Source organism: Pantherophis guttatus, chromosome 15, assembly GCF_059756535.1.
Source record: "Pantherophis guttatus breed Tessera chromosome 15, ASM5975653v1, whole genome shotgun sequence".
NCBI lineage: Eukaryota > Metazoa > Chordata > Lepidosauria > Squamata > Colubridae > Pantherophis > Pantherophis guttatus.
The window spans coordinates 12555084-12625996 of NC_142077.1; the positions used below are offsets into that span (position 1 = coordinate 12555084).

The window sequence follows — 70913 nt, forward strand, 5'->3', positions numbered from 1 at the left end:
GGACCATAATGAGACTCTGACATTCATAGCAGCCCCTGGCATGGAATGGCCGTTAGTTCTGGGACTCACATGAAACAACCCTAAAGTAAACTGGAAACAAGGGACCATAAAATTCCAAAAGCATGTGACATTCACAGACGAGCGAGAGAAGAAACCCGGAAAGTGGGGGAGCAAAGAAACGGCCATGCCCAGCTGGGCTATGCCAACTCAGGGCATCCCTAAAGAGTACAGGGACCTAGCCGAGGTCTTCAGCGAGGAATGCTCTGACGAACTTCCCCCCGCCCCCAACCGCGGCACACACTGCCATTAAATTCTACAAGGGACCAAACTTCCAAAGCCAAAAATGTATTGCATGTCCCCTCAGGAACTTGAGGAACTGAGAACATTCATCAACAAAAATCTGGTGAGGGGATTTATCAAACCTACCCGACCAAAAATTGCGGCCCCAGTGTTGTTCCGTTAGAAAAAGGACTGCACTTTGCGCCTTTGCGTGGAGTATAGAAATTTAAATACGGTGAGCGTAGAGAACATATATCCCCTCCCCCTCATGAAGGACATGTTGGTACACCTCTCCAAGGGGAGGATCTTCTCTAAATTGGACTTACGCGAGGCATATTACCCCATCAGAATAAGGGAAGGGGACGAATGGAAAACCACTTTCAATACACTACTAGGCTGCTAGTACCTTAAATATCCAAACAAACCATCGTAGATACCTATTGTATCATTTGTTTTCTTGTGTCTTTCCAGGTGGACTCTCCTTTTTTCTAAGGAGGGCAGCATGTCAGTTCCGTGAATCTGCCATTATTCGGGGGAAGGAGGGGACCCTGGATTACATTTATACTTTATATTTTACCTTCTACCCCTTTCCTCCCCCCATGTATCTTGTATCCTGCAGCCCATTGATTTATAACCTTTAGCCTGGTGCCTAAGCGGCCTGGCATTTTCTCACCTTCTGGGGAGTGTAAGGGGAGGGGGGGCCATGTGTCGGAAGAGGACCCTGGGAAAGTTCTCTTATCATTTCCTCACACCTATGGGTACAAAAACATCTTCACACCTGTGGATTGGCTGAATCCCCACTGGACTGTTGGGAGGGTTTCCACTTTCCTTTATTCTAACTGTGTTGCCTGAGGGCCCTCAGAGCCTCCTTTGATTCCGTTCTTCCACCACTCCTTCCCAATAAAAGCTTCCTTTTGAAAGGCCAAGTTTCAAGAGTCTGTACTTTCCTGAATGAGGAGGAGAGGCCGGACCTTACAGAGTCCTTTACTGAGATCCAGTGATATCACCAGAGTTCCCATAATCTATTTAGGAAGTGTAATGATGGGTGAGAATGACTTTTGGGATGAGGAGAAGAGAGGCTGCCTAGGGAAGGATCAGAGAAGAGGGGAGAATCCTGCAGCTGCATAAAGGGAGAGAAAGAAACTCAGAAAGGATCCTGGCTAACTTCTCAGGCTGAGAAAAGAGTTGGTGGGAGATTTGTTCTTTCAGATCTGCAACATTTTGTTAATGTCGCATTACAATCAAGTAGAATTAGCACATCTGGAGATGTTTTCCATCAGGATGACCAGGGAGAAGATTAGCCTGACAACTTTCTTCTTGATCAACCCATGCTTTCTGGGAATCAACCTCTTGTTTTCAAAGAGTTTATGAATCATCTTTTTTCTTTCTCTGTTCATTTTATTTGTCATCTGCTCTAGAATGTTCCCTATAATTGATCAATTGTGTCAATTATATTTTCTCTATATTTTGTCAGTATATGATTGACAAATTTTTTCTCAAACCTTTTCATTCACTTATGAAGATAATGACAGCATTTGTATCCTATTTAACCATATTTGGAGATTAGACAATTGCAGAAGAAAGATTCAATGTGGGATAAGAAACAAAGTTTTCTGTTTTTCAAATTCCTGGATGTTCCCATTCTAGTTTCATCCATTTCTGGAGAACAATGAATTTTTCAATATTTCTGAGAAGAAACTGTACTTGGATCAAAATGGAGAGATAACAGCAGATCTGGGCATTCAGGCCTCCTTGGTTCTCCCCAAGGAATATCCCAAGACAGAGGCTCTGGCATATTTCAAAAGACAGAGATTTACTATCAGAGGAGGTGCTCTTTCATGGCTAAAGTTGCTCAATAAGGTGGGAGAAATGTTGGTGTCTTTTCTCTGTTTTCCAAAGCCTGAGGTCCCATTTCAAGTGGGCAAAGCCTCGAGTCTCCTGGGTGGTTGGCCTCCCATGCCAGGTGGTGTCATCTCATGGAAGTTCTTCAAGAGACGGGACCTAAGTGGAGTGGCTTTGCCATGTTTTATGGAAACCTTTCAAGATCTTACTGGTCAGAGGTTTCTTTCTTCATCACAGTTTAATTTCATATTAAAAAATCTAATGGAATAGAAGTTTCCTCAATCTTTTACAGTAAACTTTGTTCTCAGATTTAACATGAATATATCATCATGCTTAAATCTTTTTCCAATTCGATCCCTCAAGACTTTTATTAAATAGAAAAATACTTTATTGTAATGTTAAATACCAAAAGCAAAAGAGAGGAACTAAATGAAGAACCTGCCAGTTTTACCTCCTGCATCTGTTTAGAAGTAGTCAGAGGTTTCATGTTTACCTCTGAAGATCAGAGGCTACTTGTCTCCATCCATTTCTGCCTCCATTTTCCATGGACGGAGGGTCCTAACATCTTTTCTTTGGCATTCTTTGTTTTTCTGCTCAGTCCCTGCCTCAGTCCAAATGTGTGGAAAGTTGCCATCCTGGATTTGTCAAGAGGGCTCGAGAAGGAGAGCCAGTTTGCTGCTACGACTGCGTTCCTTGTCCGGAGGGGACCTTCTCCACTCAGGAAGGTGGGTCACGCAGAGGAAAATGGGAGGCTTTGTGGAACTGGATCCAAATTAAAAAACAGATTGAAGCTCACCTGGTTTTTTATTTTTAACTTGCACAATTTCTTAGCTAAAAGGAAGTAAATCAAAAAGACTTGGAAGGATGGGCTGGGAAGAGATGGGAGGAGGGGGTGGCAGACTGGGCAAGCTTTACTAACAGCAGAGGAAATATCTCTTCTGCTTTTTAGTTTAGATTTCAGTGGTGGGTTCTGCTTACCTTTACCACCGGTTCACAATGGGAGCATGCACGCTTCTGCACATGTTCAGATCTCTTATGATGACGTCCGGTTCGGTGGGCGGAGCCTCTTGCCGATTTTACTACTGGTCCTTGCGAACCGGTCCAAACCAGGGGAAACCCACCACTGTTGGATATGTGCTGCTATTTTTATCTTTTTAGGAACACCTGAGTTCTTTGAAACTTGATGAATTGTTTTAGGTCCACCTTCTGAAAGATCTTTCAATCCACTGTATATTGGATCCTCCCCTTGAGGATCATTGAGAAGGTGTCACTGGGCCATAATCTGGTGCTGTGGATAGTTATGGGAGGGAACTCATTACACAAATATTCTGTCAGTCATGTAGATCAATCAATCAATCAATAATCAGAACAGGAAAGCACCTTGGAGGTCTTTTAACCCTACCTCCCTATACCATTTCAGACAAGTGACTGTCCAGTCTCTTCTCAAAAACCTCCAATGTTGAAGAACCCACAACCTCTGGAGGCCAGCTCTTTTCACTGGTTAATTGTTCTCACTGATAGGAAGTTTCTCCTTAATTCCATATGGCTTCCAGATGTTACAAGATACTGTAGGTATCCTCCAAATTCAGGAGATTAACTGCCATGTGGCAGGATTCAGGATGTCTGCCTAAAATGACTATATGATTCATTATTAACCTCTAATATTATACGTTCTTATGAAGATTCTATGCATTACACTGGAAATAATTAACATCCTATGTCTTCCCTCACCTTCATATACCTACCTACATTTTTTAAAAAATATCCTTCTTATGCTGTTTTTAATGAAATAGCTAAGAAATACTTGTTGGAAAATGCCCATGGTAACAGCTGTCATCCCAAAAAGGTATTTCTTGACAAAAAATCAGTATATTAAAGAAATATTGTTTTTTTGGCTTTCTCAGATACACAAAAATGCACCAAGTGTCCAGATGATAAATATCCAAATGTGGACAGAGTCCAATGTATCCCCAAAGTCATAACCTTTCTGTCTTATGAGGAACATCTGGGCATCATCCTGGTCTCTTTTGCCCTACTCTTCTTCCTAAACTCAGGCCTTGTTTTAATTATCTTCATGAAATACCGAGAAACTCCCATTGTCAAAGCCAACAACCGGGACCTCTCCTACATCCTCCTGGTCTCCCTCCTGCTTTGCTTCTTGTCTCCTTCTCTCTTCATTGGTCAACCAAGGAAAGCCACCTGCCTTCTCCAACAAACGGTTTTTAGCATCATCTTCTCAGTTGCCGTTTCTTCTCTCTTGGCCAAAACCATCACAGTTGTGTTGGCCTTCCTGGCCACAAAACCAGGAAACCGAGTGAAGAGATGGTTGGGGAAGAGTTTGGCCAACTCCATCATCCTTTGTTGTTCTGCTCTCCAAATTATCATCTCTTCCATCTGGCTGGGAGTTTCTCCCCCCTTCCCTGACTCTGACCTCCACTCCCAGCCTGGAGAGATCATCCTGCAATGCAACGAAGGGGCCGTTGTCATGTTCTACGTCACCCTCAGTTACATGGGCTTCCTGGCTGCCATCTGCTTCACGGTGGCTTTCCTGGCCAGGAACCTGCCTGGGGCCTTCAACGAAGCCAAGCTGATCACCTTCAGCATGCTGGTCTTCTGCAGTGTCTGGGTGACTTTTGTGCCCACCTACCTGAGCACCAAAGGGAAATCCATGGTGGCTGTGCAGGTCTTCTCCATCCTGGCCTCCAGTGCTGGTCTGCTGGTCTGCATCTTCATCCCCAAGTGCTACATTATCCTTCTGAGGCCAGACCTCAACACAAAGGAGCAGCTCACAGCCAGAACAAATGTAAAAATATGAGATATAACACAAATATGATAGTGGAAGAATTATTAAAGTTTCTTTTATTTGAAAGGAGATATTTTTTCCATTTAGATAGTATGCAGGAGTATTATTATTATTATTATTATTATTATTATTATTATTATTATTATTATTATTATTATTATTATTATTATTATTATTATTTATTAGATTTCTATACCGCCCTACTCCCGAAGGACTCAGGGCGGTGCACAGCCAAACAATAAAAACACATACAATACAAAATTTAAAAATAGAATAAAATCAAATTAAATAATTTTGGCCCCGACAAATTTAAAACCCCAAACTTTTAAAACCAATTTAAAATTGAATATATAAATACTAAAAAATATTTAAAATTTTAAAAATCTTTTATAAAAGAGGGGGGAAATTAGGCCAGGCCGGCCTGGTGAAATAGTAAGGTCTTTAAGGCACGGCGGAAGGTGCGCAGATCCGGGATCCTCCGTATCTCTGGGGGGAGCTCGTTCCAGATAGTAGGTGCCCCCACAGAGAAGGCTCTCCCCCTGGGGGTCGCCAGTCAGCATTGTTTGGCTGACGGCACCCGGAGGAGCCCCTCTCTATGGGAGCGTACCGGCCGGTGGGAGGCTATTGGTGGTAGTAGGCGGTCCCGCAAGTACCCGGGTCCTAAGCCATGGAGCGCTTTAAAGGTGGTAACCAAAACCTTGAAGTGCACCCGGAAGACCACCGGGAGCCAGTGCAGCTCGCGCAGGAGAGGTGTTACATGGGAACGCCATGTCGCTCCCATTACCACCCGCGCGGCCGCACTCTGCGCCAGTTGGAGCCTCCGGGTGCTCCTCAAGGGGAGCCCCATGTAGAGAGCGTTGCAATAGTCCAGGCGGGAGGTGACAAGGGCATGAGTGACCGTGCGTAAAGAGTCCCGATCCAGAAAGGGACGCAACTGGCGAATCAGGCGAACCTGATGAAAAATCCTCCCGGTCACGGCCGTCAAGTGCTCTTCTAAAGACAGCCAGAGTAAAGACAGAGTAAAAGAAAATCATGTATATGTATAGGTTTCAAATTTAGAAATCATTGAATTCTTCACAAAGGACCAGCTTACAGCCAGGAGAAATGTGTAAATATGAGACTGAGGAATTTCAACTTTTAACATTTTCCACAGTCCAAACCAGGGGTGAAATCTAAAAATTTTCGCTACCAGTTCTGTGGGTGTGCCTCAATTATTGGGTGGGGCTTGGTGGTCAGATGACTGGGTGGGTGTGGCTTGCTGGTTAGGTGGGCGTGGTCAAATCGACATCATTTCTTTGCCCTTTTTTAACCTACAAAACACAACACAACACAACTGGCTCACCAACAATGTAAAAGCAGCTGTGCTAGACCCAAAATGGCCCCTGCAACAAGCAGGAACCTCACACAGGCACAAAAAGCCCCCAAAACCAACTTTCACACTTTACACATACACAGCACAATACAAAACAACACAACTGGCTCACCCACAATGTAAAAGCAGCTGTGCTAGACCCAAAATGGCCCCTGCAACAAGCAGAAACCACACACAGGCACAAAAAGCCCCCAAAAAATCAACTTTCACACTTTACACACACACAACACAACACAACTGGCTCACCCACAATGTAAAAGCAGCTGTTCTAGACCCACAATGGCCCCTGCAACAAGCAGGAACCTCACACAGTCACAAAAAGTCCAAAAAACCAACTTTCACACTTTACACACACAAAATTCCACATACAGCTTTGTGAGATTTTGTGTGTTTGTGTAGTTAGAGTGAAACACTAGAGAAACACACAAAATCGCAGAAAGCTGCACAAATATTATTTTATTTTTTTATTTTTATTTTTATATAAAAGCAGCTAAATTTAAACCTTCATAAACTTTAAATGGCTAGGTCTAAAAAAGAACAACTAAAAAAAACCCCAATTAACTATTTTTTTTAAAGCTCCCAAAGGGGGGAAAAACTTACCCAATTGAAGGGACAAGGCAGGCAAGCATGCAGGCAGATAGAGCTGCTCACCGATGAGCTTGACTGCAGGCAGAGAGATTCAATTGCTTGCTGATGCAATGGATTGCAGGGATTAGAGGAAGCAAAGCAAGGCAGGCATTGCAACCAGCAGCTCAGGATTCGGTCCAAAGAGTGAAGGTAAGCAAGCTGGAGGCTGGGGGGGAAGCGATTTTTGCTACCCGTTCTCTGAACTGCCTGCCGCCATCGCTACCTACTCGCCCAAGCCGGTCCGAACCGGGAGCATTTCACCCCTGGTCCAAACATAGAAAATGGTCCAAGCTGTTCTGCATGCATGAGTGGGCCAACTATTTCTCTTGAAATAAATAAAGGGTGTGTGGAAGATTGTGAGGAGAAAAATTTCTTGGAGAAATGGGAGCATGTTAGCAAGACAGAAATATAGAAGGAATGTATGGAGCAATGTTGATGCCCTCATTTCTCAGTACATTTCACCCAAACTGCTGTGGCAACGCAACTGAGAGGTTTCTTTTTGTTTACACAATAACTCTTTCTTGAGGGTAGCAACAATACAAGGCTGGGGAGGTAACTTGAGTCTCCCTAATTCTGAATATTCATGCTCACATCATCTATTAAATGAAATATGCATATGTATGATTGTCCTTTTCTCCTCCTTTCCTGGAATGTATAAATATTTATTTATTTATTTATTTATTTATTTATTTATTTATTTATTTATTTATTTATTTATTTATTTATTATATTTCTATACCGCCTTTCTCCTGTAGGACTCAAGGCGGTGTACAGTCAAGAAAAATATAGACACACAAACATCATAAAATTGCTAATTAAAATTGTTACTTAGTTTGGTCAATTAAATAAAACCCAGAATTAGATAACATTTAAAAAAAAAATCATTCACATGTTCGTATGTTTAGCCCCGCCTGTTGGAACATCAGGGTCTTGAGGGCACGGCGGAAAGCACGGAGATCAGGGATATTCCGTATCTCCGGGGGCAGTTCATTCCAAAGGGTTGGAGCCCCCACAGAGAAGGCCCTCCCCCTGGGAGTCGCCAGTCGACATAATTTGACTGACGGTACCCTGAGTAGTCCCTCCCTGTGAGACGAACTGGTCGGTGGGAGGCTATTGGTGGCAAAAGACGGTCTCGTAGGTACCCAGGTCCTAAGCCATGGAGCGCTTTAAAGGTGATAACTAACAATATGAGTGCATCCTTCTATCTGTAAATATTTCCTCCCACTATTTTATGGAGCAAAATTCCTCCAATGGACGCTAAATAAATCACAACTGCAGTGAACCTGGATTATTGGTTTTTTGGCTCCTGTGTTTGATTCCACACAAACTGGTGTCAGGAGTGGGAGTCACAATCTTCCATCTGCCACCAGGGACAACTGATGGGGCAGCCCTACAGGATGAGTGTTGTAAGATTGAGCCCATATCCCTTCCCACTGCCACATAAAAGCCACCATAGGAGCTTCTGTCAGACCACAGTCTGTCTCCAAGAGTCTCTTGTGGCTGGAAAGGTTTGTGGGGTGTTTGTGGTCCCTTCCAACCCAATTCTCAGCCGCCCTGGCCCTGCTGTGAGCTCAGCCGAGCGATGTCTGGAGGTGTCCAGGAACCGAGGGGGAATTTGGCTTGGGGGGGAGGGGTCAGAGTGACCTTTCCATGTGGAAGAATGGAGACTGACCTGGAGGCTCTGTCAAACTCCCCTTTTCCTGTTGTCTGAATGGAGGAATTCAGCTGATCCCAGGCAGGGAGGGAAGTGGATGATGGGGCTCAGTCGGACTCTGAGTGGGGAAGGAATCTTTCCCAAAGAAACAGAGAAACCTGCTTTGTCCCAGGACTGGGAGGGGGTCCGATGCCCCCACTGGTGCCCCCAAAGGCTGCAAAAAAAGGGAGTGAGTGAAATTGGAAGGGATGATTAAAAAAAAAACTCTTCCTTCTTGTGAGAAGAGAAATTCCTGTATCTGCACAAGGCTAGGACAGATTCCATGCAAACAGAAGCAGGAAAGCCGGTTTAATATTTGTTAGATTTTTCCCCAGTGTTTTATTATTTTTTCAAATAACTAAAGGAGGTGAACATCTCCAACTCTTCTTCCTCTTCCTCTTTTCCTCACAACAATCGCCCTGTGAGGTGGGCTTGTCTGAAAGAGAGTGTCTGTCCCGAGGTCACCCAGCTGGCTTTCAGGGCTAAGGCAGGACTTGAACTCAGGATCTCTTGCTTCCTAGCCTGATGCCTTAACCATTGTCAATGTTAAGGCAGGGCAGATTTTGGGCAAAGGCCCTGCTGGTCCCCACTGCCGCCTCGTCTTGCAGCAGGACCCCAAGTGCCCCCTCCCCCCCCCCGGGTCTTTCTGGGGTAGAGCAGCCCCATCCGAGAGCAAAGGAGAGAAACTCCTGGACACAGAGAGCCCCTCCCCCCATCACAGCCCCTCCCTCTTGCCAGGGTTCAGCTAAGACTCACTGCCTGTAGGGGGCAGCATAGAGTCTGGCCCTGAAGTCCTAGCTGGGCCCTGGGAATTGAAATCGGGGCCTCCTGGTGATTGGCTCAAAGCCCCCAGCTGCCTTTGACGCCTAAGGCGGGACTAGAACTCAGAGTCACTTACTGATTGGTTCAAAGTCATTAAAGGCCCACCTTTTCTTGATAGCTTGCAAGATAGGTTGGCCACTGCCTTCTCCTCAACCTACCCCTGGCAATTCCTGGTGGTCTCCCAGCCCTGCTTAAGCTTGTCCAAATCAGACTGCTGCTCCATCCTACAGCTAGTCCTCCACTTACAACCAGAATTGGGACCAGAAATGGCATTGCTAAGCTAGGCGGTTGTTAAGTGAGTTGTGCTGAATTTTACCATGTTTATTGCCACCGTTGTTAAGTGAATCACTGGGGTTGTTGAGTGAATCCTGCAGTCATGACACAAACACCGTTTCGCCCACTGATTTTCCTGGTCATAAATCCATGTTGATTGCCAGGCACCCAAATAGTGACCTTGTGTCCAAGGGGATGCTGCACCAGTCGTAAGTGCGAGGACCCATCATAGATGGCTTTTTTGCAATGGCGGTGGGACTTGGAACTGTCGCCAAATGAATGGATATAAATCGAGGACTCCCTGTAGGATACTTGGTTAGGGACTGAACCAGCGGTGAAATGTAAAATTTGTTACTACCAGTTCTGTGGGCGTGGCTTGGTGGGGGGGTAATGTGACTGGGTGGGCGTGGCCAACTTTTCTTTTAACTTTTAAAAGCATTTTTCAGGTTGTAGAAAAAATGCTTTTAAAAGTAAAAAAAAAAAGCCTTTGATGATCGCACAGCTGAGCTGGGCTTGTGGGGGGAGGGGGTGGCACAGGGATTTTTGCTACTGGATCAGGAGATCCGGTCAGAACCGAGAGCATTTCACCCCTGCCTTGGGGGGAGGGGAAACAGGGTCAGGGCCCAGGTGCGAATTAAGTGAGCTCAGAGTTGGCTTCCCTTGGTCCGTGCCTACCTGAAGCTCCTAATCAACACCTGGATTTCTTCTGAAGCTCCGCTCGAGGCTCACGATTCAATTAGGGCATCGGTCGGAACCCTGACAGCCTCCCTGAGCCCCATCATCCACTTCCCAGCTAGCATGAATTACCTTGGCTAAACCAGGTGAAAAAGCCAAGGAAGCCGGCACTTTTCAGACTCCTTGCCGGCCTTTGCCAGACAAACTAATTCAAATCAAATCACAAAATGCACAAAACCAGCCTCTAAATTCCAAAATGCTGCAGAAGAAACTGCCTCCAAATCCCCGTCCTGACCGAACCGAGAATCGAAGGCTGTGGTGGCTTCCGCCTCCATTCAAGCTTCTTTTTGAGCTGCTGGCTTCCCTCTTCCTTCTCCCTCGGATCCTCCCAGCTGAGGACCCAGCGGATCCCTTCCCTGAGATTGGCAAGATCCTGCGCAGAATCCCAAGGATTCCCCCTCCTTTGATCTAGAAATTAGAAATCCTTCTGGGTTAAATACCAGGCAGGTAGGAGTTCATATAGAGGATCTCCCTTAGTTTCCCCTAATGAATATAGTACAGGTAAGTCCTCGACTGACAGGAATTCATTTAGTGACCGTTCAAAGTTACAAGGGCGTCACTGAAAAAAGGTGACTTATGACCATTTTTTACTCTTTCGACCTTTCTAGCATCCCATGATCGCTTGATCAAAATTCAGACACTTGGCAAATGGTTCGGACTTATGACCGTCGCTGTGTCCCAAGGTCACGGGACCCCCCTCTTGCAACTTTTCCACAAGCAAAATCAAGGGGGAAGACAGATTCACTTAACAACCGTGATACAAACTTAACAACTGTGGTAATTCACTTAACGACTGCATTGATTCACTTAACGACTGTGGTGAGAAAGGTCATAAAATGGGACAAAATTCACTCAACAAACATCTCCCCTAACAACATAAATTTGAGGTTCAATTGTGGTCGTAAGTCAAGGACTACCTGTAACTCCTTTTTCATGCAATGTCCTGGTGTCTGATCTTTGTCTCATCCCAGCTATGAACTCAGCCTAAAGTCTCCTCTGATATCCACCGTTTCCCTCGTCTCCTGATAACCCCATTCCTTCCTTCACCCTCCGTTGTGGCTGACATAGTCAATGGGGAGGGGGGGATCTGGCAGCCCCTCTTAGTTCCTCAAACTGATCTCTCCCCCCCCCACGGATGCTTTCCTCCCAAGGTCCTCCTGGCTGGAGGGGCAGAGAGGAGCCGAGGGCTGGCTTTTCCAGGGGGGTCTGTGGATGGGAGCCTCCCCGGTGCTTCCTAAACCCCTTGAGAAGCTCCTGTTCAATGTAGGCTTCCTGGCCATGAAAAAGAGCATGGAGTGTGTTAGTTCAAGGCCAGTTTGACCTTCCTTTGAAGGACTCTTGGAATCTTATGCTGCACAAAAGGTCAGTTTATATCAGGAAGGGAAGTTGGGTTCTGCCAGCTGTAGGTTTCTGATTCGGCCATTACTAAGTGAATTACAGGGTGGTTTTTTTATGCTTCAGATGATAATGAGTCTCTTTAGAGCCAGACTTTTACTGTTTTTACTACTTTTATTCGTTTTTCAACACTGCACAGTTGCCCTGCCTGGTTGATGCTCTCAGGACAAACTGTATAAAATATATACCATCCTCATTCTGATACTGTTAAGTCTGCTGTTCTCTATAAGCTTCACACAGATCACAAGATTTCTACTGTCCATCATACGAGTCAAATGGACAGAAACAGAAGCAATCTGGGCGCCAGGTGCTAAATTCTGTGCAGCCTCCATCCCCCCGCCTGCTGTAAAGTAAGACATCCCCCCAACATAAGACTTAATATCCATTTTTTTATACTTAAAATGGTCATGAGGGCACAGAACCGGTTGTTAAATTATTTGAATCTCACACCTGCTGGATTTTGTTGAACTCTTTTCCGTTGATGGTGGGGCCATGCAGGCTATAAAAGCTTGAGTGGATCAGAGAGACAGAGAGATGGACCCAAATGAGCTGCTGTGACCATCCCTTGACAGACCCCAGAACGTCCTTGGAGACCATGGAAAGTGACCTTGTTTGTCCTTGGGGTCTATGCATTGGTTGGCCTCTGCGTTTTCTTCCACCAGTGCAGGTAAGTTGCTCCTGATCAGGGGAGTGGCCTCCCCACAACCTGGGGAGCCTTAAGGCAATGAAAGCCCCTCAAAATCTTGGTGGGACTAACAGGAGAAAGGATAGAATCCCTCAGGGCTGGAAGGAACCTCAGAGGTCTTCTAGTCCAACCCCCTAATGGTTTTCTGATCTTTTCTAGAAAACCTCCAGTAATGGAGCCCCCATTAAGAATAAGCCTTATTATCATTGCTAAAGAAACAATTTACCAGTCAGTGATATTTTATTCTTTTTTTCTTCTCCAATCCCCAGAAAAAGGTGTCTGCAAGTGTCACTAGAGCAACGAAGTGAAGATGTGGAGGCCGCCATCATCATGGTGAAGCCCTACATACCGGAACCCATCAACCCCAAAATCACCATCATTGATGAACGAAGAAGGATGTCAGACGTTCTACCTTGCTCGACAATGTGATGGTTGGTAAGTGTTTGAACTTATTTGGTTGTCAGTTTTTCTTTATTTTTCTATTTGAAAGATATTGTTATTATTGTTGTTGTTATTTAATTCTTAATGCCTTTTGTTGTTTTGCATTTCTTGCTTTGGAGTTTTGGGTGGGGGTGGTTGGACTATGGAAGCCAACAGGAAAGAAAACTAGGAGCCTTTGATCTTAATTTGGTTGCTCAGTTTTGTTTTGTTTCTTGCTTACTGTTTCATTATTATTAAAATATTCAGTCTGTGCTTCTTTTGCCCCAGGACAAACAGCGGCCACGGCTGAGATGCCAACCATCGCATTGTTGACCAAGGCTGAACGTCTGGCATCGTCTTTCATCAATGATGGTGATATGGGAAGTGATGGATTCCGGTATGGAGGTTCCACAGTGATGGAGGCCGCCTCCTCATCTTCAGCTGGTGCTTCTGGTGACACTTGCAACCCCTTCAACGCAGAGGCCAAACCAAGCATGGACCCCAAAGAGGAACAAGGTCACTTTCCAGGGTCTCCAAGGAACTTTGGTGCTTTCTCTCTGGATGGCCGCAGCAGTTCTGTATGTAAATATGTATTATACATGCAATATATATAACTATGTAATATACCTTTTCTTCTGTTAGTGTATTTGAGGCTGCAATAAATTAATTTTAAATTCAAGATTGCTCTCTAAATATTTCTTCTTTCAGATCTTCTTTCTTTCAGATTTATTTTGGTCTGATTTTTATTTATTTATTTATTTATTTTGGTGTCTCAGAAACCTCAGAAACGTCTCAGCATTTTAATGGGGTCTGTAGACTTTCTACCTTGCACGACAATGTGATGGTTGGTAAGCGTTTGAACTAATTTGGTTATCAGGTTTTTCCCATTATGATGATATTATTGTTATTTAATTCTTGGATGGATTCCATTCAAGAGGCGGAAAACCCCAGGTGACTGCAGTCAGTGGACAACTTGGAGGCGGGAAGAAGTGAGTGGACCAAGGACTTGTCCACAAGAAGAGTCCTAGCTGCAGGGAGAGGATTTGGGGTCTCTTGAGGTCACCTGGTTGCGCTGCATTTCCTGCTTTGGGTTTTTGGGTGGGGATGGCTGGCCTTGGAAGCTAAAAAGAAAGAAGAGTGGGAGCCTGGTAATTTTAAATAGTAATTAGGTTGCTAAGTTTTATTTGTTTATTGCTTCTTGCTTATTTATTATTTTATTATTAAAATATTAAATTGGTGCTTTTTTTGCCCCATGATGAATAACTGCCATCAGTGAAATCCCAAAACAATTGGAGCCCCATTTGGACACCCATGGCATTGACAACCTCACCATCGGTCAATTGCCAAAGGCCACTTTCCTTGGAAGAGCTGACATCCAATCTGGCTGACGGTGTGAAGAACCACAATCCCCCCGTGAGGCAGGACCTTGACGTGGTTGTGGGGCTTGTGTGCTCAGAGGAAGATGAGGGCTACACCTGAGGTTCAACCATACTGGACAGGACTCATGAGAGGAATCGGACAAAGAATGCCTCTCCCATAAACAATAGGGAAAAACACACATGACAGAAACCCAGGTGGGCTCTCCAGTTGCCCAGGTCAGGAAGGACCGTGCCAGGGGTTCAAATTCCTGGACATCTGGTGGAAAATGACCTGCAGGACTCAGGACTGCTGGCTGAGCATCCAGGGGTGGCAGCTGCTGAACCACTGGAAGGAAAGTGCTTTTCCGACTCTCCCCAAGATGGCAGCCAGACTCAGCAGGGGTTTTTTCCCTTACTCCTGGTTTCCTCACCTGAACTGGTTCTTTTCTTCCCTTTTTTTCTTTTTTATGCACTTTTTAATCTAGTTTTATTTAGCTTTGGGGGCTTGTTTGTCATTTCCCCCCCCCCATTTTTTGGAGGTTTTGAATGAAATAAAAAATTGATTTTTAAAAAAGAAATGATATGAGAAAAAGTACAAATGAAATCTTAATGAAAGATTCACATTGTAGCTGCCATTTGTTTGTTCTTATATAAAATAGGAGAGCTTGTTAAGTTCTCCTGCTAAAAATTATATATTTTTCTACTGGATTTTACTTATGCACTCTATTAGAAAATCATAGATATTGTTCTAAAAACTGGGTGGTATTTTTAAAACAACATCAAAGTAGCTTTGTCTAAGAGTCGATATAAATGTTGCATCCTGAAAAAATCCTATTTCTTCAACTGTCCCGTCTGTATTAATGACAATATAGAAGAATAGATGGAGAAGATGCTCCACAGGGAATGATCAGATAAGGGGGGAGGGGAGCCCCCAGGTGCATAATTGGCAGAGAAAGAACCTCAGAAAGGACCCTCCCTCACTTTTCAGGCTTTCAAAAGCTTTGGTGGGAGATTTGTACTTTCAGACATGCAAGATTCTCTTATGTGCCCTTCCAATAAAGTAGAGTTACATCATGTTTCCCATCTGATGTACCTGGGAGAAGATGGGGGGGGCTTGATACCTATTGTGCCAGGTGAGTCTGGCCAGAGCCGGATCTGGGAGGTCAGATGTGGCTGCTGCAGACTTTTGAGGTCCTTCTGCTTCTTTTTTCTCATATTCTGAAGCACGCTTTCTCAGTTGGCTTTCTCAGTTGGTTGTAGTGGTTTTTCTCCACATGGTAACTGTGGTCCATCTCAGCCAGTTCATGCTGCAGACTCTGGAGCTGCTTCTTAACCTCTGGCAGAAGGTTCCTCACCTCTTCGAGGTCTTTCTCAGAGTCAGGCTTCCCTTGGTTGAGATGGACACTTGGCTAGTGACCTCATGCAGTTCTTTGTGGAGTTCTTCAATGTATTTCACCAAAGATTTCTTCTCTAGCTCTAACTGATGGCATGGTCTTCTGCAGGTTTTCTGCATGTCTTCCTTTGTGGTCTTAAGTTGATCCACTTTCTCCTGGAGACAGCTGTGCTGTTCTTTCATCCATTGATTTTCTTTCTGGAATTTCTGGGACTGAAAGTCAAAGGAGTCTCTCAGTTCATCAACCTGGAGGTTGGGACCATCAGTGGTTGCTGAGAGATCGCCCAAGGATATTGACCGTATGACCATTTCTTCCTTGTTGCTGATCTGTTTGAAAAATGGAGACACAGTCACATCCTCTCTCCATTCAGGGCCAATTTTGCTAATTTATTTATTTATTTATTATTTAAATTTATATCCCGCCCTTCTCCCCGAAGGGACTCAGGGCGGTGAACAGCCAAGGATTAAAATGACATACAATAAAAAAGTTTAAAAGAAATTAAAAATAAATTAAATTAAATGGCTAACCTGCCTTCTCCATTCTGGCTTTTTCCTAAAGTTTTGGAGTCCATCATCTTCTGCTAGAATGAGATGCAGGAGGAGTGAAGAACCAATGAACAATCTGCAGAGGGGTCTCCTGGCAAAGGAACCTTAAGATATAATCTACCCAGATCAGTTCTCAGCTACAAAGCACCAGGTTCAAAATATCATATTTGAGGGCACATCAAGTGAAAACCAGCTCTCTGGAGACGTTCCTAATGCTGGGAAAGGTGGAAGGGAAGAGAAGGAGGGGACAATTTGGGGTAAGGTTAATGGATTTGATTACTGTATGGATGGGTGAACTTTAGGGAGACCTGAAAATCCAGACTGGGGACAAGTCATCCATCTACCTCTTTGGCCACTCAGAGTCCACACAGTTTCCATGCTGTCAATCAATGCAGATGAAGCTCCCTGGAGAAGTCGGTAATGCTGACATGGGTGAAGGAAAGAAAAGAAGGGAAGGATCACTAGTAAGCAGCTTTAGTGGGGATGTGAGAAGGTTGGGAGACCCGAAGGACCAGGTTGGGGCAGATCTACGTGGAGAAAATCATCTATGGGCTGCTAGGCATCAACATTCAACTTGATGACATAGAATTAATCCATCGATCAGTCAATCAATCAGTCAATCAATCAGGCAGGCAGGCAGTTGACTTACAAGGTCCCTTTCAGCTGTAGGCTTCTATTGACTGCTTCCTTTTCATTGTCACCTTAACCTACAAATAGGGAACAGATGAGGGTTAATGCAATCAAATGACAATAGCCTACATCAGTCATTAAATTACACGACAACAACTTTGTGTAAAAACCTTTAACGGATAGATGGTCTTCAACTCCCAGAATTCTGCATGCTGGCTGGCTGGAGAATTGTGGGAGTTGAAGTCTCCCCCATACCTTAAAGGGGCCTAGTTCAAGAAACACCAATAGAATCCCTCAATACTGATCTCTCTTCAAACTCTCCTGACTTCCCATTTGATTCCGAGTCCAACTCAAGGCATGTCGTTGCTCAAAACCCTCCAAAGGAGTCGATATCGGCTCTCCATCAATTTGGACGTATTTGTATTGCTATGATTTCTGATAACAGGAAAAGGTGATGACCATTGGAATTAAGACAGATCCCCCCCAAGTACTTACGAGTCCCATCTCAGCCACGAAAGCCAGGTGGGTGACCTGCAACCAGTCTCTCTCTCAGCCTTCACAAGGTTGTTTTTGTGGGGATGAAGGAATCTTAGATGGGTTCACTGCCTTGAGCTATTTAGAGAAATAATAAAGGTGGTATAAAAACCTAAGTAATAAAAAATGAAAATAAATGAATACTTCAGTTGCCAGGCCAAGTGTGTTTGGGAAATAACTACTATCTGGCCAAGGGAATCACAGTTTAGGTTAATTTCCCCAAATCATTAAACAGGTCAACCTCTAGCTTTGGGGTCACAATCTCCATCCAACTGGGACAGTCTGGAGCCAATTTTTGGGCCTTAAGCCTTGCAGATTTTTTCTAGCGCACTTCACCACCAGCCAGCCAGCCAGCCCCAGCCCCTTTCTGGAGACAAGGACCTTCGAGATGGTGGATGAGGAGTTTGATGACAGGTATGGAGGCTGCAGACACGGCAGGTATCAACACGTTTGTCATGTTTGGTTGAACCCCATTTCACTCATCTCCCCCCACCTTTAATTCTGCCTTAAAGGGGAGGGTCTCTCCCTCCTGAGGAGCCCAGGCGAGGGAGGCCCTGCGATGCCCCCAGTGCTGCCATCCAATCCAGCCACTTTCCAGGGATGTTGAGCAGAGCCTCCATGATGTGGTCCAGACTCTCCAAGGATGCTGGAGGTTGCCATGGTGAGCTCCAGCCAATGAGCTCAGGAGGAGCCTCTGACATCACAAGCCAAGGCTCTGATTGGCCTGGACCTGAGATTTGAAAAATGACCACCAAATGGCTGCCTTCACCTGGGGGGCGGGGCTTATCCATGGATGAGCCAATCCAGAAGGGGCTTTGAATTCCCTTCAGCCACAGCGGCTCCTTCTGAGGGGGGAACCGTTGGTCGCCTGGAGAGGTCAGGGAGCCCCAGATTCTGCCCCTTCTCTGGGGATGGAGCCCAGATTGAAATGTCGCCCCTTGGATCTGGAATGAAAGCTCCAGAGAGTCCAGGTTTTCCTCTCCAGGCCCAGATGATGAAGGGGAGCTGAGAGGGAAACACCACAAAAGATTAAATATTATTCATATCCAAAAGGCCTTGTGAAAATGTACCTAAAGGAACACAGGGGTCTTTGCCAGCTTTAGGTGTCCTCCTCACTGCCTGCAGAGGCCAAGTATGGCTTAAAAGGCCAGGGTATAGACTGCCCCCTATAGGCAGTGAGAGGGACCGCTAAATCATGGAAGGACCCCGTGGAGGAAGGACCCTGAGTGCTGACTGGAATTCTGGGAGTTGAAGTCCACACCTCTTCAGGTTGCTAAGGCTGAGAAAGACGCTCTAGTAAACCCTTCACTGGGCAGTTGGAGGGATGACCTCTGAGGTCTCTTTCGACTCCATTTGTCCATTATTCTAACTCCTCCCCTCTTTACGGAGGGCAAAAGAATCCTCTCCAAAAAGGGACTTGGGCGACAAAATGGAGGATGCGGGGTCTTTTCCAGCTTTAGCTGTTCCTCTCGCTGCCTGCGGAGGCCAGGTGTGGCTTAAAGGCCAGAGTATAGACTGCCCCCTACAGGCAGTGAGAGGGACAGCTAAAGCGCAGCCTCCTCCATTTTGTGGCGGGAACCTCTAGTAGAAAGAGGGAAAGGAGGAAACTGGATGTAGCTAGAATTCTCTTCGTGGCTTTTTTCATCCCTTTTCAGACTCTGTTCTGTGTGTGGAACTTAATCTCTTCTTTTGGCTCCTTGAATAAAGTCCACCTTGGTTGAAGCCCCGGAGTTTCCTCAGGGCCTCCCTGTCTCCCCCTCAGGCTGGCTGAGCCCCTGAGTCCCAAGGCCAGAGCTTCTCCCCTCAGATCCCCTCCTGGCTCCCCAGAATTAGAATATTATGAATTACCCTCAGAGAAGCAAATAGCGCTGCTGTTTTCAGATGCACAAAAGGCGTTTGACAACGTGAATTATGGCAATTTATGATAAAACAGTTGAAAATGATGGATTTTGGAGACAGATTCATAAATAGGATCCAAACTATATAGAGAGAGACCAAACGGCAAAGGTGAAATGACAAAGAAAATAGAAATCAGAAAAGGAACAAGACAAAGATCCCCTTTATCTCCGTTATTATTTATATTGACATTAGAGGTTTTAAATAGAAAAGTGAGACAGGAAAAGGAAATAAAAGGAATGAGAATCAAAAAAGAAGAATACAAACTACAAGCATTTGCAGATGATTTGGTGTTTATCATGCAAGCTCCAATAGAGACAAAACTATTAGACCAAATAGAAGAATATGGGAAAGTAGCAGGACTGAAAATCAACAAAGAGAAGACAAAAATATTAGTTAAAAATATGAGAGAAAAGCAAAAGAAGGAGATGACGGAGAAACTGGACATCCAAATTGGATGTCCAAAGTGAAATATTTGGGCATCCATCTGACATTAAGATGTGCAATGCTCAAGGAAGACAATTATTATAAACTGAAAAAACAAATCGAAACAGACCTGGAGAAATGGAGAAATTTGCAATTATCACTAATGGGAAGAATAGCATTAATAAAAATGAATGTATTACCAAAAATATTATTTTTCTTTCAAACTATACCAATAAAACTGGAGACAAAGTACTTTGAAGAGCTGAAGAAAATAAGTGGAAATATGTGTGGCAAGGAAAGAGAGCAAGAATTAACTTAAAAATACTACTAGAGGTGGCTTGGCTTGGTGGGCGTGGCAGGTGAAAGTTACTACAAAATCCCCATTTCCTTCCAATCAGCTGGGACTCCGGAGGGAGATAATAAATGGGGGTGGCGCCAGTCAGAGGTGCAATTTACCGGTTCCCCAAACTACTCAAAATTTCCGCTACCGGTTCTCCAGAACTGGTCAGAACCTGCTGAAACCCACCTCTGTTCCAGTCCTGCCTTAATACTTTTTGATTCGGGGTGTGAAACTTGGAAAAATATCCTCAGATTGATGTGGTATATCAGAATTGGGGATTCCTACTGTGTGAGATGGCTGAGTCCAATATTGTGTGCTGTGATGGAGGAAAGTGAAATTGTGGGAAAATGCCTGTTCCATGTTGGGCAAAGCCATAAGTCTCTCTGCCTTCTGCTTGTGAGAGAACCAAAGGAATTTGTGTGGTCACTGTGAATCTTAGACTGATCTTGGTCTGATCCATCAGAGCTTTCCTTATCTCCTTAGAATGGAATTTGCAAAGGGATCCTGTTTGCAATTAAGAGCCATTATAAGACATAAAATTGATTCCCAATTCATCAGCAATCTGTGTGGTTGGAGAACAGAATAGCTTCCATGGGTGCCTTTTCCTAGAAACCTGGAAGTGTCCCCCCCGCTCTATTCATCTCCTTCTTGGACCTGGATGAATATTATGCAGCATTGAAGGTTTGTGACCTGGTCAGTGATGCGGCTGCCTTTAGACAGGATCCCCTCAACCTCCTTCTGGGGAGAGTCTCAAGGTCCCCTTTCTCTGGACGTCTTCTCCAGCCCTTCACAGACAAGACAAGCTTGGAAGAGGAGCAGAGAAATTGCTTTAGGTAGTAATTATAATTTCTGCTAAAACTGCTATTTTAATTCTACGGTTGATGAAAGAAAAAAAATACAGTGGCAATTTCTTAATACACTTTAATATTTATTTATTATTTTGGTGTGAAGCACATACAAAAAACCCCCCCAAACCAATCCCAAACTGAAATCCCAGAAGCTCTTCTGCTGAACACTTTCTGCAAAGGAGGTTTTATCAGGAAATCAACAAAGAATTATATAAGAGAGATGAAGATTTCCCTCCCCAGCTGAGAGTCGGTCAAACATGGCATTTCACATCATTCCAGCATTCTGACAGAGGTGATCAGGCAACCAGGCTGTTCCCACAGCTTCCTCCTGGCCTCTTTTCCTGCTCTCTCTCTCTCACACACACACTTTTAGCTGTAGGAACAAGTGCCCAAATTATTTTTTATAAGGTGTCACATTCAATAGTTGTTGCTGAACAGAAAATTTCACTGAATGACTCTTACAGAGTTCTCTTTATTGAGCTGAAAGGGAAGAGAGCTAGAAGAATTCCAGTCATTCAACAATTTCCCATTTTGAAACATAGAGATATTATTTTCTTTTCCTGCATACTATCTTAAATGGAAAGAATATCTCCTTTCAAATAAAAGAAACTTTAATAATTCTTCCAGTATCATATTTGTGTTTTATCTCATGTTTTTACATTTATTCTGGCTGTGAGCTGCTCCTTTGTGTTGAGGTCTGGCCTCAGAAGGATAATGTAGCACTTGGGGATGAAGATGCAGACCAGCAGACCAGCACTGGAGGCCAGGATGGAGAAGACCTGCACAGCCACCATGGATTTCCCTTTGGTGCTCAGGTAGGTGGGCACAAAAGTCACCCAGACACTGCAGAAGACCAGCATGCTGAAGGTGATCAGCTTGGCTTCGTTGAAGGCCCCAGGCAGATTCCTGGCCAGGAAAGCCACCGTGAAGCAAATGGCAGCCAGGAAGCCCATGTAGCTGAGGGTGATGTAGAACATGATAACGGACCCTTCGTTGCATTGCAGGATGATCTCTCCAGGCTGGGAGTGGAGGTCAGAGTCAGGGAAGGGGGGAGAAACTCCCAGCCAGGTGGAGCAGATGATAATTTGGACAGCAGAAGAAGAAAGGATGATGGAGTTGGCCAAGCTCTTCCCCAACCATCTCTTCACTCGGTTTCCTGGTTTTGTGGCCAGGAAGGCCAACACCACCGTGATGGTTTTGGCCAAGAGAGAAGAAATGGCCACTGAGAAGATGATGCTGAAAACTGTTTGTTGGAGAAGGCAGGTGGCTTTCCTTGGTTGACCAATGAAGAGAGAAGGAGACAAGAAGCAAAGCAGGAGGGAGACCAGGAGGATGTAGGAGAGGTCCCTGTTGTTGGCTTTGACAAGGGGAGTTTCTCGGTATCTAATAAAGATGATTAAAACAAGGCCTGAGTTTAGGAACAAGAGTAGAGCAAAAGAGACCAGGATGATGCCCAGATGTTCTTCATAAGACAGGAAGGTTATAACTTTGGGGATACACTGAACTCTGTTCTTATTTGGGTATTTATCATCTGGGCATTTGGTGCATTTTTCGGTATCTGAGAAAGCAAAAAAAGCAATATTTCTTTAATATTCTGTCCTTTTATCTTACAGAAAATACCTTCTTTGGATAACAGCTGATACCCCAGGCATTTTCCAAGAAGTATTTCTTAACAATTTCATTAAACAGTCACTCCTTTGAAATGGCATAAGGTCTCCTGCTTGATCAGGGGGTAGGACTAAAAGACCTCTAAGATTCCTTCCAGCTGTATTCTGATTGATTGATTGATTGATTGATTGATCTACATGACTGCCAGTCTATTTGTGTAATGATTTCCCTCCATAATTATCCACAGCACCACATTATGGACCAGTGACACCTTCTCAGTGATCCTCAAGGGGAGGATCCAATATACAGATTACAGATTAACAGAGTTGGAGGGGACCTTAGAGATCATCCAGTCCATTCCCCCGCCTAAGCAGAGACCCTACACCATTTCTGACAAATGGCAGTCCAGTCTCCTCTCGAAAGCCTCCAGTAATGAAGCTCCCACAACTTCTGAAGGCCTTTCAGAAGGTGGACGTATAACAATTCATCAAGTTTCAAAGATGTTCCTAGAAAGGTGAACTTAGCAGCACATATCCAAATTAAAAAGCAGAAGAGTTATTTCCTCTGCTGTTAGTAAAGTTTGCTCAGTCTGCCATCCCTCCTCCCATCTCTTTCCCAGCCCCTCCTTCCAAGTCTTCTTGATTTACTTCCATTTAGATAAGAAATTGTGCAGTTAAAAATAAAAAACCATGTGAGCTTCAATCTGTTTTTTAATTTGGATCCAGTTCCACAAAGCCTCCCATTTTCCTCAGTGTGACCCACCTTCCTGAGTGGAGAAGGTCCCCTCCGGACAAGGAACGCAGTCGTAGCAGCAAACTGGCTCTCCTTCTCGAGCCCTCTTGACAAATCCAGGATGGCAACTTTCCACACATTTGGACTGAGGCAGGGACTGAGCAGAAAAACAAGGAATGCCAAAGAAAATACATTAGGACTCTCCATCCATGGAAAATGGAGGGAGAAATGGATGGAGACAAGTAGCCTCTGGTCTTCATTGGGGTAAATATGAAACCTCTGACTACTTCTAAACAGATGCAGGAGGTAAAACTACTGGCAGATTCTTCCTTTAGTTCCTCCTTTTTGCTTTCAGAATTTAACATTACAATAAAGTACTTTTCTATTTATTTATTTATTATTTATTTATTTATTACATGTATTTATATGCCGCCATTCTCCCAAAGGACTCAGGGCGGCGAACACAAGTTAAGAAACAAGTACAATAAAATCATAATTTAATCCAAATAATTAATTAGTAGTAAATAATAAAGCCCGGAATCAGTCTCAGTCTATTTAATAAAGTCTAGAGGGATGGAATTGAAAAAAGATTTAAATATGATGATATATTCATATTAAAACTGAGAATAAAGTTTACTGTAAAAGATTTAGGAAATTTTATTATATTAGGTTTTTTAATATGAAATTAAACTGCAATGAAGAAAGAAACCTCTGACCAGTAAGATCTTGAAAGGTTTCCATAAAACATGGCAAAGCCACTCCACTTAGGTCCCGTCTCTTGAAGAGCTTCCATGAGATGACACCACCTGGCATGGGAGGCCAACCACCCTGGAGACTCCAGGCTTTGCCCCAGTGGTGAAATGGAAAATTTGTTGTTAACGGTTCTGTGGGCGTGGCTTGGTGGGTCATGTGACTGGGTGGGCTTGGCCAACTTTTTTTTAAAACTTTTTTAAAGCTTTTTTTTTACTACTGGTGAATAGGTAGTAAAAAAATGCTTTAAAAAAGTAAAAAAAAGGTTCCAATGATCACAGCTGTGCTGTGCGATCATTGGAACCTTTTTTTTACCTTTTAAAAGTATTTTTACTACCAGTTTGCCCAAACCAGAGCAAACTGGTAGTATTTCACCCCTGCTTTGCCCACTTGAAATGAGACCTCAGGCTTTGGAAAACAGAGAAAAGACACCAAAATTTCTCCCACCTTATTGAGCAACTTTAGCTGTGAAAGAGCATCTTGGATGATAGTAAGCCTCTGTCTCTCAAAATACGCCAGAGTCTCTCTCCTGACATCCTCCTTGGGGAGAACCAAGAAGCCGTGAAAGCCCAGATCTCCTGTTATCTCTCCATTTTGGTCCAAGTACAGTTTTCTATCAGAAATATTCCAAAATTCATTCTTCTCCAGAAAGGGATGAAACTAGAATGGGAACATCCAGGAATTTGAAAAGTAGAAAACTTTGTTTTTTATCCCACATTGAATCTTTCTTCTACAATTGTCTGATCTGCAAATATGCTTAATTAGGATTCAAATATTATCATTATCTTCATAAGTGAATGAGAAACTTTGAGAAAAATTTGTCCATCGTATACTGACAAAGCATAGAGAAAATATACTTGATACAATTGGTCAATTATAGGGAACATTTTGGAGCAGATGACAAATAAAATGAAGAGAGGGGGAAAAAGGGTTATTCATAAACTCTTTGAAAACAAGAGGTTGATTCCCAGAAAGGATGGGTTGATCAAGAAGAAAGTTGTCAGGCTAATCTTCTCCCTGGTCATCCTGATGGAAAACACCTCCAGATGGAGAGTGGCTGGCTCTGGAGTATTTGATCGCTGAAGAGGGAGCCGGGCTTAGAGAGGGGAGAGGCACTACCGATCAATGCTTAGTTCTTCATCAACTGATGGAAAAATACATATCAAATAGACCTGCATCATTCTACGCCTGCTTCATAGATCTCAAGGCAGCCTTTGATACGGTTCCCAGGACTAAGCTATGGGAGAAGCTGGAAGCTGCCTCAATTGACCACAGGTTTCTTCATCTATTACCTGCCCTACATACTAAAACATCCCTCAAGGTGAGGTGTGATATGCAGGGGTCCCTCTCGAAGTCAGTTAAAACTCAAAAGGGGGTTAAACGGGGGCATTTTGACCCCCCTGATTTTCAACTTTTACATAACCGGCATGGTAAAATGGCTAAACAAACCAAATCACATCCCCCCAAAAAATAGGTGACCGAAGCATCGCCCTCCTGCTCTATGCAGATGCCCCTGTGATCCTCTCCAGGACACCAGAAGGCCTTAAAAGAGCCTTGCGAGCCCTTCTCCAGCACTGCAATTACAATCAACTGGGCATCAATGATGAGAAAGATCAAAAAGGCCAAAACTTGATTCATGGTATCTAAATGGCCGCAAAACAGAGCAGGGAAGCCCCTTCAAATCCCTGGGGGTGGCCATTCAGGCCAAGGGTTCAAGAAACATGCAGCTGCCCTGGGCCAAATATCAGCCAGCACCATTCTTCATTGTTTCCGCACAAAGGGAGGCTACTATGTCCCTGATGCTCTTCAGCTTTTTGCGCCCAAGTCGCTAGCACAGCTCCTTTATGGGACGTTGCTCGGACCGTCAGCTTCATGTTTTACATCATTAGAAGTAGTTCAGTCCAAATTCACCAGATCAATTCTCCAGATGCCACGTTGTGTCTCAAATGCACTTCTGCGCCTGGAGACAGGATTGACAGAAGCCGAAGGAAGAATCCGTATAGCTGTTGTGGCCCACCAGTGGCCAGTGGAGCTGGCAGGAGATTCGGACAGTGAGGAGGTTGGGGAGGGACATGGGCCAGTCCTGGAGTCTGGGGGAGGCTCTGATGAGGGCTCTGTGGTAGTGCGCACACATTTGCGAACCGGTAGGGAAGGTGAGTGAATTTCACCCCTGGATTCTCCCCTCTTCTCTGATCCTTCCCTAGGCAGCCTCTCTTCTCCTCATCCCAAAAGTCATTCTCACCCATCATTGCACTTCCTAAATAGATTATGGGGATATCACTGGATTTCAGTAAAGGACTCACAAACAATTGTGTGATGTGATTAGAAAACTGAGGGGTGGATGGTATGATAACTAAGTGGATAAAAACTGTCTTCAATGTGATACTGAAATAATTTTTAGTCTTTTTAAATTTTTCCTACGACACCTGAAGGTTTTGTTTGTTTACTTGATTGATTAGTCCATGGGCCAACTCAAAGTGCAGATTTCCAAACACAAATAATTACTAAAATCCGATAAAAACAATTTAAAATGAGATTGGAATAGAATACAATAATATATGGATAAATAAAATATGATAAAATTATATTTCAATATCACCCCTTCAGTCTACCCCAATCAGCCCCACATATGCCGATCTCAACTGAGCCATTTTGCTCAAGTACTGAGCTGCATTAAATGTTGTTTCAAATTCTGGCTGCAGATAAGGTGAATCGTTTTGATATGGGATTCCCAATGGGTCCTTCCTTTGGTCTATGGACCAAGGTACCTGCCTCTCACCCTCTTATGCAGGCAGCAATCAAATGGGATGTGAGCCAGGACTTCTGCCTCTGCCACTCTGCCAATGCAGAGACCTCCATTATAAGGTCTAGAGTGGAATCTCCCATATCTGACCATTGTGTCCAGCTGTTTGAATCTCACTCGCGTAAATCTCTCCCTAGGATGTTTTGGCAGTTGTAACTTTAAATAGTTGTCTAGTTGAAAAGTAGGTTTGTATTTGCTCAGCCATTTCAACTTACCCACATTACTAAGAATAGCCATGTCATTTTGTGCTTCTACATCCTTAATTCTTTGGGCAGCTGTTTTTTTTTATTGTTCGCCTGTTACGCAAGAGACAGGAAGGCCACAGCTACTTCCAAAATTAATCAGTTTAGTGATTCAAGAGGTTTGTGATTGTGAGTTTATCTGCTCTACTAAGCATAACTTGGAGAGTCTATCAGTCTCCATTTCATTGACTTTGTGCCAGTGGTTATCTTTGATCTTGGACAGTGGATGAATTGTATACATTCCCAATTCGGCTCTAACTGCTGCAGCAGATGTCCTTAGATCTACCCCCACAATACAGCTCAGGTGCTGGGACTGTGTTTGTTCTAGTACTGTGGTTGAGTATAAATCCCAAACTTCTGCTCCATACAAGAGCATAGGGGGAACCTTTATATACTTTAATTAATGGGCCAGGGATTGAAGGTTAGGGATAACTTTTTGCTACTGGACATCAATTTTTCTATGTTATCATTAATACAGTCAAGTTGATAAATCCACTTCACGCAAGATTTGATCTAGGATGTAGATCCTAGAGTAAGCTAATTTGATGTCATTTAATTTAAAGACTATAAAGTTTTTCTACTTAAAAACCTTATTTGAAACTTCATTTTAAAAGTTTGATAAAATAACAATGGTTTTAAATCAACTTAAACGCGATAATCAGAAACAAGCAACAATTGTTGAATCGGATGGATTGGATGGATGGACTGGAAGTGAATTTGCTGCTGGCATCCCTGAAGAAGGAGTCTGGTTTGAAGGCAGGCTGCTTGGAGATGGCTGGAGAGGCCATGGACCCTGAAGACTCAAAGTGGGCAGAACGGATGACTGAAGAAATGGATTCTTTCAAGGAGATTGAGGGAGATTGGGGAATGGACTTGTCATATTTAACTGGAAAACAAGTCTTAAGAGTCATTGTGTTTCAATTTACAGGAGGTCCTGTGACTTTGGGGAATGAAAAGCAGTTGCTGGGAAAGATGGTAATTAAAGTTTAAAGGAAATGAATTATTATTAAGAAGCAAACAAAGATATTGAATCATGAACAGATTCAGGATGGATCAGAGATAATGATTGTGGTGGTTTGTGGTACATAATAAGCCCCTGCAAATTGTCTGAGGGTTAAATATAATAGCAGATAACAGACAGTTTTGAAGTTTTGAAATTTATTTATTTATTTATTTATTGGATTGCCTGTTAAATACATTTTTTATATACAGCAAAGAGATGACAAGTCAAGTGGTTGCAAATATATCGGTAGAAGATTATAATTGTGGGCTTATTTTGCAAGGGGGAGAAATGTACATCTGTCAGTATTCAACTGGGGAACAATATATGCGTATGTGGTTTCATCTGTTTATAATGCACAATTTTTTAAAAAAATGTTTCATCTAATTTTGTTTTGTCTTTGTAATAGTTTTATTTTTTGAAGTTTGCATTTTACCTTTTTGAATAAAATAAAATTTAATGAGAGGAATATCAAGTTTCCAGAAACAATATTTATCATCAGCACACACAGAAGGGTGCATATGTAAAAAGCAGTAGAAAAATATCTGATTTTTAGCAACTAGGACTTGACTAACAACAGAGTCTCATATAAGAACATGAATGAGGGACTGGAAGAAAGATGAGGGATACGAAACTTAATATTTATGTTTGTGAAAATGATCTCAGAATCGTAATTACCGTATATACTTGAGTATAAACCGAGTTTTTCAGCACATTTTTTATGCTGGAAAAAGCCCCCCTCAGCTTATACTCGAGTGAGGAGAAAATGCCTTTTTTCCTGCAACCCGTTTTGGCTCCCGGGGGCTGCAGGGAGGCTTGCTAAGGGCAAAATGGGGCAGGAGGGGGGTGCATAGGAAGACTCCCTGTAGCCCCCTTGAAGCAAAAATGGGCTGCCGGAGGGGGGGGGGCTTCAAACTTGGCAGCTTTAAGACTTGTGGACTTCAATTCTCAGAATTCTCCAGCCAGCTACATATACAGTAGCTGGCTGGAGAATTCTGGGAGTTGAAATCCACAAGTCTTTAAGCTGCCAAGTTTGAAGACCTCTGGTTTAGGGAGATCTCCAGGTGCAAAAAGACTGTGGAAAAAGAAATCATGTGTTGTCCCGATTGTAATTGGAGCCCTTGGAGCAATACCCAAAGGGCTACCCCGTTATTTAGAAATTCTAAATTTGCCAGACTTGAACATTTTGACTCTACAAAAAACCACCTTACTCAGAACAGCTTACATCCTCCGACGATACCTTAACAGTTCCTAGGTCCTTGGTTAGGACTCGAGCTGCTGAGCTATTAACCAGCCTCAAAGGCTGTGAATCTCACTAAAGATTAAATAATAATAATAATAATAATAATAATAATAATAATAATAATAATAATAATAATAATAATAATAATAATAATAATAATAATAATTTTATTTCTATACCGCCCTTCTCCCGAAGGACTCAGGGCAGTGTACAGCCTATTAAAAGCACAAAGACAGAAATCAATTAAAAATAATTAAAATTATTAAATAGTTTCGGCTCAGATTTAAAACCCCCAAAATTTAAAAGACCTAATTTAAAATCATTACGTTGATAGCCCAGCCTGGCGGAACAGCAGGGTCTTGAGGGCACAGCGAACTACACGGAGGTCGGAGATCTTACGCATTTCCAGGGGCAATTCATTCCACAGGGCAGGAGAATGGCCCTTTATGAAGGTTGTCATGCCACAACATGTATCTATTGTGCTGTTGTTGCTCTAGCCCCACCTAGTGGCCGGGGGCAGATAAGCCTAACTGTATGGTCTGAAGCCAGACTCCCTTTTCTCTCAGCCTTTGGAGGACACGGAAGCAGCCGGTTTGACCGAGACACATGGTCATCCGGAGGCCTCCGTCCCTCACACGGAGCATCGCTGGAGAGGTTCCAGCTGCTTCTTTGTTGGCTCTTAGTTAATGCTGCCTATCTCCTATTTATATTTGATTCTCACTCTTTGCATTTCCTCAGTTTCTCCGTGCCCTTTTCTCCCAATGAAACACCCAGATCCACCCCAGGCTCCCTTTCACTGGAGGAGAAGAGGGGGGTTTAGCTGCCTGTTGAGCTGCACACAGACCCACCTGCAGTGGGGACGGAACAAAGGGGAAATTCCACCATGCTCATCACAAACCCACGAATACAGGAATTCATTTAAGAAAGAATACAGCATTTTCAAATCAACAGAGTTTACTATTAAAATGCCATGGTATCTACTCTTTGGAACCGTTATTCCCTGAGTAATTGAATTGGACAGATCTGTTGAGTTTATTCCCTTCCTTCTCCTCTGAATTCCTCCTCCAAAGGATCTAAGATTAATGGATCCATATTGGGCCCCCCATACCTGCCATGGCTGCAGCCTTGGAGACCCCAAAGTCTTTTCTCCCTCCTTCCTTCTTCTCCTTGATCTGGAGGAATAAGCGGCATTCAAGGCCTGGGCCAGAGTTTCCATCATACTGTAATGATGATAGTAATTTGGGGCCCGGATCCTGTTCCTTTTCTCCTGGGTCTCCAGTGGGGCTTTCTGGGTGCATCTTCTGCGGCCTTTGACAGAAAAGACGTTCTTTGAAAGAGAACAGTGAAAATAAAGATCTTGAAACTTTTCTTCCACAAAGAAATAGGGTTCAAAGGCAGAATCTTTTGGCCTTTTTTTCCCCAGAAAACCATAGATCCAAACACTATGGATGTATTTGAGAAGTCTACGCTTCTTCATTGGATACCCTGCAAAATTTGTGAGGATCCAGATTTTCCCTTCAATGGGTCCTGGCAGACGCATTAATGTTAAATGGAAAGGAAGAATTCTCTCCCAAATGGACTCATATTCCATGAAGTGAACAAAGACGTTGACTTGTCTCCAGTTACAGAGGGAATCCCTGAGGGCTGTTGTGTATCCAGTTGTTGAGAATATTTGTGATATAACAACACAAATTCCACTCCTGACAAGCATAGGAGGAAAAATCCTCATGAAATTCTCTCCATTTTCTGTGTCTGAAGCAAAGAGGCCAATCAGGGTCCATCTGAAACGGAGGAGCAGGTGGACAATTGCTGGGTACTGGAATCCTTCTTTGGGGAGTATCCGGTGGAAAAAGGGGAATTGACTTTTATCACTCAGAGCCACTGAAACAATTTTATGACTGATCTGAAAAAGCAATGAATAATACTGTGTTATATTTAGGGTCAGATCAAGTCCAAAATATTAGATTTTAATAAATCCAACCTGGTTCTCATAAATATATTAGAATAGTTTGTTAATCAGACATTCTTTAAAATATTAAAGACAGAATATTAGCAAGATTGTATCATAATAATGGAAAATAATAAGCAAATTAAAAAAACAATAAAAATGTAAATCATATTACTATATCACCCCTACAATTTATCACAATTAGATTAACGCATGCAAATGCCAACTGGAGTATTCTATTCCAATAAAGGGCCTATTATAATTTTCGAGGATTGCTGCATCTTTTTTTGCTTCTATATCCCAGATTCTTTCTGGAGGAAATTGTCTAACTTCTTTCTCCAGTTATACAAGAAACAGGCAGACCTCAAAGCCTAATAAGATTTGTCAATTGCATAATCCAAGTTTGGTCTTTAATTGAAGTTTTCTCTGTTCCAACAGCCACAATTTTCAGTGTCTGTCAGTTTCCATACGTTAAATTTTATGCAAATAATACCCATATTTTTTGAATTTAGACAAAGCAGAAATTGTGGAAATTCCCAAATCAGCTCTGAGGGCAGCAGCTGGAGTCCTTTTACCCACCCCAAGATCCTCCTCAGAGGCTGAGATTGGGTTGGTTCTGCTGGTGGTTTCTCTCTGAAGCCCCAAACATCAGATTGATGGAAGAACATGGGGGAAAACTGGGCCTCAGATACTTTAATAATTGGGGCTGAGGAAGCTGGAGAGCTGAGAGGTTTTCATTTAAGCACCACTTTCACTCCTGCCCTTTCTCTAACTGAGCTCCTTGGATGATGAGGGAGCCAAGATTCAGGCTCAGAGAAAACAACCCCAGGTAAGGAAAGGTGTTACTTGCTCTAATGGCTGACCATCTATGGCTATGATGTCATTTCACAAAGACCATAACTTGCTTTATAAATTATCAGATAATTATTAAGACAAAACAATCCAAGTCTATACAATCCAATCTGTAAGTATGATAATATCACATTATCTGTGTAAATCAGTGGATTCCAATAGGAATTTAGCAGGCTAAACATGTGTACGTATAACAGAACTTATAACAAAATAAAAGGGTTGGAAGGGACCTTGGAGGTCTTCTAGTCCAACCCCCTGTTCAAGCAGGAAACCAAGCATAATAGCAGTAACTGTGAGAGGGATCCTGGAGTCTTAGTGGACAACCACTTAAATATGAGTCAAGAGTGTGCAGCGGCAGCCAAAAAAGCCAATGCAATCCTAAATCGCATTAACAGGGGGATACAATCAAGATCAAGAGAGGTACTAATACCACCCTATAAAGCCTTAGTAAGACCACACCTAGAATCCTGCATCCAGTTTTGGTCACCACACTATAAAAAAGATGTTGAGACTCTGGAAAAAGTGCAGAGAAGAGCAACCAAGAGGATTAGGGGACTGGAGGCTAAAAGATACAATGAATGGACCACAGCCTGACTCCATCTGGGGGTGATGCTGTCTATCCCACATATTTTCAGCTTCCCGAGAAATAGATTGAACCAAGAGAATTAGGGGACTGGAGGCTAAAACATACAATGAATGATTGCAGGAACTGGGCATGGCTGGTCTAGTGAAGAGAAGGACCAGGGGAAACATGATAGCAGTCTTCCAATATTTGAGGGGCTGCCACAGAGAGGAGGGGGTCAAGCTATTTTCCAAAGCACCCAAAGGCCGGACAAAGGCCGGACAAGGAATGATGGATGGAAACTGAACAAGGAGAGATTCAACCTGGAAATAAAGAGATAAAGTTGCCTTCAGAAGTTGTGGGAGCTTCATCACTGGAAGCTTTCAAGAAGAGATTGGACCGTCCTCTGCCAGAAATGGTGTAGAGTCTGCTTGGACTAGATGACCTACGAGGTCCCTTCCAACTCTGTTAATCTGTATCTATCTATACTATTCCAGACAAGTGGCTGTCCAGTCTCTTCTTAAAAGCCTCCAGTGATGGACCACCCACAATTTCTGAAGGGGAGACGTTCCATTCCTCACCATTAGAAAACTTCTCCTTAGTTCTAGGTTGTTTTTCTCTTTGATTAGTTTCCATCCATTGTTTCTTGTCTTGCCTTCTAGTACTTTGGAAAATAGGTGGACCTCCTCTTCTCTGTGGCAGCCCCCCAAATATTGGTACATTGCTATGATGTCACCCCTCGTCCTTTTCACTAGACTAGACATATTGAATTCCTGCAACTGTTCCTCATATGTTTTAGTCTCCAGGCCCTTAATCATCTTTTCTGCACTCTTTCCAGAGTCTCTATATCTTTTTTATAATATGGAGACTAAAACTGGATGCACTATTCCAAGTGTGGTCTTGCCAAGGCATTATAAAGCAGTACCAATACTTCATATGTATTCTTGATTTTATCCCTCTGTTAATGCAACCTAGGACTGAATTAGCTTTTTGGGCTGCTGCCACAGATTGCTGGCTCATATTTAAGTGATTGTCCACTTAGACTCCAAGATCCTCTCACAGTTACTGCTATGGAGCCAGGTTTCACCTCATCAAGTGTACATTTGGTTTTTCCTGCCTAAGTATAAAACCTTACTTTTCTCTACAATGAATTACAGTTTATTAGATAGGCCCAGGGTTCAAGTCTATCTAGATCCATCTGGATCATCAGCCTATCTTCTGAGGTGTTGGCTATTCCTGCCATTTTAGTGTTGTCTTCAAATTTGATGATTTCTCCATTTCTTCCCTCATCCAAATCATTCATGAAGATGTTGAAGAGAACTGGGCCTAAAATGGAACCTTGGGGTCCCCCACTGCTTGTTTCCCTCCATGCAGACGTAGTTCCACTGAGGACCACAGGCTGACTCCATCTGGGGGTGATGCTGTCTATCCCACATATTTTTAGCTTCCCGAAAAATAGGTTGTGGTTTACTTTGTCAAAGCCTTTCTGAAATCCAAGTACTGTATACTACATGCACTGCATTTCATTGGTCCACTGATTTAGTCATTTTTGTCAAAAATGAAATAATGTTTATTTATGATCTGTTTTTTGATCCTGCATTAGTCCTAGTAAGTCATTCATATCTCGACTGAAGAACAAGGGTTCAAATATGCATCTTTCCCTTCCCCCTTGGTAAGCATAGATCCTTCTTCTCATGGCTCCATTGAGCCCAAACCTCCCTCTCAAACAAGGGCCTGGATCAGGGCCAACAGTCTGAGCTCCATTTTGAGGGCAAAACATTTTCTCCATCATAATTTTCTGTTTATTGAGTCAAATGCTGCACTAACATCTAGAAATCAGCAAACCTTGTTTTACCTCACTGATATAGATTAGATATTTCAGGACAAATTTGTTGCCAATATTAGATTATTAATTTATCCACTATTTCTTATAAAATCTATATAGCATTTAACTCTACCTAAAACATTCTGGTTCTTATGCAAGGAATGAATTTTTCTCAAGTTTAACTAAGAGGATCATGGCATAAATTTTACCTCAATATCTGCTAGTCTATTTGGCCTATAATTGCTAGAGTAATTTTTATTCCACTTTTTTGATGGGTAAAATGCTACTATTGCCAACTTCAATCCGACTGGATAGGGCAGGCATTATTTATCTGTGAAAATGTGAAGACATGATTGCATCTGTTGCTCACCCACCACCACCCACCCCTCACTTTACCAGAAGGAGAAACACACACACAAACCTGTGGGACTTTGTAGGTGCCTCCTAATGTTGACATCTGGATGGAGATCTCCCTCTTGGCTCCATCAAGAAGAGCCAGAAGGTTCTCCTTCCTTCCACAGCTGTAGTTGGGGACATTGGCTTCTCCAGTGGAGAGCATGTCCAGCACGGCATCTGAAGTGTGGAAAGTGCTCAAATAGTTGTTATGGATGTTGTAGCCAAGTGTGAGATTGTGCAAGAGATGGGAATTCTTGTTGACCAGTTGAATGTTAAAAATGAATAGTAAGAAATAAAAAAATTCATAAGAAATCCTATTGAAAAGAAAGTTTTTATAATCAACAGCCACAACAAATACTTTTGTTATATATAATATATATAATCCTCCATAAGCCTATTGAGTCTTAAACCAACATTGATCCAAAAGCAAAGATCAATTACACAAATATGGAAATGGGCTGAGGTACAGCAACTACAACTGATTCCACCACTACTTTAAATAAAATCCATTATTCAAGTGATAAATTAAGGATTGAACTGAGAGAGCAAAATAAACTGAAGTATTTTCAGCCTTTTTTCAGACCCCTTTCTGAGTCTCTTTCACAAAATCAGACCAAAGAGAGAAGCCATGGAAATCAAAATCATTCAGGAAATTAGACATATTCCCCAATATAGGAATAAATGAAAAATAAAAAACTGAAAAGAAGGAGAGTGTTAGAATGGAGGGACTGCAACTCCACCCTGAATGACTTACCAATCATGGAAAACAAACTGAACAGAAGGAGCCACGTTGAAAAGCAACTTTGTATGCAATCTTTCATCTCCACTGAAGACTATACTGATTAGATGGTCTCCTGGTCTGTAGTAGCTCCATGGTTTCCCATCCTGGTTCTCCAAACTCAGCGGGCATTTCCTTCTCAGCTTCCCAGAGACTGGATGGGACAAAAGCAGCATCAGAAGCAGAAGCAGGAGGTCCATAATTCATGGCATGAATCAATGAATCCCTTTCCTGTTTCTAAAGAAGAATTGGAAGAATCAAAGGACTCTCAGAAGGTGGAACATCCAGTTGCTTTTTCTCAACACAGAGAAACACTCAGCTTCATCTGTAAAGGAGGGAGACGTAGATTCAAGAGCACAGACTCTGCCTGTCCCAAACCTCCATATTTCTCTGCCCAAAGTCTCCCCTGGAGGATTCGGCCAAAGAGCAGAGCTGAAACTTTTATCATAATTCTCCCTCTCAGGAGGGATCCCTGGATTATTCAGCTAGTTCTTGCAGTCAAAGATTGTTGGGAAATTCTCTGGAGGGAAACGAAAGGGAAATAATCCCCATGTGATTCAAAATAACAAAAGCAGAGATGGAATTAAATCCATCATCTAGAATTTACAGTTTTGGGAGCTCCATGCAGGGAATACATGGCACCAGTGGCTGAAATAAATAAATCTGAAATTTGTTTGTATAGTGATGAAAGACAAAACTCCGGGGGCCAATTAATGCCAGAGCCTTCCACAAATCTGAAATAGATGCCAGCTGAGTTGGAACCAAAATTTACTTTATTTTGAAAGCTAATGCTCAAGGGCATCGCACAAAAGGGCTGATGCAATAGTGCAGCCAGTTTCTAAGAACAAAATCAACTTTAGTGAAAAACTAGTTTTTCAAACTTTGCAGAGTTAAACAAAAATCACATTTTTGAGAGGGAGAGGGAGAGGGAGAGAAAGAGGGAGAGGGAGAGAGAGAGAGAGAGAGAGAAAGAGAGAAGTTAGAGAAAGCCAAGTGAAAAGAGATGGAGAAATCAAGGCTGCCTCTCATCCCATGTGGGGAAGGGAGGGAAGAAAGGAGGGAAGGGGAACTCAGGACCTTCGTGTTGTAGATGGAAAGCTGATCTGCAAAATCTAACTTCCATCTTCTGAGTCCTGGGAAGGGGGGAGACCATATCTCATGTTGCTCAGCCACCTCTTTCCATGCATGGGGCACTCAGGGGGGAAAGCAAAGCCCAGACCCACAGAGAAAGCCCAGAATGGCCAGGGAGGAGGAGGGGATCTGGGGCATTCCTGGGAAGAGACTAACCTGGTTTATGGGTCCCAGAGTTTAATGTTGGGGGGACGCAGCCCCCGGGGTTTCTCCAGCCTCTCTTGGGCTCCGTGTCTTTCCAGTAGAGGCTCCTGTGGGGGAGAAGCCATGCAGGGCTGGGTCTTCCAAGGGGGATCCGGGGTTGCCCTGGAAGAAAAGGCAGCCAACCTCACCCTGGAGGGGACCCTCCATGACTCTGAGGAAGATGGGGGTCCCCTGTGGCCCCTCCAGACCCCCCAGCTAAGGAGAGCCTCTTCATTGCAGCCTTTTCTGGGGAAGGGCTTAAGCCCCCCTCCCTCTGCAATTCTGGGAGCTTTTGCCTCTTTCTCATCCCCCCCACAAAGCTTTGAATTTTGCTCTTTATTTGACCCCCCCGCCCTTTGGCTTGGCTTCTTCAGCTTCTTCTCCATCAGGCTGAGGGCAGGGAAGCTCCCAGGCAACCGTCTCTTCCCCCCGTTTCATTGGTTACAGGGTTGTCATGACGAAGGGGGCGGGCCAGAAATAGAAGCAGCCACTAGAGAGAAAGAGAGGCGGGACTTTTGTCGTCCCTGAGAACTGGAGGATTTGAATGCGAAATCTGCTTTCTTTTACAAAACTATTTAGATTATTATGGAAAAGTAAAAAGTTGAGATTCTATTTTAATGCTTTATTTTACTGCAACGGAGGAAGTCTAAAGTCAGCACTTTTTTTTCTTTTCTCCTCCCCCACCCACTTCTCTTTCCCCTCCCCCCATTTCTTCCTCTTTGGTTTTTTTTTTTTTTTGTATTTTATTCTATAATCTAATAAAATATTAAAAAAAAAAAAAAGAACTGGAGGATTTGAATGCGAAATCTGATTTCTTCTGTTCAGATGCAGCCCAGAATCAGAAGGAGGGAAGGGTCAGAGAAAATGAAGGAATATTTAAAAATATATTTTAAAAAACAAAGGAAAACTTAGACTTTGACAGAAGAAAAATAAAAAGCAAACACCAAAAAAAAACAAAAAACGATTTTGTCTTTGGATGGGAGTTGGTCTGATTTCCAGTTTTGCGCGAACAGTAGTCTTGCTGCTGTCAAGATATGTATGATGAGATATTTCGTTTCCTTAAGATGTTGTGCCGTTATCATGCCAAATAGAAAAAATTCTGGACTGTTTTCTATTTGAATGTTCGTTATTTCTTCGATAATATTTTTTATATCTTGCCAATAGTGTTGGGCTTTCCTACATTTCCACCAAGTGTGATAATATGTCCCCTTTTTTGATTTACATTTCCAACACAACGCCGAAGTGTTTGGGTGTATTTTGGCAAGTCGGGCTGGTGGTAAGTGCCATCTATAAAACATCTTAATGAGGTTCTCCTTGTAAGATGTGGCTCTTGTCATTTTTATGTTCTGCTTCCATAATTTCTCCCAGTCTGCCAATTGAATATTATGTCCTATGTCCCTGGCCCACATTGTCATATTATGTTTAACTGTTTCTTCTATTAATTTGTCTCTCAAAAGGTAGTTATATGTTTTAGTAATCATTTTCTGGTCTGCTCCTAATAAAATTCTGTCCAGTTCGTTCAGATCTTTTGCAATTCCATATTTAATTTTATCCGCCTTGTATCTTGAGTATATTTGAGTATAGTGCCACCAATCAATATTTATATCACCATTTTGGAGTTGATGTTGTGGAGTAAGTTCTCCTTCATGATTCAGTAAATCTTGGTATCTCATAATCTTTCCGATTTCAAGGGCATTTGGAAATATCAATGCCTCCATCGGGGACCACCATTTTGGTATTTTAGTATAATAAGTTTTCTTAATTCCCTGCCAAATCTTGAAGAGTGAGGCCCGAATTATGTGTCTTTGGAAGTACATGTGTTGTTTGTCTGGTCCATCCCATAGGAACGCGTGCCATCCTCGTATGAGATCAAAGCCTTCTAGATATAACATTCTTTTGTCATCTAATCTCATCCATTCTTTGATCCAGGTCAATCCGGCTGCTTTATAATATAGCTCCCAGTCTGGTACTGCGAGGCCTCCTCTGTCTCGTGTGTCTTGTAGCGCTTTAATCTTAATTCTGGCCTTCTTTCCCTGCCATATATAGGTCATTGTAATTTTGTTGAGATTTTTGAAGAAGTCCCTTCCTGGATGTAATGGTACTACCTGGTATAGATATAGTACCCTCGGTAATATATTCATTTTAATTGAACTGATTCTGCCCATCAATGACAATTGTAGCCTGTTCCAGATTTCCAGGTCTTTTTTAATTTCTTTTAGTAATTTCGTGTAATTTTCTTCTTTGATCGTGGTTGCTTTCGCCGTCAACCAAATACCTAAATATTTTATCTTCTTTACTAATTGAATTCCTAATTCTTCTTGCGAGTGTGCTGAAATGGACAGATTGACGCTGGAACTCCAGGAAAAGGAAGAAAGCGAATACTATCTTGTATGGCACCAATGGTATCAATGGCTGGAAAGGAAAATCAGCAAAAATGTAGAGGACAGAAATTAGGGTAAAGACTTTCACAAGGAGATGAACCCATAAGAAATGTAAATTTGTAATGAAAAGTTATAACATTGGAATTAGACATTTAATAATTACTCTTTATTAAACTATATAAGCTCAATGACATATATTCTGTTGATGACAAAAGCGTAAATGTAAAATTGTTAGGTGGGTTTGTAGGTGGTGGGTTTTTTGTTTGTCTTTGTATTGTATTGTATTGTATTGTCTTTATATCTGTGTTTATATTTTAATAATAAAAAAAATTTAAAAAAGAAAAGAAAAGAAAACTTATCAAACTCTGTAGAAAAAGTTCTTTAGCTCTGTAGAGTGTGATCCATGAGATATACAGCAATTAAAAACAAAGAATGATAAAAGTCAGCCTTAAGGAAATCTATTGGAGACGCAGAGCAGAGAGATCAGAAGATGAAGTGAAATCGGACGTTTAAAAAAATAGTGTCATCAAACAGTTTATAGAAAATAGCTGATATAGTTACAGCGTTAACTTTGCTTTCTGCACATGATGAAAGGATGTAGAATTTAGAATTTTCCTTTATTTTGGTTAAAAAAATGTGTAAGCTTTCCTATTTCTGAAATAAAAATCTCACCCAGCCATTGAAGGGAGAGACAAAAAAACCCAAATCAAATTCAAGTTTCTAGTTTGTGAGTATGGAGTTTGGGTCAATCTGGGTGGTTTATATATATATGGAAAAGAGCCTTAGCTGTCGGAGGGAGAGAATTTGGTCCAGGGAGATCTCATCCCCTCCAGGCAACGGCCTCCCAAATACCCGGAGCTTCTCCTGGGCCTTCCGAGATGGGAGAGGCTGAAGGGGAAGCTCTTCCAGGCCAGGAGACCATCTCATGGGGAGAATCCTCAGTTGAACAAGAAGATCGCATAGAACAAGGACTTCCAACCAGGCTCCTCCTTGTCAGTTTCATTCCTAAGTCATTCCCTGTGCTGGAGTTTCCTTTCCTCTCTTTGCATTCCTCACACTTTCCTTCTTTCCTTTTTATTTCACTTATTCCTGTATTAACGGACCTGTCTAATTTCCTGAATGGCCTGGATTTCCAAAGCTTCTCTCTTTTTGTCTTATTTTCTGGAAGTCGCTGGAATCCAAAGATGGGACGGAATAAAAACCATAAAAACTCCAGATTATTTTCCTCTCTCCATCCAAACTTGAGCTCATCACTTGAATGCTAACTTTTGTTTAAAGTAGTGATTAAAACGGTTGTAGTGGCCCCTGCACAGCCCCATATTTTTATAACCACTCATTGATACACAATTCCTGATCCTTATAGAAACAAATGAGGGTTTTTTTAGAATTGGTAAATGTTTCTCACATTAAAAAAATCTTCTTCCTTTTATGATAGTTCTGTTTTAAGGATTGAATTATTTTGAATCCCCTTTAGCAACCAGAGAAAAATTAGTCTTTCTACAAATAATGGTTTGTTTGTGATTCTTAACTCTGGTGGAGAACTATCTCCATCCCACCTTCTCAACACTCATTCAATGTCAAGGTGATGAGTAACCACCATTTGCCTCTGGTTTTGGATCAGGATTGGCTTGAGACTCAGTCAGCTGGTGGAGACAAAGAGGATTAAATTGAAAAAAAAGGATTTATTTATTTATTTATTATTTATTATTTAAATTTCTATACCGCCCTTCTCCAAAATAGGACTCAGGGCGGTGAACAGCCAAAGTAAAAAACAATACATACAAAATTTAAAAGCAGTTTAAAATAATTAAATATTTTGGCCGTAAATTAAAATTTGTTTCTACTCATGAAGATATAAGAATAACATGAGCATTTTGTGTAAAAGAGCTTCTCTATTAGTGACTTTAATATACTATGGTGTATTTTTGCCATTCAATTGGTGGGTAAGGATTCCAGAGCCTGCACAATCTCACACTTGGCCACAACCTCCCTGACAACTAAGAGAATCCACTTGGCCCTTCAGAGGCCTTGCTGGACCTGCTCTCTACTGGAGGAGCCCCTGTTCCCAGGGACGGTTGTGGGAGGAAGGACCACTCCCTTCGGCTCCTCTGGATGCAGCTGACAGGATGGACATCTCCATCCAGATGTCCACATTAGTGGGAACCTACAAACCTACAGGAAGTCCTCGATTTATATCCATTCATTTGGCGACAGTTCCAAGTTCCATGGCCATTTAAAAAAGCCATCTATGATGGGTCCTCACACTTACGACTAGGGCACCATCCCCTTGGACACAGAGTCAGGATTTGGGTGCCTGGCAATCAACATGGATTCATGACCAGTAAAGTCAGTGGGTGAAACGGTGTTTGTTTCATGACTGCAGGATTCACTCAACAACCCCAGTGATTCGCTTAACAACGGTGGCAATAAACATCGTAAAATTCAGCACAACTGACTTAGCAACCGCCTAGCTTAGCAATGCCATTTCTGGTCCCAATTCTGGTCATAAGTGGAGGACTAGCTGTAGGAAGCGGCAGCAGGTTGATTTGGAAAAGCCGAAAACAAACACCATTTCGCCCCCTGATTTTACTTGTCATAAATCCATGTTGATTGCCAGGCACCCAAATTGTGACTATGTGTCCAAGAGGATGCTGCACTAGTCGTAAGTGCGAGGACAAGGCCAGACCCCCCTTTCCCCCTTTCCCTTCTGCCTTTGTGGGCGGCATCTGGGATGAGGCCTGGGGGCTCCTGAACCCCCTCCCCCAACCCGATCTCAGGGTCGGGTGTATAAGTTGCAGGTGAGGGGAGACGATTGAGACAACTGGGCCCTTCTTCACTCCCACAACTGTAGACAGCAACATCTGGAGAAGGAGGGGCTTCCTCTGCTTTGGGGGAGGAGAGAAAAGATCCAGGTGCCCAGATTTGGGGTGTGTGTGTGCAGAAATCCTCCTTTTGTTCGAGTTCAGGTGGACCCGGTTTCTCCCCTCCAGACCTTCCGGCTCTGGGGATCTGCAGAGGCCCCTTCCCCCTCCCTTCCTCCCTCAAACCTCTCAGACTGGCCGTCCTGCTGGATCCCTTCCTCTTCAACTGCGGCAGGGACCTCGATCTGGCCGGGGATGATTGACAGCTCCAGGGTATTTTGTTTTGTTTTGTTTTGTTTTTATTTTTTATAACACAATATAACAATACACGACATACAACATTTATAAACAAACTCTCTTTACAGCTACTGCATGGTGGTTTTCTTTGTTAGTCACAATTTCCCCTTCCTTCTCTTTATGTTATTCCGATCTACTTCTTGTCCCCAACATTTTGATTGCAGTGTATATAATGTATTTCTCTCATTCATATCAGTTTCCTATTTTTTATCTTTAACATACCCTTTCTTTATTGTTTAACTTTTCTATCTTTCCCCCCTATTTTTCTTCTTTGTTTTTCCTCCCCTCCAACCACTTAGACCATTTGTGCCAAGTCTTCTAGTATTCTGTGTCCTATTTTCTTTAAGTTCTTTTGTCAATTTATCCATCTGGGCACATTCCAAGATTGAGACTTTTCTACTAGGGATATTTACAGAAAAATTTACGAAGGAGATAAAATATTTAATATTACATATCTTAGCAGCCGCTCGTATAGTCTATGCCCAGAATTGGAAGAAAGAAAATGTACCAACGGAAGAAGAGCTGACAGCTCCTGGGTATTTTGGGTTGGTTTTGAGGTCGACTGTCTGGGTGGGGTTTGCTCTGTTGTGTAAGAGTTGTGTAAGGGAACTTCACAAATATGCTGAGGACACCTGGTGGCAGGTGATGGGGGAGGAAAACGGCAGGTAAGGAAAAGACCGGAGGGAGAGGGAAAGGGGGGGGCAGAGAGAGAGAGAGAGCAAGGAATGGCCAGAAGACTTGGGGTCCCTTCTGAAGAGGGAAACCTTCTCCCTGGTTTGACCTCTGAAGCTTTGAGCAGGTCAGGCTGATTCCTCTTCAGTCCTTTGCAGTTCCAGACTCCCCCAAAGGGAAAGGAAGGGGAAGGGGTTTCTCTCCTCTCCCCCTCCTCTTTCCAGGCAGCGACCCAGACGGAATGCCAATTCCTCCTTCATTGGGATCGCCTGGACAGGAGGCCACCCAGAAGTGCCACCTTCTCTTCATTGATGGATGAGACTGACGTGGACTCCCCTCTCATGCACAACATCCCTGGGAGGGTCAGTGAAGGAGAATAAAATATATAACAACCCAAGAAAATGACCCCCAAGTCTTCCCTGGCTATGGGGGGCGGCTCCCCTCTTCTCATCCAGCCTCACCCCAACCTCTCCCCAGGGCAGAAATCTTCATCTGTGAAATGAAACGTGTGTGTGTGTGTGTGTGTGTGTCCAGATGCTTCCAGTCCCAGAGGAGGAATTGGGGGTTCTAAATTGGGGGAGGAAGCTTTGATTTCGGACTTTGGAGGTGGGAAGGACAAGAATCAGAGGGAGCACCAATGGGAATTCTCCCTGCTTGAGCGTCATCGGTCTCCGGGCAGAGTCTTTTGTGGCTTCACCTGGAGGAGAAGGGAGTTCATAGCAGAGAGAGAAACGGAGAAATGTGTGTGTGTGTGTGGGAGGGGGGAGTCTGTTCGGTATTTGGGGGGGGGGAAGCAGCTCAAGGGGGTTCATGGCAGCCCTAGACGGGACCCTCCACTTTCTTTGCTCCCTTCAGGAGTCTCAGCCGGGGATTCCCGCTTTCCCCCTTCTTATCCCCCCCCCCATTGACATCCCCAGCAGCGGTTCTTGAACCCAAAACCGAGCTCTAATTTGCGGTGGGTCCGAAACCCCCACAGACCCTCCGGCAGCCCCTTTGCCAGGAAGGGAGCAAAAGGCAGGAGCTTCGGGGGGGAGACACGGAGGGCAGGGACCCTACAGGGTTGGGGGAGGGGCACTTCCAACAACGAAATTTGTGTGTCATGGACCCCCCCTTTCTTCACCCCTCCCCCCCTTCTCCGCTTCTCTCTTTGCGCCGAACTCTCTTCCATCAGGTGAAGTCAAGGGAGACGCTGCCCAGAGACCGATGACGCCGCAGAAGGGAGAAATCTCATTGGTCCTTACGCTTTTCTGGGCACGTCCTAGGCAGAAATCTTCATCTGTGAAATGAAACGTGTACGTGTGTGTGTGTGTGTCCTGGCCAGATGCTTCCAGCCCCAGAGGAGGGATCGGGGGTCTGAACTGGAGGTGAGGAAGCGTCGAGTCCTTTGTGGCTTCCTGAACCCCTCCCCCTTTCTTCACCCCCTCCCTCCGATTCCGCCTGTGGGGCTGCGGGGCCCGTAGAGCTTCTGGCTCCTTCCCTTCGGCCACGGGCTCCAGAGCCTCGGTTCCTTTCCTTTCCTTTCCTTTCCTTCCCTTTTTTTTTTTTTAAATTTGATTTATATGCCGCCCTTCTCCGGAGACTCAGGGCGGCTTACAATGCATTAAGCAATAGCCTTCATTCTTTTGTATATTTATACAAAGTCAGCTTATTGCCCCCACAAACTGGGTCCTCATTTCACCTATCTTAGAAAGGATGGAAGGCTGAGTCAACCTTGAGCCTTGGAGAGATTCGGACCAGCAGTAATTGCAGGCAGCTGTGTTAATAACAGGGTGCACTAAACCACTGTACTATCAAGGCTCTTCCCTTCCCTTCCCTTCCCTTCCCTTCCCTTCCCTTCCCTTCCCTTCCTTTCCTTTCCTTTCCTTTCCTTTCCCTTCCTTTCTGTCCTTCTTCTATCTTCCTTTCCTTTCCTTTCCTTTCCTTTCCTTTCCTTTCCTTTCCTTTCCTTTCCTTTCCTTTCCTTTCCTTTCCTTTCTGTCCTTCTATCTTCCTTTCCTTTCCTTTCCTTTCCTTTCCTTTCCTTTCCTTTCCTTTCCTTTCCTTTCTTTTCCTTTCTGTCCTTCTTCTATCTTCCTTTCCTTTCCTTTCCTTTCCTTTCCTTCCCTTCCCTTTCCTTTCCTTTCCTTTCCCTTCCTTTCTGTCCTTCTTCTATCTTCCTTTTTTCCTTTCCTTTCCTTTCCTTTCCTTTCCCTTCCTTTCTGTCCTTCTTCTATCTTCCTTTCCTTTCCTTTCCTTTCCTTTCCTTTCCTTTCCTTTCCTTTCCTTTCCTTTCCCTTCCTTTCTGTCCTTCTTCTATCTTCCTTTCCTTTCCTTTCCTTTCCTTTCCTTTCCTTTCCTTTCCTTTCCTTTCCTTTCCTTTCCTTCCTTTCCTTTCCTTTCCTTTCCCTTCCTTTCTGTCCTTCTTCTATCTTCCTTTCCTTTCCTTTCCTTTCCTTTCCTTTCCTTTCCTTTCCTTTCCTTTCCTTTCCTTTCCTTTCCTTTCCCCAAAGTTCCTTGGAGACCCTGGAAAGTGACCTTCTTCCTCTTTGGGGTCCCTGCTTGGTTTGGCCTCTGCGTTGAAGGGGTTGCAAGTGTCACCAGAAGCACCAGGTGAAGATGAGGAGGGGCGTCAATCACTGTGGAACCTCCATACTGGAATCCATCACTTCCCACATCACCATCATTGATGAAAGACGATGCCAGACGTTCAGCCTTGGTCAACAATGCGATGGATGGCATCTCAGCCGTGGCCGCTCCTTGTCCTGGGGCAAAAGAAGCACAGATTGAATATTTTAATAACAATGAAACAGTAAGCAAGAAACAAAACAATGAATAAAACTGAGCAACCAAATTAAGATTAAAGGCTCCTAGTTTTCTTTCCTGTTGGCTTCCATAGTCCAAAAACTCCCACCCAAAACCCCAAAGCAAGAAATGCAAAACAAAAGGCATTAAATAACAACAACAATAATAACAGAATATCTTTCAAATAGAAAAATAAAGAAAAACTGAAAACCAAATGAGTTCAAACTAATTGAGCCGAGGTGGAGAGTGCAGGACTGCAGCTACTTCAGCTGACTGCTAGTTCAGCAGATCAGCGGATCAAATCAAGGTTGACTCAGCCTTCCATCCTTCCGAGGGGGGTAAAATGAGGACCCAGATTGTTGGGGGAAATATGCTATTTAGTATACTGTCTATGGTGTAAGCCGCCCAGAGTCCTTGGAGAGTGGGCGGCATAGAAATATGAATAATAATAATAAAATAAAAAAATAAACACTTACCAACCATCACATTGTTTAGCAAGGAAGAACGTCTGACATCCTCCTTCGTTCATCAATGATGGTGAGGTTGGGGTTGATGGGTTCCGGTATGTCCGGTTCCACCATGATGATGGCGGCCTCCACATCTTCACTTCGTCCCTCTGGTGACACTTGCAGACACCTTTTCCTGGGGATTGGAGAAGGAAAAAAGAATAAAATATCACTGACTGGCACATTCTTTTCTTAACAAGGATAATAAACCTATTCTTAATGGGGGCCCCATTAGTGGAGATTTTCAAGGAAAGCTTGGGGGTTGGACTAGAAGACCTCCAAGGCCCCTTCCAGCCCAGAGGGACTCTATCCTTTCTCCTGTTAGTCCCACCAACATTTTGGGAGGCTTTCAGTGCCCCAGGGCTCCCCAGGTTGTGGGGAGGCCACTCCCCTGATCAGGAGCCACTTACCTGCACTGGTGGAAGAAAACGCAGAGGCCAACCAATGCATAGACCCCAAGGACAAACAAGGTCACTTTCCAGGGGTCTCCAAGGACGTTCTGGGGTCTGTCAAGGGATGGCCGCAGCAGCTCGTTTGGGTCCATTTCTGGAAGAGAAAAGGGATGGAGGAAGAAGAGTCAATCTCTGGTTTTAATGGTTGGTGGTTCCCCTCCAAGACTAACCATCCCAAAGTCAAACTCCCAAGCAAGGGAAAAAACCACACCTCAGACCAGAAACCAAGTCCTGCTCACCTCTTGGTCTCAGTCTCAGTCTGTCTCAGTTTCAGTTTCGGTTTCGGTTTCGGTCTCTGTCTCTGTCTCAGTCTCAGTCTCTATATTTCTCTTTCTCTTGCTTTCTTGCTCTCTCCCTCTTTCTATCACTCTCTCTGGTTCTCTGACTCTCTCTCTGGCTCTGTCTCTCTTTCGAGTGAGTCTTTGATCCACTGAACCTTCTTTAGCCTGCATGGCCCCACCCATCAACGGAAAAGAATTCCAACAGAATCCAGGTATCCAGGTAACCTAGAGGCCAAACAACACTTCTCCCTCTACTCAACCCTTGGCCCCTCCCTCCCTTGGAATCCCCCCCTTTCAGCTCAGGAGGGAAGGTGAACAGTTTAGTGGCCCTCAGCAGTGGGGAATCCAGGGGGTCCTGCCTAAGCAGGGGGTTGGACTAGAAGACCTCCAAGGTCCCTTCCAACTGTTATTTTCTGTGGGGCTTTCCGAGAAGCGACCCTCCAAACCTTGGTTCCACCCCACCTGTGCCCAATGACACGGCCATCAAATAACACCCTTCCCCCATGGCGGAAACTTCCTTCCTCCCAAGCAGGCCTGACAGGCTCACCTGCTCTTTGCAAAGGGATCCTCCAGCACAAGACCTGAGGTGCAACCTAAAAGAAAGGCTCTTCCCTTCTCCTTGTTCAGCGACGGAACGGACTCCAAAAGCACCATCCCTCTTTGGGGCATCTTCAGCGCACATCCCAAAGGTGCTTTTCAAAAGAGAGCTGGAATTTCTTGGGTTTTTTCCCTTGAAAACATTTTGCTTCTCATCCAAGAAGCTTCTTCGGTTCTGACTGAATGGTGGGGAATGGAAGGATCTCTCCTCCTTGCAGCCGTTTGGTGGTTAGCATTGTGAAGGTCAGCCGTGGGCTCTCTGAGAGGCCTTGAGGCCACCTGGGGGTTTATCTGCACCCTCAGGGCCCCCTGAATCAGAGGGCAAATGGGGGGGAACCTCCTTGGAACTGGGGAAAGGACCCTGTTGCTGTCTTCAGAGAGGGCAAAGTCCACCCTCTGGACAGAGGAGACCCCTGGTTGGAAAGAGGGTCAAAGAGACCATCTATGTTAAAACAGAACAGCCCCCTCTCAACAGAGGGGTAGGGGGAGGACCCCACCTCTCTCTTGTGTGCAACACAGTCCTCAGAAGCTCCTCTCAATCCACCCTCTCCCCTCCCTCTCTTCTCTATCCTGGATCCTCTAGTCCACTCCTTTCTTATGTAAGAAGTTAGCACCTACCCCTTTCCTCGAGAAATGAAATATTTTAAGAAATATTAAAAAGGCAGAATATTATGTTTCCCTGGATGAGAAATGGAGAAGCATGTTTTAAAGACGAAGCAGTGCCCATCTTCCTGCCCCCACCCTGTGTCAATGGGCCAGAGGCAGAAACTCCATCTTTGTTAATGGACCATCATCTGCAACACAATAGGACCCATCTAGGACAGAAACTCACCACATGGCACCTGGGAAGATTACATCAGCCAGCAAGGCTAGCTAAGACCCCCACCTCTTGGGAGTCTGACAACCAATCAGGATACTCTTTTGGGGGGCCAGGAAGTTCAAAGCCAGAGAGAGCATAAAACCCAGGGACTCGTTGTATCTTGCCCCTTTTCTGTTCAGGAACTCAAGCCATGTGATCCTGTCCACCATTAAACCGTCTTTCCAAGCAGTCTCCATGTCCCCAGTGTCTTTTTCCCCACTTGGAGCTGAACCCAGAAGGATATTTCTTCCAACACTTAGAACAGACTCCATTCCCTTCATTTCCTTTGGGATTTATGGACTCCATTCCCTTCATTTCCTTTGGGATTTATGGACTCCATTCCCTTCATTTCTTTTGGGATTTATGGACTCCATTCCCTTCATTTCCTTGGGGATTTCTTTTGTGAGGTGGGACGTTGGAGGCAGACGGGGCAGCTGGGCAGGAGAGAGGCTGTCCGGTACAGAATTGGAGGAAAGATCAGATTCCAAAGGCTTTTTGGCCCAGAGTGGAAAACTTCTTTTCCCCAAAGTGCCCAACAGATGGAAAGAGGCCTTCGCTCTGCCCAACAGACCCCAAACTCACCCAGTAAGACAGCTCCCACTGGCCCCTCCCCAGCCCCCCTCCCCCTTCCAGCCAGAGCGCTGCCCTCCCCTCCCCTCCCCAGGGAGACTCCTGGGTCTGAAGGGTTCGAGAGTCCTTTGTTGGGAGCCTCCGTGGCAGTTGCAGGTCTCCTGGTCCCGGCCTCTTCCCAGCCTTCCAAGAGACGGGCAGCGGCTTCCTCTCTGTCCGGACCCTCTCAGCCTTCGGGCACCAGGAGATCCTCTGAATGGGAGCCCTGGAGTGACAGCAATGTGGAAATGGTAGTGGGGGCCCCTGTGGGGCCTCTTCCTGCTCCTTTTTTATGTCTCTGATACGTGTTTTTATAAGGGTCTGAAATTATGCTGGATGTCCATATCACTCTGCTAAAGAAAGAAAGAGAAGGTGAGTGATCTCCTCTCCAAGGAGATAATCAAGGGATTTGCAATAACTCTGGGACAGCTGAATGGAAAGGGGAGGGGAAGTTGGAAGAAGAAGGGAAAGGGGAAAGGGAAAGGGAAGGGAGATTGGAAGCAGGGGAAGGGAAAGGGTAGAGGCATAGGAAGAGAAAGGGAAGGAGAGAGGAAAATGGAAGAAACAGGAAGAGAAAGGAAGCAGAAGGGGAATTGGAGGAGGAGAAGAGAAAGGGAAAAGGAGGAGGAGAAGAGGAATGGGAACTGAAATAAATCCCTTCACCTTTCCTTCCCTTTGGATTACAAATAACTGAATGAGAATCAGCCTGACCCACTCACAACTTCAGAGAGCAAACCAATCAGAACGCCTCTTCAGAAGGGACTCACACAGCTGGGTCTCTCCCTCCCTCCCTCCTCCTCCCTCTCCCTTCCTCCCTCTCCTACTCGCTGTTCCCTCTCTTTATCTCTCCCTCTCCCTGTCTTTTCCTTCCACGGAGTTTTCCTCCCTGATCAGCTGCCACAAAGTATCTGGAGCTATTTGTGATGTCCTCTTATTACGCAGCCCTTACACAGCGGAGCAAAGCCCACCCAGCCAGCCAGCCTTGCCTGAACAACCAGCCCCAAATCCCCGGGAGCCTCGCTCAGCCCCGGGAAGCTGGAGATCCCAGCCACCGCTGGAGAAAGGGATCGAGCAGGAGATCCACTGGGAGAAGTTGAGCAGAGGAAGGAAGAGCTGAGGAAGGGGCCCCTGCAGAGTCCCCGGGGGGCTGCTGGGCTGAAGTCCGAAGGGCGCTGGAACCGGGGCGCCTCCGGGGCTGCGGAGTCCTTGGGCGGGGGCGGCCGAGAGGGCTTCGGCCAAAGGGCCCCGCAGCCCCCCGGCTTCCTTCCCAGCGGCCAGAGGCTGCCGAGCGCTGCGAGCGCGGGGCCTGCTGGGCTGAGCGAAGGGGACGGAGGGGGGAGGAGGGGGGAGGGGGCAAAGGCTCTTCTTTGGGGGGAGAAAGAGGCCGGCCGGCTTTTCCGCAGCGCTCGCCCCGGTGGCCCATCCAGGTGGGACCCTCCGCATCCCTGCTTAGCCCCGGAGACGCTCCGGGAGAAGGGCGGCTCTTTGGCCTCTTGACCCGGCTTCTCTCGCGGCTCCTCCGCCGCCTTTCTCGGGCGCTTTGCCCGCTGCTCCCCCTTTCCCTCCCCTTCCCTCCCCGGCTTTAAACCCCCCACCTCCTCCATCGCCTCCTTCCCCCACGGACAACACGCCCCCCCCAAAAACATCACCCCCCACGCCCCCACCCCCTCTGCCCTTCCCGAGCAGAACCTCCCCACCCTCCCTTGTCCCTCCCCAAGCACAAAAGGCTCCTTCTGCCCCTGCGCCCCCCTCGCCCTGCCCGGACCTCCAGCCGCCGCCCCCGCCCCTCCCGCTCCCTCGCAGGAACAAGCCACCCACACCCCTCCGCCGATCCTGAAGCCATTGCCCCGCGTGCAAAAAAAGCCCACCGCCCTTTGGGGAGGAGCCGTAGCCTTCCGTACAGTCGCCCCTTCACCCTCCCACCCGCGAGGCCACGCCACGCTCCACCGCCAATTGACCCCCCCTCATTTGTTCAGCTGCCTTCCACGCTTCTAGCACTGATGGTGTTACCTAGTTGGGCCACGAGACGCCTGCAAGCAAACCAGGAAGCTCAGAGGGCCCCAAGGAGCCTCAGGTCAAGTATCCTTTCCACCGCACAAGATATTGTAACATCCCCCTACGAACCCTGGAGTCCAATATCTCGGCTTGTCGTTCGTTCAGAACTGCGATAGGAAATAATCACCAGTAACACACAGAGAATCAGGGTTTACTTTGGCAATGATAAGCTTGCAGTCAAAAGTAAAGTACAAGTCGGTGTTTTGGTTCAAAGTCAGCGCTGGGTGTAATCACACCACAGCGCTATTTAACAAAAACTCAGCCCCTTAAACATACATCCGGTGATTATCAATCAAGCACCCCCCACTCCCTTAACAGTAACAGCTGCGAGCAGCGAGGACAGCAGAATCGGAGAGGCCCAGCAACGTCATCAATCATTGCCCTGAATGCTGCTATCCAGGAACTGTTTGTGTGTTCTCTGCGGCTGCTTATCTCCACTCCTTCGTCTCCCACACACCCCATCGATGGCGAGCTCCGGCAGGACTCGACAGGCGGCCCCCCCTACCAGGAGCTCACCTCTAAATAGACAGCATACAGATGTTAGTCACTGTTACGATCCTGCATTAGGTTTGGCTGGGTATTTCCGATGGAACCGTTGTATCAATCGGGCAGCGTGAACATCGGGTGCTGCCACCCACGAGGCCTGTGTTACAGGGTATCCTTTCCACCGCACAAGATATTGTAACATCCCCCTACGAACCCTGGAGTCCAATATTCGGTCTATCTCATATTGGTTGGTATGCACGGGACCTGGTGGAGTAGTTGAGGTACCTGGCCTTTCTATCGTCACCGGTTTCACCAAACTGCTATGGAATACGGGATGTATCCTACTGAACAGAGGGGGAAGTTTAAGAGCTACGGTTACAGGATTGATGACTTGTGTTATGGGAAATGGTCCTATATATTTAGGTCCTAATTTTTTACTGGGCAGTCGGAGTTTAAGGTATTTCGTAGATAAGTATACTTTGTCTCCTATCCGGAATGGTTTTGGATCAGCTCTTTTCTTGTCTGCATATTTTTTATACTCGTCTGCTGCCTTTTGTAATGCTATTTTTACACTTGGCCATACATTACTAATTTTATCGGCCCAACTGCGTGGCGTGTCACCGTCTGTCATAGGGGGATCTAACTCTGGAATGGCTGAAAACTCTCGGCCATATATTACTTGGAAAGGGGAGAACCCAGTACTGCGGTGGGGTATGTTGTTATATGCCACTTCGGCGAAAGGCAGGAGTCCTGACCAATTCGTCTGCTGGTATGAAACGTAGCATCTGATATATCTTTCGACCATAGCATTGGCCCGTTCAGCCGCCCCGTTAGTGCTCGGGTGGAATGCTGAACTTAACCCTTGAGAGGACCCAATTAAACGGACAAATCGTCTCCAAAACTTAGAGGTGAATTGAACACCGCGGTCGGATATAATCCTCTTAGGTGCTCCATGGAGACGATAGATATGTTGCAAAAAGAGTTCGGTTAATTGTCGCGCGGATGGTATGCTTTTACATGGCACAAAGTGGGCCTGTTTCGAAAACAGATCTACCACCGTCCAAATTACAGTGTGGCCATGGCTAGGGGGGAGATCGACTATGAAATCCATAGCTATCTCTTCCCAAGGCCTGCTAGGATTCGCGACTGTCTGTAATAGTCCTAACGGTCGTCCAGACCAGGGTTTGGCGGTTGCACAGGTTGTACAACCTTTTACGTATGTTTCTATGTCCTTACGCATTCGTGGCCACCAGAATTGCCTCCTCACAAGGTGTAGAGTTTTTAAATACCCAAAATGGCCTGCTGATTTGGCATCATGGCACCTGCATAACACTACATTCCGTAAACGTTCTGGAACATATATTCTATTCTCCCTCCACGCTATTCCATCATTATAGCTAACCATAGAGGGGTTTTGGATTACCCATCGATCCTGTTGTAAAGCTGTTTTAAACTCGGTACGTAAGTGACCATCTACTTCTGTAAGTCTCAATAGGGTTTGGGAAGGTGCAATTAGAGGTTCTATCACTTCCTCTCGCTTGCTATTATACTGTGGCATCCGGGACAGCGCATCAGCCAGGAAGTTTTTCCCAGCAGGAACATACCGCAACCGGAAAGAGAAACGCTGAAAATATTGTGCCCACCTTATCTGTTTGGGAGATAGTCGCCTGGGCGTTTGTAAGGCTTCTAAGTTTTTATGGTCCGTCCATACCTCAAAAGGATGAGACGCCCCCTCCAAGAGATGTCGCCATGTCATCAACGCCCAACGGACCGCGAATGCCTCTTTTTCCCAGATCGCCCATGCCCGCTCTGTCGTGGTTAACTTTTTAGACGTATAGGCACAAGGTTGTAACCCTCCCTGCTGTGTTCTTTGTAGGAGTACTGCTCCTACAGCCACGTCGCTAGCATCTGCTTGGACTACGAATGCTTGCGTTGGGTCTGGATGCTTGAGTACTGGTTCTTGAGCAAAGAGTGTTTTTAACTGCTCGAAAGCCATTTGACACGCTGACGACCACGTCAACGCTTGTCCCGGCTTTGGTTTAGCTATGGCCGGTTTGGTCCGTAACAGATCCGTTAGTGGTAGGGCTATTTCAGCAAATCTGGGAATGAACTGCCGATAGAAGTTTGCAAAGCCTAGAAAGCTCTGTAATTGCTTTCTGGTTCTAGGGGCCTGCCATTCAAGCACTGCCTGGACTTTTCTGGGATCCATCTCTACCCCGCTCTCTGATATTCTATAGCCTAGATAATCTATCCTCTTTTTGTGAAACTCACATTTGGATAGTTTCACGTACAGCTTAGCAGCTAATAATTTGTCTAAGACCTGTCGGACCAGAGATATATGTTCCTCTTCAGTTTGCGTGTAAATTAAGATGTCATCCAAATATACAAGGACACCCCTGTACAGATGTTCATGCAGCACTTCATTGATGAACTGCATGAACACCGCAGGGGCGCCCTGTAGTCCGAACGGCATGACCTGGAACTGATAGCTTCCCAAGGGACAATTGAATGTTGTTTTCCACTCATCCCCTGGTTTGATTCGTATCCTATAATACGCTTCGCGTAGGTCGAGTTTCGTAAAGATACGACCGGTGGCTAGGGCAGCTAACAGGTCCTTCATTAAGGGAAGTGGATAGAGGGGCTCCACACACACTGCATTGAGACCTCTGAAGTCAACGCATAAGCGTAAACCCCCGTCTTTCTTCCCACGAAACAGGACAGGGGCAGCCATCTTTGATCGACTAGGTGTGATAAAACCCCGGGCCAAGTTCTTGTCTATATATTTCCGTAATTCTTTTAGTTCGGGTTGTGTCATTGAATACATCCGGGGCTTGGGTAGCTTCGCCCCGGGTATTAACTCAATACTGCAATCCGTAGGCCGGTGAGGGGGCAGGGTCTCACATTCCTCCTCACTAAAGACTCTGGCGAGATCCCTATACACATCAGGATACGTCGTGTCTACTGGTGGGCTCTCTGCTTCTATTCCCCCTGCTGGCTCCTTTTCCTCCTTGGTAGGGGGAGGTCCCAACGGTAATCGAGGTTTGCGAAAACCCCCTTCCCACCATATCGTAGGAGCCCACTTGTCCAACCATGCTAATCCTAAAATCACTGGTTCTAACATTTTCTCCACTATAATAAACCGAATAGTTTCGGTGTGCTCCCCAATATCGAGGTGCACCTTTTCTGTTATATGAGTCACTGGTGCCCCTCCCAGCAATGAACCATCCATTTGTTCAAAGGTAATAGGGGTTCTCAACCGCACAACCCGCAGCCCAAGTTCATCAACTATCGCCCTACGAATTAAACAACGAGTACACCCTGAGTCAATCAATGCCTCATATCGGCGTCCAGTGGTGGCCCGTGGGTTTCGGAGTACGACTGGTACCACAAAAGGTCGGATGGGGTCGCTCACCATCGGGTCATGTGGGTCCTCATCGTCGTCATCACTATCCCCAGCCACAATCGGGAACTTTTCCGCCACCACTTTCTTAGTATCTGTAGCCAGGGGATCCCTCTCCATACAGGATGTTTGAGTCATTTGGGACCGTTCGGATGTTGGTCGGCCTCTGCCTCTCAACACAGCTCTAGGAGGGGGGTTTTGGTCCAAGTTACGGGGCATGGGATGAGGACAGTCGGCTGCTCGATGACCAAGGCGATTACATCTGAAGCAACGAAACGCAGGCCGCTGGATCCTTTCCCCCAAGCCGGAGCCAGCATTCGGTTTAGTCTCCTTGGGTGTTTGTGTGCGTTCTGCTGGTCGTTTTCCTTGACTTGCAACCCCTTCACCCCGTATACGGAATTCTCGGAGACCGACGTCCAATTCGATGGCTGCCTTGTACCACACACTCAACTTGGGGGGCAAGCCCCGGTACACGCAGGCTTGCCGTAAATCACGGTCTAGTCCTTTATGGAATTGGTGCACCAGAAGACGTTCTGGCCACCCCACCAACCGAGCCGCAATCTTTCGGAACTCCTGTACATATTCCTTTGCTGGTACGCCCCGTTGCTTAAGCGCAAACAAATCCCCCTCTGCAACCTGGGCGCTTGTTTCGTCTTCAAATCTGGCACGAAGAGCCTCCAGAAATCGTCCCAGGTCCACGAGTTCCCTTGCATGTTTAGCATGGAGGCCTGCCACCCACTCAGCTGCTTCTCCCGTCAGGACCCCTGTAACAGCAACCACCATAGCCCACTGGGAGGGATACCACTGTCCATATTGGTCCATATGGCTTATCACCTGGCTTAAGAAAATAGCCACTCGTTCAGGGTTTCCGTCAAAGGAAGTCTGCAGGGCAGGTGGTCCCCAAACGGCCTGCGGGACCCACAGCCCCGGCGGGGGCCCCGGAGGCCAAGGCATGGGGCCTGGGGTCCTCGCTGCTCCAGTCGCTCTCCTGTCCTGCCTAGGTTGGTCCCTCGTCGCCCCGCGACCCCCAACAGGTAAGCCCCCTGCCAATTGCGTTGGTTGGGGCTCAGGACCGGCTCCAAGGTCTCCCGACGAGGCACCTTGGTCTTGTTCTGGAGGGGGTTGGTCCATGGATCGTCTAGAGGTCCGCTCCATCCTCAATTTAGGACTTGTGAGCCGGAACTGGGTCTCCGAAGTGGTCACCCCTGTATCCTGCCAAGAAGAACCTGGAGGCTCCAGCCCTGCAACCCAGGGCTGCCAGGATGGGGCGTCACGAAATCCAGATTCCCCAAAACGCTCACGTAGCGTATCCATGGTGCTGGGACCGGATGAGGCAGGATACCCCCAATCCCCTTCATCCTCCTCAGTCCATCGCCTCTCCCTCCAGCCCTGGAAAGAGGCTCCCAAGCGAGGGGGTGTTGGCATCCGTGGCCCGAGGAGAACAGAGCTGTGCCACCAATCCCCCGTCCGAGCCCGTTGTCCTGGAAAACTCTCCTCCTCCGGTCGGGGCGGGGCGCTCTTGGGTTGCTTGACTTTTGGTTTCACTGCCAACTGTTCCACACTCTCCTTCACCTCCTCTATCAGTGGTTCCTCCCCCTCCACATCTCCACCACACTCCTGCTCTTCCAAGGCCGTCCCTTCTGCCATATCCCCCTTTGCTGCAAAGCCACAGGGACTCCTCACCTCTTGCGAAAAAGAACCAAGCGCTGACTTTCTCTCGGCTTGTCGTTCGTTCAGAACTGCGATAGGAAATAATCACCAGTAACACACAGAGAATCAGGGTTTACTTTGGCAATGATAAGCTTGCAGTCAAAAGTAAAGTACAAGTCGGTGTTTTGGTTCAAAGTCAGCGCTGGGTGTAATCACACCACAGCGCTATTTAACAAAAACTCAGCCCCTTAAACATACATCCGGTGATTATCAATCAAGCACCCCCCACTCCCTTAACAGTAACAGCTGCGAGCAGCGAGGACAGCAGAATCGGAGAGGCCCAGCAACGTCATCAATCATTGCCCTGAATGCTGCTATCCAGGAACTGTTTGTGTGTTCTCTGCGGCTGCTTATCTCCACTCCTTCGTCTCCCACACACCCCATCGATGGCGAGCTCCGGCAGGACTCGACACCTGAGCTACAACTTTTCTCCTTTGTTGGTTCCCAGCTTCGAGTCTGGAAAAACTCCCTTCCATGATCTCATCAGACCACAAACAGCCCCGAACAGGCAGAGACCTCTGAAGAATGGGGGGGGGGGCTGCTATGGAAAAGGGGTGACAGCTTCATCTCACCTCGGAGAATCTTGGAGGGAGAGGCCTGGCTTGGAGTGATGGGCAGGGGCCCTCAGAGAAAGGGGCCCCCGCAAGTCTCCCGCCCCGTCCTCTCCCTGGCATTGAAAGCGATGGGGAGCCGCCTCCCCTCCATCCGGACCCTCCCAGCCTCCGGACACAGGGGGATCGGCTGAGTGGCCTCGCCCGACCGACCAGGCCTGGGGACGGAGGGCTGTGGGGGGTCTCCGCCATTGGGGCCTTCCTGCTCTTTTCTGGTCTCCTCCCCCAAAGACTTCATCTGCCACTGGGATCCAAAAGGAGCAGGCAGGGCTCTTCAGGGGCCTCCGCAGTGCCTGGAGGCTGGGAAGGTCCAGAGGGGAGGAACTGGCTCCACCCCCAACAAAAGGGGAGTTTCGGCCCACCTGGCTCAGGTCTCCTGCCATTGTCCTCCCTCCCCCAAGTCAGGCGGAACCTCCCCTTCCCCGGATGTGGCTACCTAGAGTTGGGGGAGGGAAGGGGGGCCCAGCTCTTTCATCACTCCTCCCCCCCCACAACTCCCCAAGGGACAGAAATGGGGGTGAGCTCAGGGGCCTCAGCGCAATGGCCACGGAGAAAGGCTGAGGCAGGAAGGGGGCTTGTACCGCCACCCTCGGAGTGCCGGGCAGGACACAGACCGGGGAAGGGATTGGGGGGGGGTCCTTTCAGATCCTGGGGGTAGTGGGGAGAATTGCAGCTGATGAGAAGCTCTTGGAGCCTCACCTGGACGCAGGCAAGGAAAGTGGGGAGGTTGAGACCTTCCCCCCAAGAGGAGATTCCCTTCCCTCCTGCCCTCCCCCCTTCCCAGAGCCTCCAACTTTGCCCCCCCCCCCAAACTGCTGCTGCTCTTGGCCTCTCCTGCTCCCTCTGCAGAGCCAGGCGCTGTTTCTCCCATGCCCTATGGCTGTAACCTTGGCCAGAGAGAATCCGGGCCCAGAGTCTGGAAGTGGCCGATCCGCTCCTCTCAAGACCAGATTCCCCGCCGCCCCCTCCACAGCACCTGCCCGCCTCACCCGTCTACCTGGCAGCGTCTGTGGGGCTTCCGAGAGAGGCTTCCCCTTGTAGCCGCCTCGGTGTCCCAACTGGGCTCCGAGCCCCAGAGGCCGCCCGGAGCTCCTCCCACTGTCAGGGTTCCAAGGAACACCCCTAACGAAATAAAGCTCTGAGGCCTGAGGTTCCTCAAAGTTCCAATTTATTAGAGATGTCATGTTGGCACATCTGGGAAAACCCGAATCTGAAAGCTTTCTCTATCCAGCTGACAGTTCACAGCCCTCCCCACACCCACAAGTTCATCATGTTGCCCAATCAACTCTTCACACTCCACCAGATACAATCTTCAAGCAGTCTCCATCAGATGCAGGAAAAAGTCCTTGAATACGGAATGTTGTTATGACTAACTTTCTACCCCTCCAACAACAACCCCCTCCCAACTTCCCCAGCTAAAGTATGTGGCAGTTAAGAAGCAAAAAAGAAAATTGTCTTCTAAAACTGACACCAGGTTAGTCTCTTCCCAGGAATGCCCCAGATCCCCTCCTCCTTCCTGGCCATCCTGGGCTTTCTCCGTGGGTCTGGGCTTTGCTTCCCGCCCCCCCCCCCCGAGTGCCCCATGCATGGAAAGAGGTGGCAGTGCAACATGGGATATGGTCTTCCCCATTTCCAGAATTCAATAGATGGAACCAGGAGGGGGATTTTGCAGATCTGCTTCCCTTCCCCAACACGAGGCTCCCCAGCTTCCTTCTCCCAAGAGGGGCTCCCCACTCAGCCGGGCAGAGTCCTGTCTGGCATCCCTGCAAGAGCCCCCTTGCCTGGCCTGTGCATGGGAAAGGGTGGCAGGGGAACATGGGACATGGGCTTCTGCATTCCCAGGTCTCTGAAGATGGAAGTTGGATTTTGAAGATCAGCTTTCCATCTGCAACACGTCTCAGCTTTGTCTATCGTCCGGTCCGTGAGCGTCAAAAAGAACCAAGAAGCAATGTTGATTTGCAAAGTTTAATCAAGGTCTAAACAAGGTCTATGCAGCAGCACAGCCAGAAGAACATAACAAGCCGGATCACGGGGTTAAAGTCAGTGCTGCATGCAACCACCGTGCAACGCTATTTATTCCCTTCCCGCCTCTCAACTACTATCAGCACGCAATCCACACACACCCCATCAGCTGTTCGGCGGTTTCATTACTCCCGCCTGTCAACACTGTCGGCGCTCCATGAACGTCATAGGTCAGCGCCAATGACTCAGACTTTGGAAACTGTGCCAATCTTGCCAAGGCGGCATGCTGCTTATTGCTGGACCCAGCCGGTTGCTGCGCAGAGCTTCTCCCACCGTCCCAGGCAGCCAGGTGGGTATCGTCGACGCTTCGACTCCCCCAGCCCCCCATCGATGGCAAGTCCCAGCCGGGGCTTGACAACACGAGGGTCCTGAGCTCCCCTTCCCTCCCTCCCCTCCCCACATGGGGTGAGAGGCAGCCTTGATTTCTCCATCTCTTTTCACTTGGTTTTTCTAACCTCTCTCTCTCTCTTTCTCTCTCTCTCTCTCCCTCCCCCCCTCTCTCCCTCCCTCTCTCTCTCTCTCTCTCTCTGGATGTGATTTATTTAACTCTGTGAAGTTCGAAAAACTAGTTGTTCACTAAAGTTGATTTTGTTCTTGTAGTCTGGCCACACTATTGCATCAGCCCTTTTGTGTGGTGCTCTTGAGCATTAGCTTTCAAAATAAAGTAAATTTTGGCTCCAACTCAGCTGGCAGCTATTTCAGATCTGTGACATGCTCCGGCATTTACTGGCCTCTGGGATTTTCTCTTTCATCACTATGCAAACAAATATCAGGTTTATTTGTTATTTCAGCCACAGGTGCCATGTATTCCCTCTGGGGCCAATTTGAAGCAAGGAGCTCCCAAACCTCTCAATTCTAGATGATCGATTTAATTCCATCTCTGCCCCTGTTATTATGAATCACATGGGGATTATTTCTCTTTCATTTCCCTCCAGAGAATTTCCCAACAATCTTTGACTGCGAGAACTAGCTGAATTATCCAGGGATCCCTCCTGAGAGGGAGAATTATGGTAAAAGTTTCAGCTCTGCTGTTTGGCTGAATCCTCCAGGGGAGACTTTGGACAGAGAAATACGGAGTTTTGGGACAGGCAGAGTCGGTGCTCTTGAATGTATGTTTCCCTCCTTTCCAGGTGAAGCTGAGTATTTCTCTGTGTTGAGAAAAAGCAACTGGATGTTCCACCTTGTGAAAGTCCTTTGATTTTTCTAATTCTTCTTTAGAAACAGGAAAGGGATTGATTGATTCACCCCATGAATTATGGACTTCCTGCTTCTGCTTCTGATGCTGCTTTTGTCCCATCCAGTCTCTGGGAAGCTGAGGATGAAATGCCCTCTGAGTTTGGAGCACCAGGATGGAAAACCATGGAGCTACTACAGACCAGGAGACCATCTCATTGGTTTAGTCCTCACTGGAAGTGAAAGATTGCATAGAAAGTTGCTTTTCAACATGGCTCCTTCTCTTCAGTTTGTTTTCCATGATTTGTAAGTCATTCAGTCATTCATCCATTCTAACCCTCTCCTTCTTTTCAGTTTTTTATTTTTCATTTATTCCTATATTGGGGAATATGTCTAATTTCCTGAATGATTTTGATTTCCATGGTTTCTCTGTTTGGTCTGATTTTGTGAAAGAGACTCAAATCCAAAAATGGATCTGAAAAAAAGCTGAAAGGGATGCAGATTATTTTCCTTTCTCACTTCAATCATTAACTTATCACTTTAATAATGAATTTAAAGTAGTGGTGAAATCAGTTGTAATTGCCATACCACAGCCATTCCCATATTTGTGTAACTGATCATTGCTTTTGGATCAATGTTGGCTTAAGGCTCTGTAGACTTGTGGAGGATTATATATTAAAATCAGTATTTATTGTTGCTTTTGATTATAATAACATGTTTTAACAATAGGAATCTTCATTGCTTTTCATATGGCATACGGTTCATTTTCAACATTCAACTGGCCAACAAGAATTCCCATCTCTTGCACAATCTCACACTTGGCTACAACATCCATAACAACTATATGAGCACTTTCCATACTTCAGATGCCTTGCTGGACATTCTCTCCACTGGAGAAGCCAATGTCCCCAACTACAGCTGTGGAAGGAAGGAGAACCTTCTGGTTCTTCTTGATGCAGCCGACAGGGCCATCTCCATCCAGATGTCAACATTAGGAGGCACCTACAAAGTCCCACAGGTTTGTGAGTGTTTTTCTCTCTCTGGTAAAGTGAGGGGTGGGTGGTGGTGGGTGAGCAATAGATGCAATCATGTCTTCTCCATGGAATTCAAGAGCTGCTTTTCTCTATATTCTCAATATTTTACCCCATTATGTTCATGTTGAGATTAATCATAAAAGGCCTGAAATGCAAGCAATACATTCCCTGGAGAAGATACTCTAAAAACTATTTAACTGATCAAAAAATATCCCTGGTTGTTGGGGTCTCTATTGGCATCTTCATTTTCACAGATAAATAATGTCTGCCCTATCCAGTCGGATTGAAGTTGGCAATAGTAGCATTTTACCTATCTAAAAAGTGGAATAAAAATTACTCTAGCAATTATAGGCCAAATAGACTAGCAGATATTGTGGCTAAAATTTATGCCATGATCCTCTTAGTTAATCTTGAGAAAAATGCATTCCTTGCAGAAGAACCAGAAGGCTTTAGGTAGAGTTAAAAGCTATATAGATTTTATAAGGAATAATGCATAAATTAACAATCTAATATTGGCAACAAATTTGTCTTGAAATGTCTAATCTATATCAGTGAGGTAAAATAAGATTTGCAGGCTTTCTAGATGTTAGTGCAGCATTTGACTCAATAAACAGAGAAATATGATGGAGAAAATGTTTTGCCCTCAAAATGGACACTAAAGTGGCAGGAATAGCCAACATCAAAATATGCTCAAGATCCAGATAGATCTAGATACACTTGAATCCTGGGCCTATTTAACTAAATGAAATTCATTGTAGAGAAAAGTAATGTTTTACACTTAGAAAAACCAAATGTTCACTTACAGATGAGGTGAAACCTGGCTCAATAGCAGTAACTATGAGAGGGATCTTGGAGTCCTAGTGGAGAATCACCTAAATATGACCCAGCAGCGTGTGGCAGCAGCCAAAAAAGCTAATTCAGTCCTAGGTTGCATTACCAGAGGGATAAAATCAAGATCACATGAAGTATTGGTATGGCTTTATAATGCCTTGGCAAGACCACACTTGGAATAGTGCATCCAGTTTTAGTCTCCATATTATAAAAAAGATGTAGAGACTCTGGAAAGAATGCAGAAAAGATGATTAAAGGCCTGGAGACTAAAACATATGAGGAACAGTTGCAGGAATTGGGTATATCTAGTGTAGTGAAAAGGTCTGGGGTGACATCATAGCAATGTACCAATATTTGGGGGGCTGCCACAGAGAAGAGGAGATCCACCTGTTTTCCAAAGTATTAGAAAGCAAGACAAGAAACAATGGATGGAAACTAATCAAGGAGAGAAACAACCTAGAACTAAGGAGAAATTTCCTAATGGTGAGGAATGGAACATCTATCCTTCAGAAATTGATCACTGGAGGCTTCTAAGAAGAGACTGGACAGCCACTTGTCTGGAATAGTATAGTTTAAGAGAGTTGGAAGGGACCTTGTAGGTCATCTAGTCCAAGCAGATCCTACACCATTTCTGACAGATGACGGTCCAGTCTCTTCTTGAAAGCTTCCAGTGATGAAGCTCCCTCAACTTCTGAAGGCAACTTTATCTCTTTATTTCCAGGTTGAATCTCTCCTTGTTCCGTTTCCATCCATTATTCCTTGTCCGGCCTTTGGGTGCTTTGGAAAATAGCTTGACCCCCTCCTCTCTGTGGCAGCCCCTCAAATATTGGAAGACTGCTATCCTGTCTCCCCTGGTCCTTCTCTTCACTAGACCAGCCATGCCCAGTTCCTGCAACCGTTCATTGTATGTTTTAGCCTCCAGTCCCCTAACCCTCTTGGTTGCTCTTCTCTGCACTTTTTCTAGAGTCTCAACATCTTTTTTATAGTGTGGTGACCAAAACTGGATGCAGGATTCTAGGTGTGGTCTTACTAAGGCTTTATAGAGTGGTATTAGTCCCTCTCTTGATCTTTTTTTTTTTTATTGCAAAAGTTTTACAATTACATTTTCACCCCTTTTTTTCACCCCCCCACCTCCCTCCCCAAACTTCCCGTCCTCCCTAGCCCTCCCTAACCCTCCCCCCCAGACTTCCCTATTATGTACTCATAACTAATAATACTGATATATATACCTGAACCCATCCCTCCCCCTATATAACTTTCCCTCTTTATCTCTTTACATTAAAATATTTCTAATACATTGTTTTCAAATAAAAGCTATTTGGTACTTTCTAGTTTGGTATTTGTTCTGAACATATTCTATCCACCTTTTCCATTCCCATTCATAAGTCTCTTGTGAACAATCTTTTAAATATGCTGAAATCTTCGCCATCTCTGCAAAACTGGCCATCTTCAAAGTCCATTCCTCGATAGTAGGCAAAGCTTCATTCTTCCAATATTTACCTATCAACAATCTTGCTGCTGTTATCATATACAATATTAATTTTATTTCACCCCGTGTAAAACCCTTAACTATACCCAATAAAAACAATTGTGGAGAAAATTGAATTTTTTTCTTCAAAACATTCTGCATGACCCACCATATTTTTATCCAAAAAGCCTTAACTTTCCTACAGGTCCACCAAACATGATAATACGTAGCATCCAAACATTCGCATCTCCAACATTTTGGCTGAACATTAAGGTACATACATGACAACTTTTTAGGATCTAAATGCCATCTATAAAACATTTTATAAAAATTTTCCCTCAGATTCTGCGACTGTGTAAATTTAACATTCTGAACCCAAATTTTTTCCCATGTTTCCAACATCACTGGTTCTTCAAAATTTTGTGCCCACTTAATCATACAATCTTTAACTAATTCAGTTTCTGAATCCCTTTCTAGCAAAACATTATAAAGCCTTTTAATATGCATTGGACCTTTCTCTCTTATATGTCTAACCAATTCTTCCTCATGCAACATAATACCAGTTTTTTGGTCCTCTTTCCATCTCAATTGTAGTTGATTATATTGTAACCAGGTTAAATTAATCCCTTCGTCCAACAGTTGTGTATGGTCCTTCAGGTACGCTGAGATTTTCGCCATTTCTGCTAAGTTCGTTACTTTCAGTATCCACTCTTCAATAGTAGGCAAAGAGTCCTTCTTCCAGTATTGAGCTACCAGCAGCCTAGCTACTGATAATAGGTTCAAAATCAATTTAGTCTCTGAAACTGTACAGTCCATAGTTATACCCAATAGAAACAATTGAGGAGTAAATTTCAACCTTCTTTTCAAAATGTTCTTCATCACCTACCAAATTTTTATCCAAAATGTCTTGATTTTCTTACAGGTCCACCATATATGATAATAGGTTGCATCATTACATTCACATCTCCAACATTTAGCTTGCAAATTCGAGTACATACATGATAATTTCTTAGGATCTAAGTGCCATCTGTAAAACATTTTATAAAAATTCTCTCTCAAATTTTGTGCTTGCGTAAATTTAACATTTCTGACCCAAATCTTTTCCCACGTTTCCATCATCACTGGTTCCTGAAAGTTTTGTGCCCATTTTATCATACAGTCCTTAACCAATTCCGTTTCTGAGTCTATTTCCAATAATGCGTTATACAACCTTTTAATATGCATCTGACTTTGATCTCTAATCTGTTTCACCAGATTTTCCTCATTTTGCATAACCCCAATTTTTTGATCCTCCCTCCATCTAGCTTGAAGCTGACCATACTGAAACCAAGCATAAATTATCCCTTCTTCTTTTAATTCATATAAAGGTTTCAGTTGCAACTTACCCCTTTCCAAAAGAAGAAGCTCTTTATAAGTAATCACCTCTATTTTTTGCTCTATACTTATATTTTCTATTGCATGTCTGGGATTTGCCCATATAGGTATCTTATAGTTCAGTTTATATTGGTACTTTTTCCAAACCCTCAACAATGCATTTCTGAGTATATGACCCTTAAACACTTTATCCACTTTTTTTTCATATAACAAATAAGCATGCCATCCATATAACAAATCATAACCTTCTATATTTAACATTCTTTCTTCAGTTAAGTTAAACTAACCACTAATTTGTGATAAAGCTGCTGCTTCATAATACAATCTTAAGTTAGGCATTTTAAGACCTCCTCTCTCACGTATATCCTATGTAATTTTCAATTTCACTCTTGGTTTCTTCCCAGCCCAAATGAAAGTATTAACCCCTTTCTGCCATTCCATCAAATTTCCATCTTTTTTAAGCACTAGTATCATTTGGAACAAAAATAAGAACCTAGGTAGTACATTCATTTTTATTACTGCTATCCTTCCCAGTAGTGATAGTTGTAACTTTTTCCATTTTTCCATTTCTTTCTGTACTTTTTGCCAAAGAATTTCATAATTATTTTTAAACAATTTCGTATTTGAGGCTGCAATATATACTCCTAGATACTTAACCTTTTTAACTACTTCAAACCTCGTTGTTCTCCCTAAATCTTCTCTTTGAGCTACGGACATATTTTTAGTTATCATCTTTGTTTTGTGTAGATTTACTTTAAATCCAGATACTTTGCCATATTGAGCTACTATGTCCAGCATATAGGGAGCCGCTTCTATAGGTTGAGATAATGTAACAACCAGGTCATCTGCAAACGCTCTTAGTCTATAATCCTGCTGTCTAATTACAATTCCTTTTATTTTATCAGAGTCACGTAACTTATTCAACAAAACTTCTAAAGTTAAAATAAACAACAATAGAGACAAGGGACAACCCTGCCTCGTACCTTTCTCAATTTTATTTTATTTTTTTAAAGTAGTTTTTATTGAATATAAATATTAAAAAAGACATACGTAACATATACACAACAAACATTTATACAACATATATACAAAAAGAGTGTAATTTCTTCTTAAGCATTTTTTCAGAGTGACGTTCTACAATTCTACTTATGATATATTCCTTCACCTCTCCTTAATCTAATATTTTTTATTATATATATATATATGTAGGTCTTTGGTTATTCGGGTCTTCTCCCACGTAAAATTGGAAGTGTCTTGGCGACGTTTCGACGAAGTCTCATTCGTCATCTTCAGGCTGGTGTTCTCGGCTTCGTGCTTCCAGGAGCAATGTGAGATCGCAGCTGTCTCTTCCTTTTAACTGCTAGTGGGGGTGTGAGCTGATTGGGTGGGAACTTGGCTGTGTTCTGATTGGGTGGAGGTGTGTTCTGATTGGTTAGGGGCTTGGCTGTGCTCTGATTGGATGGGGGGTTGGTTGTGCTCTGATTGGCTGGGGGTGTGTTCTGTTTGGGTGGGGGCTTGGTTGTGCTCAGCTTAGTCTGAGTTGCAGGGGGATTTGAGCTGGTGAGCTGCATTGTTGTTTGGCTTCGTGTTTGTGGCCGTGCGAGCTCTTCGTGGTGGGTGTCAGTCTGCTTCATGTATGGATTGGAGGGGTTTAAAGTGGCTAATGATGCAGCTGCGGTCTGGCTTCTGGTCCTTGGTCGTGGCTCATTATCAGTGTGGGTTTGAGTCTGCTTTCTGCGTGGATGTGTGGTGGTGACATCCTGTGTGGCTCTCGTGAGTGTGGGTCTGGTGTCATTTGTCGTGTTAGGGACTCGTTTGTCAATAAGGGCGGGTTTCCAAATGGCTGGTAGGCGGGAGGTATCGTCTCGTTTGTTCATGCTGTGTGGGCGTTTTTCTATCTCGATGGCTTCTCTGATTATTCTGTTGTTAAAGTGTTCAGTTGTGGCGATAGTTCTGGTCTTTTTAAAGTCAATATCATGTCCTGTGGCTTTAAGGTGTTGGACCAGGGAAGAAGTTGGTTCCTCTTTTCTGACTGAGTTCTTGTGTTCTTCTATGCGTGCACTTATTCGTCTATTGGTTTGTCCGATGTATGTGGTGGGGCAGGCGGTGCATGGGATTTCATATACTCCTTGATTTTCTAACTGAATTTTGTCTTTGGGGTTCCTTAGGATGGTGGATATTTTTCGGTTTGTGCAGAATGCTGTCTTGATGTTATGTTTGTGGAGGATTTTGCTTATTCTGTCTGTGGTGCCTTTTATGTATGGGAGGAGGGCCTTGCCTTTTTCTTGTTCTCTGTCTTGGATTTTAGTGGGGGTTTCTTTTTGGATTAGGTTGGTGATCTTATTTCTTTGGAATCCATTGGATGTGAGTACGTTAGTGAGGGTGTGTAGTTCGGTTTTTAGGTGTTGTTCGTCAGCTAAGCGTTTTGTTCTGGAAATGAGTGTCTTGGCTACAGAGTTGATCTGGGCAGGGTGGTGGTGTGAGAGTGCGTGCAGATAGCGGTTTGTGTGTGTTTTCTTCTGGTATATAGTGTGTCCTAGGGAGCCATTGGATTTTCTGTAGACTAAGACATCCAGGAAGGGAAGTTGGTTGTTTACTTCTGTTTCCATGGTGAACTGTATTTTGGGGTGTAGGCTGTTGAGGTGTGTGAGGAAGTTGTCCAGTTTTTCTTTCCCATGTGGCCAGATTATGAAGGTGTCGTCCACATATCTGAGCCAGAGTTTGGGTTTGTGATCGGATTTTTCTAGAGCTTGGGTTTCAAAGTATTCCATATAGAGATTGGCAATGACAGGTGAGAGGGGTGATCCCATGGGTGCTCCTTCTGTTTGTTTGTATTTCTGTCCATTATAGATGAAGTATGTGTTGGATAGGCAGTGGTTGGTCAGATCTAAGATGTGCTTGGGGGGGTTATATTTGTTTGGGCTATTTTTAGGTTGTATTTTTGCCAATCTGGTTGGAGACATATGCCACCGATAAAACATTTTCAGTTGGTTTTCCTTGTACGCCGTTGCTTTCGTTAAATTTAGGTTTACCTGCCAGAACTTTTCCCATTTTTCCAAAGGTATTGTGTGTTTGATGTTTTGAGCCCACTTAATCGTCGTTTCTTTGACTGTCTCTTCTTCCAATTTATAGCGTAGAAGAAATTTATAAATTCTACTAATTAATTTATTTTCTGAATCTAATATAATTTTATCTATTTCTTGTTTTTGATTATAAATTTCATATGTTTTTATATGTTCTCTGTATTTGGATCGTATTTGAGTATAAGTCCACCAGTCTATTTCTCTGTGTAAATCTGTCTCCAATTGTTGTTTTGTCTTTAATTTGCCTTGATAGTCAATTATATCTTTATATCTAATTATTTTTGTCTTATCTGTTAAATTTGGATGCCTAATTGATTCTGCCGGTGCTAGCCAACTTGGTAGCTTCATATAATGTTGTTTTTTTAATTTTAAGCCAAATTTGTAATAATGAGTTTCTTATTGTGTGTCTTTTAAAATATGAATGTGCTTTGTATTTCTCATCCCACACAAAGGAGTGCAAGCCAGTTTGGAGTTCGTGTCCCTCAATTGTTAAAATTCTAGAGTCCTTTAATTCTATCCAATCTTTGACCCACGATAGTACTGCTGCTTGGTAGTATATCTCCCAGTCAGGGAGTGCAGCTCCTCCTCTATCTTTTGTATCCTGAAGCAGTTTAAATTTTATTCGTGGCCTTTTCCCTTGCCATATAAATTTAGATGTTATTTTATTCAGCTTTTCAAAAAACGGTTTATCTATTTTAATTGGGGTGACTTGAAATAAATATAAAAATTTAGGTAATATAGTCATTTTGATGGCCGAAATTCTTCCTAGGAATGAAATGTGTAAATTTTCCCATTTTTCTAAGTCTTTCTTTGTTTGTTCTAGTCATTTATCATAATTGTTTTCTTTAATTGCTGATGTTCTTGTAGATAACCAGATTCCTAGATATTTTGTTGTTGTTGTTGTTTGGATTTGTATATTTTCTGTCAATTCTTTTGTTTGGATTTCCGTAAGGTTTTTTACAATTAGCTTCGATTTACTTTTATTGATTTTTAGTCCGGCCACTTCTCCAAATTCTTCTATTTTTTGGAACAAATTAGGTATAGATTCCATAGGATTTTCTGTCAAAAACACTAGGTCATCAGCAAAGGCTTGAGCTTTGTATTCTTCTCTATTGATCCTTAAACCTTCAATTCCTTGGTCTTCTCTAATTTTTTTCAACAGGATTTCCAATGATAGAATATATAGTAAGAGGGAAAGTGGACAGCCTTGTCTGACTCCTTTTGTTATATTAAATTTGTCTGTTATGTCATAATTCATAATTATCCTTGCTGATTGCTTGGTATAGATTTCTGCTATAATTTTCCCAAATTTTTCCCCAATTTGCATATTTTGTAGTTGTTCAATCATAAATTCCAATTTTGATTATCGAAGGCCTTTTGGGCATCAAGAAAAACCAACACTGCCTGCTTCTCCGGGTGTGATTCATAATATTCTAGAGCATTAAGTATTATTCTCATATTGTTCTTTATTTGGCGTCCCGGCAGAAATCCATTTTGGTCTGGGTGTATATATGTATTTAATACTGATTTAATCCTTTCGGCCAAGATTGCTGCAAATATTTTGTAATCGGCATTCAATAATGAAATACGTCTATAGTTTTGTATTAACTGGAGATCTGTATCTTCTTTTGGAATGATTGTTATTATGGCTTCTGTCCATGAATTTGGTATTTTGGCTTTCTCCATAGCTTCATTATATAATCGCAACATATTCTCTCCCAATACTTCTAGCATTGTTTTGTATATTTCTACCGGTAGCCCGTCGGGTCCCGGTGTTTTATTGTTTTTTTGCTTTTTCAGTACTTCATCTAATTCTAATTTGGTTATTGGCCGATTGAGAGTTATTCTTTGTTCTTCTGTGATTTTTGGCATTCCTGATTTCCCTATGTACTGTTTATCTTGTCTTCCTCTATTTTCCCCTGATTATATAGATTCGCATAAAATTTCTTAATAATTTCTTTTTTGGCCTCTTTACTATGTTAAATTTCTCCTTTATCGTCTTTCAATTGGTATATCATTCTTTTTTTCTGTTCTTTTTTCAGTTTATAGGCTAGCCATCTGCCCGTTTTATTTGCTTGTTCGAAATAATTTTGTTTCACCATTTTTATTTTTTGGGCTAGTTCTATTTGGTTTATCAAATTCAATTTATGCTTAATCATTTCCCATTCTTCTCTTATTGTTTTGTTCTAGGGCTTTTCCTGGAGTTTTTGTTCTATTTGTTTTAGGTCTTTCTCTAAATTATCTAATTGTTTTTTCTTCTCTTTATTCTTTTTCCTCGTATATGCTATTACTAGGCCCCTTATATATGCTTTTAAAGTATCCCATGTGTTTTGTAAAGAGGTTTCCTCTATTTTATTTATCTGAAAAAATATTTTTACTTCCTTTTCTAACATCAAATTA

The 70913-nt window shown here is 44.4% G+C and overlaps 2 protein-coding genes and 2 long non-coding RNA genes across 6 annotated transcripts; 1 reads left to right on the forward strand and 3 right to left on the reverse strand.

Annotated features, from left to right (window-relative positions):
• The first annotated feature begins 1596 nt into the window (after window positions 1–1596).
• On the forward strand, window positions 1597–4938 carry LOC148111914 (vomeronasal type-2 receptor 26-like). Its single transcript, XM_087879166.1, has one exon. It carries the CDS (start codon window positions 4196–4198, stop codon window positions 4934–4936), a length of 741 nt encoding a protein of 246 aa, XP_087735292.1. The 5' UTR covers window positions 1597–4195; the 3' UTR covers window positions 4937–4938.
• Window positions 4939–14757: 9819 nt separating this feature from the next.
• LOC148111915 (uncharacterized) lies at window positions 14758–18031 on the reverse strand. 3 transcript variants are annotated; one of them, XR_015729978.1, is made up of 6 exons: window positions 17901–18031; window positions 17369–17485; window positions 16893–16950; window positions 16588–16666; window positions 16226–16458; window positions 14758–16024 (listed from the first exon to the last, which is right to left on the reverse strand). It is a non-coding gene; the product is annotated as an uncharacterized LOC148111915 (long non-coding RNA). The 3 variants fall into 3 exon arrangements; XR_015729980.1 differs by lacking the exon at window positions 17901–18031 and adding an exon at window positions 17789–17883; XR_015729979.1 differs by lacking the exon at window positions 16588–16666 and having other exon boundaries at window positions 16226–16334.
• Window positions 18032–20978: 2947 nt separating this feature from the next.
• On the reverse strand, window positions 20979–35926 carry LOC148111916 (vomeronasal type-2 receptor 26-like). The gene is made up of 6 exons (XM_087879167.1): window positions 35633–35926; window positions 34904–35192; window positions 30404–31198; window positions 24455–24667; window positions 23288–23414; window positions 20979–22475 (listed from the first exon to the last, which is right to left on the reverse strand). Exons 1-6 carry the CDS (start codon window positions 35854–35856, stop codon window positions 21565–21567), a joined length of 2559 nt encoding a protein of 852 aa, XP_087735293.1. The 5' UTR covers window positions 35857–35926; the 3' UTR covers window positions 20979–21564.
• A 10391-nt stretch (window positions 35927–46317) lies between these two features.
• On the reverse strand, window positions 46318–47170 carry LOC132711981 (uncharacterized). The gene is made up of 2 exons (XR_015729981.1): window positions 46879–47170; window positions 46318–46604 (listed from the first exon to the last, which is right to left on the reverse strand). It is a non-coding gene; the product is annotated as an uncharacterized LOC132711981 (long non-coding RNA).
• Between the last annotated feature and the right edge of the window lie 23743 nt (window positions 47171–70913).

Coding starts and splice junctions, on each gene's coding strand:
- LOC148111914 (XM_087879166.1), top strand. CDS start 4,196: ATGAAATACCGAGAAACTCCCATTGTCAAAGCCAACAACCGGGACCTC.
- LOC148111916 (XM_087879167.1), bottom strand. CDS start 35,856: ATGGACCTCCTGCTTCTGCTTCTGATGCTGCTTTTGTCCCATCCAGTC. Junction 35,193..35,632: donor CAGTTTGTTTTCCATGATTG/GTAAGTCATTCA, acceptor TCTTTTCAATAG/GATTTCTTATGAATTTTTTT. Junction 23,415..24,454: donor AGCTAAAGTTGCTCAATAAG/GTGGGAGAAATT, acceptor TTTTCTGCTCAG/TCCCTGCCTCAGTCCAAATG.